Source organism: Canis lupus, chromosome 9 (assembly GCF_011100685.1).
Source record: "Canis lupus familiaris isolate Mischka breed German Shepherd chromosome 9, alternate assembly UU_Cfam_GSD_1.0, whole genome shotgun sequence".
Lineage (NCBI taxonomy): Eukaryota > Metazoa > Chordata > Mammalia > Carnivora > Canidae > Canis > Canis lupus.
The window spans coordinates 44,448,762-44,520,850 of record NC_049230.1 but is presented as its reverse complement, the minus strand read 5'-3'; the positions used below and the strand labels follow the sequence as shown (position 1 = coordinate 44,520,850).

The 72,089-nt window shown below is 37.9% G+C and overlaps 1 protein-coding gene across 6 annotated transcripts; it reads right to left on the bottom strand.

Moving 5' to 3' along the window:
• Window positions 1-14,680: 14,680 nt before the first annotated feature.
• On the bottom strand, window positions 14,681-71,841 carry GOSR1 (golgi SNAP receptor complex member 1). 6 transcript variants are annotated; one of them, XR_005364739.1, is made up of 10 exons: window positions 71,684-71,841; window positions 68,716-68,836; window positions 63,039-63,126; window positions 62,571-62,678; window positions 57,280-57,371; window positions 53,811-53,885; window positions 28,064-28,093; window positions 21,375-21,501; window positions 20,831-21,043; window positions 19,935-20,175 (listed from the first exon to the last, which is right to left on the bottom strand). XR_005364739.1 is itself a non-coding variant. In XM_038548412.1 (9 exons), the coding sequence occupies exons 1-9, from the start codon at window positions 71,712-71,714 to the stop codon at window positions 18,537-18,539; spliced, it is 753 nt and encodes a 250-aa protein (XP_038404340.1). In that variant the 5' UTR covers window positions 71,715-71,841; the 3' UTR covers window positions 14,681-18,536. The 6 variants fall into 6 exon arrangements, 5 of the variants coding, with proteins under 5 accessions (XP_038404340.1, XP_038404341.1, XP_038404343.1 ...); XM_038548412.1 differs by lacking the exons at window positions 19,935-20,175; window positions 20,831-21,043 and adding an exon at window positions 14,681-18,661 and having other exon boundaries at window positions 21,419-21,501; XM_038548413.1 differs by lacking the exons at window positions 19,935-20,175; window positions 20,831-21,043 and adding an exon at window positions 14,681-18,661 and having other exon boundaries at window positions 21,419-21,501; window positions 68,722-68,836.
• Between the last annotated feature and the right edge of the window lie 248 nt (window positions 71,842-72,089).

The following is a 72,089-nucleotide window of genomic DNA, read 5'->3' as shown; positions in this document are numbered from 1 at the left end:
CCTCCCAGAGGAACCATGCCTGATGAACTCATGTTTTGATGATGGCCTGTGGGAGCTGCTCTTGTGCTGGTTAAACAGGCAGGAGGTAAACACACACCAAGGAGACTGACTTCAGCTCCCCGTGCAGCAGGTTTAATTGTAATGACAACAGCGTAAAAGGTGGGGGGAAATAGGGAAAAACCCCTTACCAGCAACCCTAGCCCCACTGCTCAGTGTGTACGGGCTGGGCTCCCTTGTGTTCCCCCAGCTGACATCTTGGGAGTGTGGAGTGGTTCCTTCCTTCCTTCACTTCATTCTGATCACAAAATTAATACAATTTTATTGTGACACACTTGGAAAATGCAAAAAACTGTAATGAATAAGACAAAAATGTCCTGAAATTATATACTCTAGACATGCTCACATTCAGCAGGCTTACTGTCAGTATGGCACTAACCATCCTCTGAACTCATCCTATTGATTTACTTTACTATCTATTTCTCCCCCCACCACAATCTGAAATCTTTTTTTTTTTTTTTTTTTTTTTTTTTTTTTTTTTTTAAGTATCTGCTGTCGGGTTTTTGTTTGGTTGGCTGTGTATACATAGTGTATTTGAGTTGCAGAGAAGCCCAAAGAGTCTGTTATGTACCCAGTTAATGTCCAGGGCCCAGGAAAAGGCTGGGCACGTAGGAGGTGCTTTATCGTGCATCTGATGAATGAATGAATCCAGGGCAACATGTACATGTTCACTCGCAGGAGATGGTAATAGGCAGGAGATGGTAGTAGTTCATCAATTGTGTTATATTCACCACTTCAAATGAACTCTGTCAATTGTACTTGCTAATTAAAAATAAAATCCTCCACCTCTTTGGGTCTTTGCTCTTTCCAAACCAAAGAGTATCTCAGAGTACCTTTTGAGATGACCATTGCACCTGCTGTCTCCCACTGGCAACAGTTCCCAAGTGTGACCCAACAGAACAGCTTCTGACAGCCTGTAATTTGCAATCCGGCGTAGTAGGTCTTTCTGTTCCCCAAATTCGGGCTCTTTCTCAGCTGCCTCCTCCAAGGCCACCAGTCTTCTTTCTGGTCACCTACAGCTATCAGCACTTACAAAACCAGAATACTAGATCTTGTATGGATTTAACTTCATTTTAATTAGAGGTCCTAGAGTTTTCATCTCTGGATTGCTGCTCATGTTTCTGAGGTTTCTGGGGAGTCTGTTCCTAAAAGTTTCCTCCAGCCCAGCTCTGGCCCCAAGGGTAGCTCTGAGTTGTCCATCCACATCTAGCAAAGTCCTGCTTGCCCAAGGAGGCTCCTTGAGAAACCCGTGCCCCAGGAGGCTGTAGTCCTGAGAGCCCTGTGCCCCAGGATGCTTTCCTTGCTCAGAGGAACATCCCCAGGGCAGATCGGGGGTGCAGGGAGGTAGGAGGGGCGTGGTTTGGGGAAGCTGAGCCCTGGAGGTTCGTTCTCAGGATACCTGGTCCTGCAGGGAAGGAAAAACACCTCCCTTGAGCCTTCTCTTGCCTCAAAGAAGGAATTCAGTGAGGGAGAAATTAAGAAAACCCTTCATCTGGGGACATGGGCATGTGTTTGGAGAGAACAGACATGAAGAAGTCACCCCTTTTAGAGATGGTTAACAGATGATAAGCAAAGCACACAGATGAGTTAAATAGTGAACTGCAGGTTTTCATTTTCATTAAAAACTTCAGTCTCATTCTTTTTTTTAAAATTTTTATTTATTTATGATAGTCACAGAGAGAGAGAGAGAGAGAGAGAGAGAGGCAGAGACACAGGCAGAGGGAGAAGCAGGCTCCATGCACCGGGAGCCCGATGTGGGACTCGATCCCGGGTCTCCAGGATCGAGCCCTGGGCCAAAGGCAGGCGCCAAACCGCTGCGCCACCCAGGGATCCCCTCAGTCTCATTCTTAATGCAAATTACCTGGGGACAAATCATAAAATCCTTTATTCCCAGAAGCTCTACTTTATTTCAATTTTTATTATTTTTTTAAAGATTTTATTCATTCTTTCACCAGAAGCTCGCTCGTTATTTATTTATTTATTTATTTATTTATTTATTTAATTTTATTTTTAAAAGATTTTATTTATTTATCCATGAGAGAGAGAGAGAGGCAGAGACACAGGCAGAGGGAGAAGCAGGCTCCATGCAGGGAGCCCGACGTGGGACTCGATCCCGGGACTCCAGGATCACGCCCTGGGCTGAAGGCAGGCGCTAAACTGCTGAGCTATCCAGGGATCCCAACATTCACATTTTTGTGTAGCCACCACCACCGTCCATATCCAGAACTCCTTTCATCTTGCAAAACTAAAACTCTAAACACTAATGCCATCTTACCCCCCTTGCCTACTCCCTGGAAACCACCTATTTTTCTATTCTATTTTCTGTCTCTAAGAATTTGACTAGGTACTTCGTATAATATGTGGAATCATACAGTAATTGTCCTTTTTGTCACTGGCTTCTCTCAGCCTAATGTTCTCAAGTTTCATCCACATTGTAGCGTGTGTTAGGATTTTTCCTTTTTAGGGCTGAATAATATTCCACTGCACATACATACCACATTTTGTTGATCCATTCATCCATCAACAGATACGTGGGTTTCTTCCACCTTTTGCTTACCGTGAATAATGCTACGAAAGTCATAACTCTATGGGGTATATACCCAGAAATGGAGTTGCTGGATCATATGCAAGTTCAGACTGACGACACCAAGTGTTTGTGAGGGGATGGAAGAACCACTGTCGGTGGGAATGGATACTGCTACAATCACTTTGGAAAACTGTGACAGTATATCCTAAAGCTAAATATTCTAAATACATGTATAACCTATAATCCAACAATTCTCCTCCTAGGTATAAATAACCAACAGAAAAGCTTACATATGTGTCCCAAAATCTGTGTTCAAGAATGTTCAGAGCAGCACATCTTGTAATAGTTCCAAACTAAAAACTATCCGTCTACGGTCGGCTGGCTAAATACACTGTGTGTGGGTATTCATACAAAGAAATACTGCAGAGCAATGGTTCTCAGACATTTGTGTGCAATAGAATCATCACCTGGAGGGCTTGTTAACTACGGATCGCTGGGCTCCAGCTGCCTGTGCCCTGCCACCAGAGTGTATCTCACATTTCTCCCCCTTAGCTGCTCTTACCATTGTTGAGGATGGCTGCCAGCGACTGCCTGCGGATTCTCTCCTCTCCCACATCAGCAAGAGCGGGGACTGAAGCAGCGTAAGAGGCCTGGGTTCTGACCATTAGAACAAACACAAAAATCTCTGTCAGGTCAGCCCCACATCCCTGGATTTGCTGATATGCTTGTGAACGTTACCTCCCATAACTCTGACAACATAATTAGCGTATAATTATGATGTACTTAAGAGTGCCCATCCTTATCCTTGTTTTACAGAGAAGGAACTGACCATTAGCTGGATTAGTTGCAAGGTCCTGCTGCTACACAAAAGTAGAGATGAGATTCACGCCCACATCTTCTGTCTCTGGGTCTAATGCTCCCTCCTCCATAGCCATCAGTGTCTCCAGAATGCAAGGCATGCTCCTCTCTCTTTCCATCTATCCAGGTGTTACCAAGGCGAGGCCCCCTTTCTCCAGGAAGCAAATACTGCAACCCAAAGCAAGATGGTTTTGCCTGATGTGAATACAGTATTGTTTAGCTACCTAATGTGCCTCTGGGCATTAAAAGCTCAGCCCTCAAAGAGCTCCTTTAGTCAGTGTCTGCTGTTTCAGCTAATCAGCTAATAGGGAGGTGGATGCAGCTGTAGTGAAATGCTGATCTTTTCACCCTAATCACTGGGAGCAAGCTGGGATAGTTTCCTCCATGCATCAGCGTTTCTGAAACAGCTGCTTATGACGTAGGCAAAACAAAGTAGGAAGTAGGGTCTCCCTGAGCATAGCCTGTGGCCTAAAGAGATTGAGCACCAAAGGCAGCGATTCAAGCCCCATCGGAGGAGTAAAAAGCCATAGAAGCAGAAGTTCTCAGTCCCGGCTGCAAGTTGGAATCATCTAGAGAGATTACTAGAAAAATTCCAACATCTGGGCTCCACCCCAAGTCCAATCGGGGTAGATCTGCATGCATCACTTGGTTCCCAAGTGATCCCAGTATGCAACAAGGATTGAGAACGGTCGTAGTAACAAACCACAAATAGGAGGGGGAGTGTTCCAAAGAACAGGCAGTGACCATGAGACTTAGAGTTTTATTTATTTATTTTTTAAATATTTATTTTTTAATTTTTTAAAAAATATTTTATTTATTCATGAGAGACACAGAGAGAGGCAGAGACACAGGCAGAGGGAGAAGCAAGCACCATGCAGGGAGCCCGATGTGGGACTCGATCCCGGGACTCCAGGATCACACCCCGAGCCAAAGGCAGGCAATAAACTGCTGAGCCACCCAGGGATCCCCTTTTAATTTTTTTCTTAAAGATTTTATTTATTTATTCATGAGAGACACAGAGAGAGAGGCAGACACAGGCTCCACACAGGAAGCCCAATGTGGACTCTGGGACTCGATCCTGAAACCCCGGGATCACGCCCTGAGCCAAAGGCAGATGCTCAACCGCTGAGCCACCCAAGTGTCCCTAAAACATTTATTTATTCATCTGAGGGGGGTGGGGTGGGAGGAGGGGCAGAGGGAAAAGGAGAAAGAGTCTCCAGCAGATTCCTTGCTCAGCATGGAGCCCAACTCAGGGCTCGATTCCACAACCCTGAGGTCATGACCTGAGCTGAATGAGCCGCCCAAGTACCCTGAGACCTAGAGTTTTAAACAGAATCTTCCAGGGGAGGTTATTTAGTTCTTTGCAGCTCTGCTTCCATGAAAACTATTCCTGTCCCACTCTAAATGGGTGAGTGCTACTCTCTCTACTCTGGCATCCTCCTCTTTGGGATCCCTTTTTCTTTTATCTATGAGAAATAGCCTGGACATTCTTCATAGCAAATTGGAAAGCTCAACTAGGTCCAATTCAAAAAACAAACACACACTCACCCAGAAAGAAGCCATCAGGCTGCGGATGTCTTGAGAATTGGAAAAATGTTTCCTTCTTTCAAGATTTTTAAAAAGAAAAGTCAAGTGCTGTTCAGTTACCTATAATGGGGTAAAAACTGGAAACCACATAAGAGTTAAAAAATAGGGTGTTGGTGGGTCACCTGTATGGCTCAGTTGGTTGAGTGTCCAACTCTTGATTTCAGCTCAGGTCATGATCTCAGGGTCATGGGACTGAGCCCCACATCGGGCTCCATGTTATGTGTGGAGTCTGCTTGGGAGTCTCTCTCCTCCTCTGCCCCTTTCCCCTGCTTGTGCTGTCCTTCTCTCAAAAATAAATAAATAAATAAATAAATAAATAAATAAATAAATAAATAAATACATAAATAAATAAAGTGTTGGTTATATTTGTATAACAAAACAATCAGAAGTTGGGTGTCTGCATAATGAAATTCAGTGTGACCCCTGCAAAGTATGCTGCATGTGAAAATGTAATGATGTGGAAGCTGTGTGTGCTTCAGTCCATGAAAAAAATCTTATAGTATGTACCATATGATCCCAACTTTAAAAAAACATATGCGTGTAAGTATTCTGATATTTTCAAAAATGAAAAATATTTCAAGTGTTAGCTGTTATCATAGGATGTTGGTTAAATAGGAATTTTTATTTTCTTTTAATCTTTCTACTTGATCCTTATTTCTATCATAAAGCATGTTTCTTTCATAAGGAAAAAAATAAAACAAAACCCCATAGATGCTGAACCAGTGAATGGATCTGTAAGAATTTCCCGTTTTCAATGGGGCAATACAGAGAGTTTTAGGCTGAAATAAAATTTCAATGACATTCAAATAATGACGACAATGTAGATCCTTCCCTAGAATAAAGAATTTCTTTAAGACAGATGTCCATGCTTCCTTGGAGTTAAATATTAATCCGGTAGAACTCAGCCCAGCCTAGGAGATGAATTTTAGTTTATGTGAAATTTTTATGAACTAATTAGTGGGTTGGACCAAAGAGCAGGACCAGAATAGTCACAAAGAGGTCTTAGAAGATAAAGCATTTCTTATTAATTCACCATCACTTTCCTAAAAGGATATGAACTTGGATGAGGCCAGTTACCTACCATGGATCAGAACACCTGCAAATCTAAGTCATGCCCCAGGTGGGAAGCAGGGCTGGAAGCAGAAAGCAGGCTGTGGGAAGGGAAATTTACCAAATCTTTGATCACAGATAAGGTGGGAGAGCCAGTCTTGGGTTTTCTTTCCATAGACTGCCTTCGAGCAGGGAAGAGGGAGGAGATTAAGAAGCCAGGACAATATTCACTTAAACATAAATACCAAGCCCTGCTTGATGGGGTCTTAGAGGAGTCACAGCCCAGACGGCATCACTGCCACTTGTGTGCCACCATAAATGATTAAATATGATGCGATGTAAAAAGCTCACAGTTCCATTAATGCTTCAGTGCTCCAACTTCCTACCAGTGTGGATTTCTGAAGTGCTCTTGGCTAAACAGAACCGTCTCCATCCATCCATTATAAAACCTGCTTTCAATACTGACATTTTTCTAAGCAGCCTATTTCCCTTTTAAAAAATATAAACAATTATAAAATGCAGTATATGCAGGGTGAGAAATTAAGAGTCCTTCTTGACTGTGGCCTCCAATTTGCTCATTCTGTTTCCCAGAGGTGGCTGCACATACCGTCTCCAATATCTTTTCCAATATTCTACACAAAAAAAATAACCCATAAAAGCGGGCAAAAGATTTAACAGACATTTAGTGACACAGGTGACAAACATATGAAAGAGCTCAAGATCATTAGTTATTAAGGAAACGTAGACTAAAATCACAATGAGACATTACCACACACCTATGAGAATGGCTAAACAGACTTACATCAAACATTGGTGAGGATGTGGAACTGGAACTCTCACAGACTAGATTTTAAAATGGTACCCTTTGGAAAATAACTTGGCAATTTCTTAAAAAGTTAAACACACACTAGCCAAGTGATCTAGCCATTCCACTCCTAGGTATTTACCTGAGAGGAAAGTAAATATAAGCTTGTACGTAGATGTGTACGTGAATGTTCACATCAGGTTTATTTGTAATGGTCCCAAACTGGGAACAACCCAAATGTCCAACAACAGAGAAGTGGATGAGCAAATTGTGGCACATTCATATAATGGAATACTATTCAGCAAGAAAAAAGAATGGTTTATTGGTATACACAACAATATAGATATATCTCAAAATAATTATGCTAAGTGAAAGAAGCCAGACCCACTCCAAAAGAGTACATATTGTATGATGCCATTTATATAAACTTTTAGGGGCAGCCTGGGTGGCTCAGCAGTTTAGCGCCACCTTCGGCCCAGGGTGTGATCCTGGAGACCTGGGATGGAGTCCCATGTCGGGCTCCCTGCGTGGAGCCTGCTTCTCCCTCTGCCTGTGTCTCTGCCTCCCTCTCTCTCTGTGTCTCTCATGAATAAGCGAAATCTTTAAAAAAAAAAAAAAACAACCTTTAGAAGATGTCAACTATAGTGATAGAGCACAGAGCAGTGGTTGCTTGGGGGATGAGCAGGTAATGAGGGGTAAGAAGAAGGGATTTACAAAGAGGTACATGGAAACTTTGGAGGATGATGGAGATGTCCACTATCCTGATTATGGTGATCAAATCGTTCACTTTAAATATGGGAGTTATCTGCCAATTATAACTCAATAAAGCTGCTTTTAAAAAACACATTATGAAAAAAAATAAAAATAAAAATAAAAAACACATTATGGGGATGCCTGGGTGGCTCAGTGGCTGAGCGTCTGCCTTTGGCTCAGGGCGGGACTCCAGAGTCCCAGGATCAAGTCCCACATCAGGCTTCCTGCATGGAGCCTGCTTCTCCCTCTGCCTATGTCTCTCCCTCTGTGTCTCTCAAGAATAAATAAAATCTTAAAAAAAAAAATAAAACACACATTATGTGTATGTGACACATGCAGATCATTTTCCCCACTTACCACATCTTGGAGATCATTGCCTATCTGTACATAGTAAATTAGTAAATTAGCTTTCTTTTTAACAGCTGAATACAGATTTACATAATTTATTTAGCCATCTTCCCTCTGATGGAAGTTTAGGATACATATAGTCTTTTACAATCAATGCTGCCATGAACATCCTTATTTATACATCTTTTTGCACCTTATAAGCTTGATTAGCCCCAGGACGCCTGAGTGGCTCAGCGGTTAAAGCATCTGCCTTTGGCTCAGGGCATGATCCCCAGGGTCCTGGGATGGAGTTCTGCATCGGGCTCCCTGCAGGGAGCTGCTCCCTCTGCCTCTGCCTCTGTCTCTGCCTATCTCTCTGTGTCTCTCATGAATAAATAAATAAAATCTTAAAAAAGAGATTGATTAGCCCCTTTTATATTAATTTATGATTTTGATGGAGACTTTGAAATTGCTCCATTTTTCCCACTAGCTCAAGTCCTGCCTGCTTTGAAAGGCAGGGACAGTCCCTGCATGGACTGCCCAGCAGCTATTAGAATTCCACAAAGTGGGATGTCCTTGGTGGTCATGCTCCCTATGCACTGGTAGTGCAGTCCTGGTTTGTAATTACTCTTTGGTACCAAACTTTCTTTTGCAATGGATTGTCTTGAGCTAGTTGTGGGAACTCAGGCACCCTGTGGTGCCTAGTCTGCCTGAACTGATCACAGGATTGAAGGGCCGGGCAGCTGTAAAGCAGGGAGGTGGTGGTTCATGAAGACGCTCTGACATCTGCTGACATTCATTTCCATGTGCTACAGCCACTGTGGTGCAGGGCAACAGGATCCCTCCATGGACCGCTCCCTCTCTCTTCCTCAATGATTATGGAGCACCTGCTATGTTTGTTGATAGAGGTGGGGGGGGGGGGACAAGGGAAAAAAGGAGGCACAGAGGAGGGGCAGCTCAGGAAGTGTTCCCAGAGGAAAGGCCATTTACGTAGTTTTTTCTTTTTCCTTTTTAAAAAAATTGAGGTGAAATTCACATAACAGAGGTCATTTTAAGTGTACAGTTTCAGCTCAGTGGTTGAGTGTCTGCCTTTGGCTCGTGATCCTGGGATCCTGAGATCGAGTCCCACATCAGGCTCCCCTCTAGGAGCCTGCTTCTCCTTCTGCCTATGTCTCTGCCTCTCTCTCTCTCACGAATAAATAAAATCTTTAAAATAAAAGTGTACAGTTCAATGGCATTTAGCACATTCCATCATTGTGCTACCCACTACCTCTCTACAGTTCTAAAACAGTGCATCCCCCCCCCCCCCAAAAGAAACGCTGTACCCATTCAGCAGTTGCTTCCCACAGGTAGGGTTTTAAAACAAGGGGGAGGTGTTTGACAGGCTAGGAAAGGAGGCCATTTCATTGTTTGTTTGTTTTGTTTTTTAGATTTTATTTATTCATGAGACACACACAGAGAGAGGGGCAGAGACACAGGCAGAGAGAGAAGCAGGCTCCTTGCAGGGAGTGCGACACGGGACTCGATCCCAGGTCTCCAGGATCACACCCTGGGCCGAAGGCAGGCGCCAAACCACTGAGCCACCCAGGCGTCCCAAGGAGGCCATTTCAAAAGAGGAGCTTTACAAAGCCCTTGAAACATGAAGTCACTTGGGATGATGAAAATATATGCAGTGTGGGGCTGAGGAACTGATGGGGCGAAGCAAGAGGGAAAGGCAGGGCGAGGGGAGGTGGAAATCATGTGTGCCAGCTTTGCCCTATAAGTGGTGGGGGGCCAGTCATGGGGTAGTAAGGAGGAATCAGTGCTTATGGGATCTATTTGAGTAACCTTCATCCCTGGAGGGATATTGTCAACTTTACCATGAATTCAGTTGGAGCCAGGGTGTTTCAGCATTGGCACTACTGGCACTTGGGGCTGACAGATTCTTTGGCATGGGCAAGGGTGGCTGTCCTGTGTGCTGTAGGATACTTAACAGCATCTCTGGCCTCTACCCACGAACTGCCAGTAGTGTCCACCCCACCTTGCCCAAGTTGTGACAACCAAAGATGTCTGAAGACATTGCCAAGTGACCCCTGAGGGAGGGGCAAGATCACACCAGGAAGAGCCCTAGAAGGACTCCCAACTCTGTACCGCCAACCCTGAGGAGTGGACAGGTCTCAGGGTGCTCTGGGAGGCCCTCCCTCTGAGCTGTATGGAGACAACAGGACACAGGGCAGGACTATCACCTCTCTGCCCCGCCAAGAGTGGGAATGTGGGTCCTGAGTTTCCAAACGCAGAAAATTAGTGCTAAAACTTTGTGACTTTTTAAATTCCTTCCTCCATTTACTCACCAAGCACTTAATGCCTACTGTGTGCCAGGTCCTGAGGTTACCAACAGGGGGAGGAGCTCCTGAGGGAATTAGCATCTCATTCTTTTACCACAACCGTCTGTGTCTGCCAGTTAGTGTCTCATCCTAGAAGCAGTAGGGGAAGAGGAAGGTAGAAAGACAGAGGGAATCGTGGGAGCACGCTGGTGGAGTGGGAGATGGGGGGGTGGTCACCGGCATCAGCTGGGCCTCACTCTCTGCCAGTGTGCCAGTCCCTCCCAGTGCTCCTGGGAGTGGCAACACCTCAGGAGAATGGCTGTGGGTTGGCGGTGCACCAGGAGGCTGGAGCACCCAGGAGCTCCAGACCCAGGAGCTCTTTGGCAAAGATCCCTAGCCCAAGGGTGACATAGAGGCAAGGTGGCTGGTGGCCTCAAGGAGAACGATGAAGGCTCAGAGAATGAACACATCTGTGGAGTTCAGCGTGGATCAGAGTGCCTGCCCCCAACGTTCTGGACATTTAAAGACTCTCGGGAACTTTGCTCAACCTGGAGGCAAAGGAAAGGCGATTCAATTATGAACAAGATTCTTTTTCTTTTTCTTTTTTTTTTGCTAGGCCCAGTAGGATGGGGCTCTGAGTCAGATTTCATTGAATTTAGAAGAGTTGTGTGACAGGTTTTCTTTTTTTTCTTTCTTTCGCTTTTTTTTCTTTCTTTCTTTTTCAAGATTTTATTTATTTATTTGAGAGAGAGACAGCATGAGCAGGGGAGAGGAGACAGAGGGAGAGGGAAAAGCAGACTCTCCAAGGAGTAGAGAGTCTGATGTGGGACTCGATCTCCTAACTCTGAGAGCATGACCTAACCCAAAGGCAGACGCTTAACCCAATGAATCACCCAGGCGCCGCCCCACCAGTTGCGTGACAGTTTCTGCATAAAGTTCATGCACATGGTAACAAGGAACAGAACACTGCCCTGGTTCCCCCAGGGACTTGGCTCTAATAGACGCCCCCACCCCCAATTATTTCTTGAGAACATTCTGAGGAATTTTGTACCATTGTTATTTTTTACTTGATTCAATCTCTACAACTGCATAAAGTTGCTCGAGTCAATTTTGCAGATTAAAAAAACAAAACAGCCGAGCGTGGTTTAGTGATTTTGCCCATGGCAAAAATCACCTAGAGGTGTCCGATCCAGTGCCAGCATACAGCACGTGTTCTACTACGTGAGGCAGCCCTGCAGCGGGTAGCACAGGGATGAGGAAGCGTTCCTTGCCCAAAGGGCGTGCGCCAGGGTCTCCCTCCCCGCAGTGCACCAGCTGCAGCGCCCACCGCGCTTCCAGGCAAGGAAGATCAGTGCTCCAGGGCTGGCGCTCAGAACTGTGAGCAGAGCGTTCATGAAATGCACAAAAGCATGAAAACTGAGGAAGAGGAACCTGAGGAGACTCTGGTTTCGATTAACCCAATGACAGGGGCCTCCCAGGAGCGTGGCCTGAAGAACCCAGCATTCACTGTCAATTTAAGTGCCAGGTGGAGCTCAACAGGAAAGTACTTGCGGATCTAGCCATCTGTGAAGCAAAGACTTCTAAATATTTGGCTGCTTTGGCCAAAAGGAGGCGACAGGAAAATTTGCTGCTGCCCTGGGTGGCGGGAAAGAGCCAAAAGGCATATTTTCAGAGTGGTGCACGATCAGCGAGGGGGTTGCAACACTACCTGCCCTTTGCATCTGAGTGTCTTAGGAAAAGGTTCCCTCCTCCCCATCCCGCCTTGATGGTCACAGTAATTAAGTAGGGGCAAAAATTATTTGTCAACAGTAAGTTTGATCAGCAATTATATTAATCTGCATTTTAGTAACACATGTGAGAGACAGGCCCCTTCTTCCCTCATTGGGACAGATTCAGAAATCTTATACAGATTGTGCAAATAAAGCTCATGTAGTGTTAAAAAAAAGTACTCTGATCTCTTGGCTTTGTTTCCTTATCTATAAAAGAATACTATGTAAGTGAACAGGACTTTGTGTCATGTATGTAGGAATGTAGCAAAGTGCTGGGTGTATATTCTGAGTGTTAATTCACTATAACACACTGGCAAACATGATAGAGAGCTGCCAGATATTATTGAACTGAGCAATGAGGGGTTGGAAGTTGTTCAGGAAGATATACTAGGCAGCTGTGTGCGGAGCGCTCTGAGAGGTTACATGAGAGGTAGGACACCCAGCTCAGGACGGTCACCGCAGTTGCTAGTGAACAACCGGGTCCTACCTGTGGGACATGCAACAGGGCACAGGAGAGGTCAAGACGGGGACTGAGGACTTATTCCAGAAAAATACAAAACGCCATATTTTTAACACATTATCTGCGAGAGCACATACATCCAGGAGAATTCTATGAATTATGCACCACATTCATTTAGAAATAAATAGTCACTTTGAGGGAAATGATTACGTTGAAACCATACTTTTTCAGCAGTGATTTAAAAGTAGTTACCAATCATATTTGCCTGCTCTCCCTCAAGCTGTAAGCAATTTCACCAGTAAAAGGATGAACTAATTAGATGCTTGAGAATATCTAAAAGAAATGCACTAATAAAGAGAAAGTGATGGTTTCCTAAGAGCTTTGTATCCCAAAGGAGGAGAGCTAAATACCACAGATCAGGGTAACAAAAGAGATGATAATTTGATGAGGGCAGAACACAGCCAAGTGATCTCTGGGGTTCCTCTAAGCAGTTACAAATTTTCAGCACCCAATCTTCCTAGCTTTTAAGTATTTTCTGAGTTAGTAATAAAGAGCTCTGCAAGCTGAGGAGCTCTGCCAAGGTGGGGGAATCTTAGCCGGGTGGAGCAGAAGGCATCAGGATAAAGTGCATCCCTCTTTGTTCCAAATCAGCCAGCAAGTCTGTATCTTCAGAAGGAGGAATATACTTGGTTTTTCTTCTGGCTTTTGCTTTAGAGAAAGAAGAGAAAATGTCCTGATAATAAACAAATAAACATTTTCAGTAAGATTCTCCAGCTTTTTTTTTCTTTCTTTCTTTTTAAATTCTAGGCATCTCTGCCATCAGACAAGGCATGCTGGGGCGGTACCTCAGATCCTTTCCCAGGGAAAGGGCAGGTTTAGTAGGAGTGGGGGCCCATCAAAGCCATTCCACCCAGAGAGGAAATGCACCACACCGCTGCCACCGTCGGCCATCTCTAGGAAGACCTCCGAGGTTCTAAACTAGAAGGTAAGAAGAGTTGAACAGGAACAGAGTTGGTCCAATGAAAGCCACTAAAAAAAAAAACTTTTTTTTTTACAACTGCAGTGCATTACATTTAGTTCTCGTAAAGGAAGTGATTTAAAACAAGTCCTCTTTACTGAGCATTCAGCCAGTAGTTAGTAGTCCTTTAAAATAATCAAGCCTTAGGACTTTAAATAAGCTTTAAATATATCACTTTTAAAACCAGGCAAAATTGGTGGTTCTTTCATAGCTTCTCTCATAATGATGCAGCACAAGTTAAATTTTATCTTGTGGAACTAGCACAGTATTTGGGACCAAAAGCCCTCAATATTCAAATCCTTGCTTTACTTTTCGTTGAGCAAATCACTCAATCCTTCTGGGCTTATCTCCTTATCTATAAAAGGGATGGCTACCCTCACTGAGAGTGGTGTTGGATTTTATGTAGGTCTATGTGGGGCTGTGCACATTCAGAGCTGGGCACGTTAATAGCCAAAGAAATATCAAGATCTCAAGAAAGAAGGGGGTACTTTGGAAATCATGTCAATGGGTAAGAGGGAAAAACTGGGGTGGCCAAGACAGTAAGAACACTCTGGTTGGATAAAAAGGAGAGGGGGAAGGGAGTCACTGCTAATGGGAATGGTGCTGCTTTTTTGGGGGTGATATAAAAAGGTTTTGAAGTTAGTGGTGCTGGTTGCACAACTAATACACTATACCCCATCAGCACACACCATGAAAGAGTAGATTTTATGGTACATGAATTTTATTTCAATTGTATTGTTATTTTAAAAAAGGATGCAGAAAACATGAATAAAAACATTTTGGAGAGGTAACGGATGATGAGAGATTTTCATTCTCTGGTGGGGTAGACAATCAAGTTCTGATCTGTAGGATAAAAAGTCATTATTTAGGGAGGATAAGAACCCATTTCTCTTGCTAAATTCTACAATTTTACATTCCTGTCATACCTTCTGAAGTTTCATTTTGAGAAGAGATTCTCTTTCATTTCTTGGGCTAAATTATCAATGGAATATTCATATGATGTTTTTGAACGATAGGTGAGGGGGCAGCTTTTCAGTACCAATACTACTTCACTCTAGGTTTTAGGACATCATGAAAAATACTTATCTATACCCAAGATTTCATAATCATTATTGCAAACTAACTCAATGGTACTATTTCAATACAAACAACCATAGGCACAACCATTTAGATTTCTAATTTATTATTAAATTACATAACAAAGCTTCTATACAGTCAGAAAATGCACATTTAGATGACAACAAAAATTAAGTACAAATACAATAAATCTGGTTCCAGAAGCCATTTTAAAAGCAAAAAAATTAGAAAGTGCATTTGGAATAGATTTTTAAAAAATCTGTATTGGCATTTTTTCATGAGGAGACATCTCTCATCCTGGTAAAGTGTGACTGGAAATGACTTCCCTTCCTCTCTCAGAACTAACAGGATGGGAACAGATGCAAATACTCTTATACTAAAGAGAGACGTTAGGTACAAAGAAAATAAGAAAGATCCCTCAAGACATGGCTCAGCTATATCTCAGCTTTTTATCCAATAAACATCCTTCAGAGTTACTTAGTCCTTATTTTTTCCCAGAGAAGCTTAAGAGTATGCAAGTTTATAAAAGAATAACGAAAAAAAAAAAAAAAAAGAAAGAATAACGAGATTGGTTTATAAAGACCATGATGAAAAGCTCTGCATCTGTACAGAGATCAGGCTAAACCACCTCTAACCCAAAAGGAGAATGGAGCACAATCATTTTACTTTTCTGAGTGGAATCCATTTGTGCTTTAGTTACATTTGCCACATTTAGTGTAATCCTAGACATGTCCATTTAACCTCCGCAGCAAGTTAGAGAACTCGGTCAATTTTTAAGAAATCATATCCGGCTAATGATCAAACATGAGGTATTAGAAAACCAAAAAAGTTAGTCCAGTTCTTTAAAGTCCTTTTCATCAGGCTGAGATTATTAACAGTGAAATAGACAATCAATGGTGGGAATGCAAGTCCAGGGTGCCTCAGTTCCACAGAGGCCAAAGTCATGACATCAAAAGTCTCAATAAGTACACTGTCCTAGTTAGATGTATTCAGCATCCAGTAGGAAAGACCTAAAGTAAATATTATTTGGTTTCAGGTACAAAAAGTGCCCGTGTGATGCCTCCTCTCTTCACTTGTTTCAATTCTTAGGATTTTACTTCCATGCCTGATCTGCAGAAGGGAAAAAGGCATTCTGTACAAGTAGATTTTGGTACATAGGGGATTTTGGTACATAGGAAAGCCCTTTTCTAACACTAGAAAAATTAAGGGTGAGAAATGCAGGTTATAGGGAATCCTTCAGCATCATTAAAAACTCTAAAAGAATGTAGAGGGCGCCAGGACAGATGAACTGAAGCATATGGATATCTGGGTTTGAACTTAGTAGTAAATTAAACATTTTTAACTAAAGTTATCAACACACATTAAAACAAAATCTCAGTATACTTTTGGGAATTTTTTCCCTTGTTTTGCCTTCTTAGTGAAAGGGAAAAGTTTTGAATGGTTACCAAAATGATCCCAAAGGAAAGATCCGTTATTATTATTATATAAGACAATGGCCGAGGGAGAATAATTTCCCCTAAGAGGCCACTTCCTTCTGACCTCTTGGCTGTAACAAGCAACTTACAGTTGGCCCCTGAGCCTAGCAGTAGGTCTGTAAGGGGAGAAAAAGGGGAGAAAACAAAGATGGTTAAAAAAAAAAAAAAAAGTTAAATGGCACAAAACTGAAGGAGTTCAAATCTGCTATCATGGGATTCAAATCCTCTTCTTGTAAATGGCACACTTCTACTTCCTTATTCCAGGATTTCTTTCTGTGAATGAAGGAACTGTAGGAGGAGAGGACAAGCCCTATCCTGACTATCTACATTTGATCCCGGGGTCACCTCACTATGGGCTACAGCACTGGGCAGTTAGTCAGACCTACCTGACACCAACATCTCACACCAAGCTTTTTCAAGTTGCTTGGAAAAACTAGTTAATTTTCATAAAGAAAATAACATAATTCTATTACTTCATTTAAGCATAACCCTAATAGAAAGGCTCATCAGCCATCAAAAAGTAGTGTTTAGTGCAGCAAGCTAAATTAGCTCAGGCCCTCAGTTTACTCTCACACAATCAGCATTAATGAATGTACCAAATAATCAGACCAGTAAAAAAGACTGGTTATATAATTAAATAAATAACTTTATTTATGATACTTCAGATTGTATAAATGCCAACCATATAGCAATGGAAGTCCCATAAATTCTAGCTGAGGCACAACCACCAATCAAGGCCCTTTGAAAAATCAAAGATAATAATAAACTGTCAGGGGAGAGTAGTTTTGTTCTCCCAACACAGAATTTAATAAATGAACTTCTCTGATCCTTTATGATCCACATTGGGAAAACTTTCTTTTAAGGGCATCCCCAATCAAGTAACCTATTAATCAACCCATATTTAGAAAAATAAACCTCACAGTTAAAAAAAAATATATATCAAATGCCTTTCACACCCGGAACGTAATAAAACTTTGACACCAGAAGGAAACACCTCTCAGTTTCTATATCAGACCAGGGGTTAGTATACTGTGTATTAAGTTCACCTGAATGTCATCGCCCATATACTGTGATGTAGTTAAGAACTGCATGCTAATATCCTTTTATTCCCTGTGGCAGAGTCTGAAGCCAACACTATAAATACCATAGTCAACATTCCAACAGTGAAGGGCAACCTTCTTTCTTAGTGAGGAGTGTAGATATTGACGTCTTCAAGCTATCTGTGGTAGTTCAGTTGGACAAGTAAGTCATACGTGTACAGAAATGGAGAAACGGTAAGCCTGAAAAGAATTTGGGTGGGTGGTTTAAAATTCTATCGCTGTCCAGGGGCGGTAGTAGAAGTCAGATGCAGACATAGCGAGATTCTGACACACGCACCTTCAATAGTAAAAGCATTCTCTGGATGTTTGGAAAAGCTTAACAGATTTGGAATGAATAGGTTTTCATAACACCCAGAATTTCTAGAACATCAGGCAGTAGTTCTTAAACTTTTGCTCCTAGATCATGGAGCATTTACAACTGGAATTATCTGGACGGTGACCCCTCAATGTCTTTTTACATGTGGCTTGTTGAATAGATCTCACTGAAAACTGACCAGTCCCCTCACTCAAGAGTCGATTCTGACATGAGGAATAGGTGGGGGTGATGACAGACATTGGCTATCAGCTACTTTTATCACTGTAGAACTGAAATTTCATTTACTTGTAATAGCAAATATTAATCCTATGGAAGAAGCAAAAAATCAAAACAATGACTGAAAAAAAGCCTGTTATTCTTGATGCTTTTCCAGTAATACAGTTAACCCCAGTGTGCATACAATTTACAAAAAGAAGGAAAAAAAAAAAAGCTTTTTTTTGCAGTGTTTGTCTTCTGCTTCAGACAACCTCAACTATGTTGAAGTTATCTGTTGGCATCTCAAAGAATCTGTGAAAAATGTAATTTTCCTTGAATACCAAAACAGGGACTCAGAGTAGAAATTTGTAGCACAGCTTATCAAGAAATGACTTGTTATTTCTCATCATGAGTGTAAAATAAAAGGAGAAGAACTATTTTTATTCACAACCCAATCTGGGGCTGAAAGGAAAGCAGTCTTTGGATATAGAGAAACCTGGTTTTCTGAAGAGTCCAGATATAAGACCTGGCTTGTCATCAGCCTTCGACACTATTACTGAAGCACAGAAACTGTTTCTGATTGGTTTACTTACCTCTTAGGAAGACAAAAGCAACTGAAAACTTTTTTTTTTTTTTTAAACTAAAAACAGAAGGAAATATGTGTTAGAAAAGATAGCACAGCAAAACTGTGGCTTCAGCTCAACCTGACCATGTCACAGCAGAGTCCACCGCTACCAGTCTTGAATTAATCCTGCTGGTCAGGATAATCATCAGGGCATCAACTTCTCCTTCCTACTTTTCCTTATTCCAGATCAGGGTGTGAAAGTGGTGGTTGTTAAGAGTCCCTGGAGATGTTCCATCAATGGAAAGCATACAGCAGCAATAGGATGGTACAGACACCAATGACACCACCCAGGATGAGTGAGTCTCGCCGCTTCCTAAGATTGATCCGCTGGATCAGGCTGTTCACAGCAGGAAAACGATCTTTGGGAAATCTTTATTAAGGTCATATTTGAAGAAGCCTCTTTAGATAAAAGTCACAGGAGTCACAAAAAGAGAGATCAGTGTAGTCCAGAAACAATAAATAATGAGAAGAAATACAGGAGAAGAAAATTACACAGAGGGAGTCTTAAAAAAACACATGCCCAAGCTAGGGATGTCCTACTGCTCAAAGTCCCCCCAAATTGAGGCATTACGACCAGGTCAGGGTGGGAACCAGTGTGTGAAGAGAGGAACACTGCAGGGCAGGGAGGCACAGGTACAGCCAACTACGACTGCTACCACCCCGGCTTCCCCCCTCCCTCTCTCTTCCTTCCTCTCCCTCTCTTCCCTACCTCCCACTCTCTTTAAACCCCTTCTCTCAGGAGAGTGGGAAGTTTTGCCAGAAGAGTTTTGAAGAAGTAACTGATCCTCTCCTCACAGGGTGATAAGCCCCTTGGAATGGAATTGGTGGGAACCAACTCTAGGGTCTGAAGAAATCAGTCACTGGTGAATTATTTAAATTTTTAAATTTATTTTGCAGCAGTAGATAGGATATGGTAGGAAAGTAGGTTACACTGCTCTCTAGCTGTCCTACTTGGGAAACATAAAAAAAGATAGGAAGTTTCCAATTTTAGAGGTTTAAAAACAGTCACAACTACATTTTACTTAGTATTTTAAAATATCTTCATGCTCTAGTTTGTATGTTGTAGACCACAGCACATGTGTGCTCATCCTATACTCTTGCATTTCTGACAATATACCTGCAGGTGAATCCTCTTTGTTAACAGAGGTATCATATCAAAGTCAGAAAAACCACCAACAAAACCCACCTACAGTACTAGAGGGCTGGAATTGTATCTCCACCCTGTGAATCCTTATTGCATTTTTCTGTCATTAAACTACTCAGCAGGGACTATATTCATGTATTTATATATTCCACATATTATATGATTAGGACCATGTCTTCTACTAATCCTGAAATTCCCTGTCTACCCAGGATAGAGCTTCACATACTGTATGAATGTGTTTCTGAACTAATGAAAAAAATTTTTCAGAAATAATTTTAAAAATATATAAGAACAGGAGGCATGAAATAATAGGCAATAACTTTTACAAGATACCAATCTCATATAGAACAAATGCTGAATCTTTTTTTGCTGAGTAAAAAGATCAACAATCCCCTTAGAGTACACAAACTCTCAGCATTAGGAAACCTTGTCTCTAATGTGCACATTTCTGTCCAGTTTACTTTTAGGGAGTCCCCTCTGTCTTCTTCTATAGTCATCTAGTTCAGTCCATGTAAGAGTGTGGGCTGACCTTGTCCTCTGCCATCAGGTATATATAGAACTCAGGACTGGCCAGGAAGAATATTCCTTTCCAGTGACCCTAGCTGGGGCAATTACAGTCCTCTTGAAACTTTTATCACAGCTGTTAGAAAAGACCCACCTTTCCACTGGGACTTCTGAACTAGTAGAAGGTGACTCTTATAGCCATCTCTGTCCCCATAAGGAGAAAACCTGAGAATAAGGTCAACCACAGGAAAGATAAGAAGTGGAATAGGTAGGGGGAAAAGAGAGAGAGGAACGGCAGTTTAACAATGAAATCTGACCATAAATCTGAGCTCCTGAATTGAGTCATGTCTTTTTTTTTTTTTTTTTTTTTTGAGTCATGTCTTAAGTCAAATTCTACCCATGAATTTTAGATACATATATACAAACTAATTTCCTCCTTTCCCCCCTTAAGTCAGTCTGAATTAGGTTTCTGTTGCTACCTCTCTATGGAGTCCTAACACTCATTTTATTTGATTTTTTTGAACACACATTCTTCTGGAAGTATCATAATTTGATGATACAAGTATATGTAACAGTACTCTGTAAACTGTGTAACCCAATATAAAATATAAATGATTGCAGATGTATGGTTTTATATTTAGGGTGATAAAAACAAGAACAAAACTCACAAAAAACTAGAAAATACCAATACACTCCAGGATATTCCTTAGGGAATTAAGTATCAAACTAAAAGTGGCCTTAAATTATCTAGGACCAGAAGATACTCAGCTTTTGAAAATTATAGGTTCTTCCTCTCTTAGTAACCGGGAAAGAAAACTTTTTCTCCAAAAGGCTTGACTTCTCAGAGAGTAAACAGAATATTTCAGAGTAGCAGGCTTACCAGTTTCCCCACTGGGTTTTGTGGAAGTATTAATAATCCTAATTCAAATCAGGAAACTCAAGAATTAAAAAGGTAGAAGTCACAAGAAACAATCTATCCTAGCATTCAGCTTGTGCATGAAGAGTCACAATGAAAATACAACTCCTCTAAATGTACGGATGTCTGTCTCCTTCTTTCTCCTTCTAAGCATCTGCTACTGACTTATCCTCCAAACTGGGAAAAAAAAGTAAGAAAAAGCACGTAATTTATGATGTTGAGGTAAGAATAATATATACTGTGGCATTCTAACATGGATTCAAGAGTTTTTAAAATGTAAAATAATTTTGTAATTTGAAAATTCATTTATAATTTTCTGAATCTATTAGTATCAGACTTATGGTGTACAATCTTTTACAAATGGCACTAAACAAAATCAACTTTTATAAAGTAGGAATGCAAGGCATATTCATATTATGTAATTACTAATGGCCTCAACTGCTATTTGATGATGGCAACCTAACCGCCACCCCCCCCCCGCTCCGCCCCGCAAAAAAGGCATAGATACCTCCCCACCAAAAACTAGTGATTTCAAAATTTCAAAAAGGATACTGGCCAAAGTATTCATTTTGCTCTGAATTGACTTCAGCATTCCTCTCTGTGAAGTCATATTTTCTTTTGTTGCCATAGCAATGCTGAAGAGGGGGAAAGAGAAGATAATTACATTGGCATTTAAAATTATCCTGTATGGATCCATCACACCCGTAAAAGTGAACAGAAAACTAAAATAAGCAACATAATCTTGAAAAGCATGCGCAGAGAAAAAAAAATCATTTCCCAAGTCACCTTAACGCTATCCCTTTCCTGAATGACCACTCCATCCCCACTGCTATCCTCTGGTATCTTTTTGGACAAGGCAGTAAGCCAGTTCCTGTGAGTTTTCCCAAAGTAACAAATGAAATAACAGACAAATCACTATTACAAAAGCTTCTTAAAATCGTTTTGAAAGGGGCCAGCTACTAAAATATCCTTTATCAGAAAAACTGTTGAGAGGGAAGTATGAAATTATGATCATAAAAATAGAACCTAAAGTGTAACACATCACAAAATATTCATATATAACCAGCCTTTAATTTATGAAAAGATTATGTTCCAGAATTCTACTTGACAATCAACCAGGCAGATTTTAGGAGACATGTGCAACATTATGCTGGGTTTCCAAGTAGGTTTTGACAAAGGTTACACATTCACTAAATGCCTAAGAGAGATGGGAAAAAGTCCCTTCCCTTACAAAAACTAATAGTCTCTTCCAAGTGACTACACTGATATCCTATTTTAAAAGAATCTCAGTTGGTATTTTTTTGCTGTCACTGCCAGGGTCAACTTTCAACAGCCTTATTTCCCTGGACATTAGAAACCTAGAGGGCAGGTCAGTATCCATTTTGACATGTAATACACAGTAGAATGCTATAGATACTGACAGAAAAAACAGCAAGAAACAGAGTGTTCTTAAATCTGAAAATATATGAAACATTAAAAAAAAAAAAAAAAAAGGAACAGAGATGAAGAGATTCCAGGAAGATGATGATCAGAGCACAAATTCCTGACCGCATTTCTGGTCCAATTTCTTCCATGGAGAAACATAAGAACTAAGGCAGATATGTAGGGGAGGGGTCCATCTGAGATCCCACATTCTTTCGAAATCTCCAAGGAAGAAAGCCAGGTAGGTTATACTCTTTCAAGCAAGGGAAGAACCAAGGAACTAACGACAGGAAAGACTAGATTTTTCTCCAAGCCTGGGGCAAAGATCTATGTTTCACTGCATCCTGAGGAGACCCGAGAGTGGAAGACATGGACCTGCATGCACTGGAGCTGCAGTAATGGACAGAACTGCTTCTGGTACCTGCAGCTGGTAAAGGGCTGCTACATACAACTAGAAGAACCTATGAACTGACAACTGACAGGCCACGAGTCCTGAAGAAGAAAAAACTGCTGGGTTGCCTACTGCCACTTCTGGTAGGGGTCTCTGCTTAGAGGTCTCTTAGCTTAACCCATCTGGGAGCTGAATGAACATATTTTTGAACAGGCAACACCAGCTATCCTACTGGAGAAAAATGCTAGAGGGAGTACTCTAAGCAAATGGCAAATAAAACATGAAATTTCAAGAATTGAGAAGGAGGCAAAGAAGAAACAAGTGTGTGAAGAGACAGATAAAAGGATATATATTAGAGCACTATTTGGTATAGTAAAAGACAAACACACAAAAACAACTGCCCAAATGGAAACAACACTGGAAAGGTTTAACAGATTATGATTTAACCACACTATGAAATAATACTTTGTTATTAAAAAGAATAGGATGGCATTATTTCTATTAACCAAGAGGGATTTTTATGATATACTGAATGATTAAAGCAAGGCACACGATGTGTAAAGTATGAAATCTTTTTTTCATTTCAAGCAATAAACCATCTTTGTATACACCTGTATGACAGTGAGCATATTAGAAAGATATTAACAACTGTCAGTTATTATAAGTTACTCAGGGGACAGGAATGGAGGGACACTACCAGGAAATGAACTTTTTCTTTATATATTTTAGAATTATTTAAACTGTTACAAAAAGAACACTGTACACATACATAATAAAGAAAATTGAAAAGAAAATTGCAGGAATTCTACCTGAGTGACTAAGAAATGTGAATAACATTATCAGCACCAAATCTACTGCAGTTATTTGCCTCAGTACCACCAAGAGTCAAGCAATGATTATAAAAGTTTTTCCCAGATCCCAGAAAAGATAAAGAATTGAGGAGATGAGAAAAAAAAAATGAATTAAGGGGATCAGGTATCTTTGAAGGCAAAACTGTGGAATAGGGCTAAAAATGGAATTTGTACAAGTAAATGCCAGACCCCTACATTACCTTTCCTGAACCATTAAGTCAGGTGACTGCCCCAAGCTCAGTAGAAGATCTAACCTAGAAGAGATCTTAGAGATACTGACATTATGAAGCTCTCAATGAAACAGCCAGGCCCCCTTCTGATCATCCACTGTGGGGTCTACCACTTGGCAAGTGTCCCACCACTCAAGTACACAGAACGAGCTTCCAGGTACTGGATTTTGGAGCCTTACCCTTAAATATGAACAAAGAACCAAGAATCACTATGAGTTTGAGAAAAGCCTCTAATGAAAGGCAGGGATCCAAACCAACTAACCAGCAAACAGAAAAGTGAATCTGAGGAAACAGGCAGTAATAGAAGCTCAAGAAACTCTAAAATCAAATTATATTTAATGTCTTCAGAGAGAGAAAAGAAGGCATCACAACCATGAAACATAAACATAAATCTATGTGTGTGTAAGAGTGTACCCACTCCTTAGAAAAACTGGTGTAAATTTTAAAAAAGAACGGAAATTAAAATGTAATAGAAGCATTGAAAGGACAAATCGAGTAAACCTCTCAGAAAGTTGAAAAAAAGATAAATGGAAAACAGAGAAAAGGTAAGAAAGGAACAACAGAAGGTCCAACCTATTTATTACCGGTTAAAAGCAAAAAAAAACCAGAAATGAAACAGTGAAAAAGGAGGTAGGAAAATGATAGTTTAAGAAAATTTCCCAGAACTGAAGATGTGTTTCCAGATGGTAGTAGCCCACCCAATGTCCAGTGCAATGAACTGGAAAAGATGTGTGCTAAGCTCACTATGGGGAGGTTAAAGAACACCCCAAAACATGGGGGAAAAAGACCCTAAAAGTTTCCAGAAGAAAAAAGCTCATCACATTCAAAGGACCAGATATCTCAACTGGCACTGAACTTAAAAACAGTACCTTCAAACATTTCAAAATTATTTCTAACCAGAACTCTTTAACTTAGCTAAACAATGAATCAAGGATATATGTGAGAAGTCCAAAATTGGACCTCTTGTTCTGTCTTAGGAAACTACTAAAGAATATGGTCTGGCATAATGAGGGAATAAACTAAGAAAATGGAAGACACTAAATTCAAGAAATAGCTGATCCAGGGACGCCTGGGTGGCTCAGTGGTTAAGTGTCTGCCTTCAGCTCAGGTCATGATCCCCGGGATCCGGGATGAGTCCCGCTTCAGGCTCCCTGCATGGGGCCTGCTTCTCCCTCTGCCTGTGTCTCTGCCTCTCTCTTTCTGTGTCTCTCATGAACAAATAAATAAAATCTTAAAAAAAAAAAAAAAAAAAAAGAAATAGCTGATCCAAAAATGGCGGTATTTGAAGGTAACAGGGACCCCTGGACCAGTGCAGTGGAGCAGGCCTGGATAACAACCAGAAGAGAGTAAAACAGAAGGAACCCCACAATGTTAACTTTACACTGAATTTTAGATCCCAAATCCAAAAGAACACAAGGAGAGTCCAAACTAACAACATCTTTTGCATCATTAGTTCTTATTCATAATTATGTCTGTAACAAAATAGGATACATTTAAAATGTGGTTGTTTTAACATAAATTTATGTACTTTAAAAGGGGTATGATGGTCTTATATAAAGTAACACAACTTCATTTAAAGTGAGGCTGAGCTTCTGAAGGCAATCTTTGAATCATATATGCCTCTGTTTTTTACACTGGGACTATACTATCACCATCTCCCATGCACTTTGTCTCAGAAGTAGATAAAGAAGATTAAAAAATAATTTCCACAAAGCACTTTGTATTCCTTAGAGAATGGGTATTATCATCATACATTATGTTATTATCTTGTTGAATATGCATGATTGCCAGTACCACACAGAATGTATCTAGATATACTTTCCCATCTCATTGCATCATGTGGAGTCAAGCTGAGTGAACTCTAGGCTGTTGTTATTTCAAAGGTCAAATACTCAGAAGCAAACATAAGCTCCAAATAATATGTAATACTTTTAAAATGATAAATCATTGATGTGCTTTTGATGTGCTTACTGGAACTTTCTTACTTGCTTTAGTTCTAAACTCAGACACATAGTTTTTCAACAGACAATACTAGGTTTAAAGCTTAAGAATAAATATTAAAAATATTAGTTCTTTTCAATTAATTGATGCCAGAGTCTATATTCAGTTTGCACATATTCTTAAAATCTCCAAAAGGAAAGGAAAAAGTAAACTGTTAAATAGAGAATATGCACAAATAATTATTTGGCACTTAAATTTTATAGAATCTATAAGTAATTATAACTAGTTTCAGAGTCAGTAAAATTTCACTTGTGATACCTACCATATTTTGAAATAAAGGCAAATAATGAAATAAAAAAGCCCTTATAATTATATATATATTTTCTTTTTAACTAGCAAAATAGTCGTAGCAGTGATTAACGGTTCTCAAAGGTTCCTATCCTAGGAAGTACTCCAAATTTTTATACTCATATTACTAGCCCTTAAATAGGTCAGCTTTGAGTTAAACAGTTTAATTAAGGCAGGCTGGCCCAGAAAAAATCAGGCAGAAAGAGGAGGAAATAATAGGAAGAAAAAAAGGAACAGGATTATAGGGAAACTTTAAGTAAAAAAATCCTTGGCAAATGTGATTTTACTTTATGTGTTGATGAAAGGGAAGGAGTCAAAGAAAAATATTTCAGTTGACAATTAGGCAATTGTGTGAAAACTTTGTTCAGATGGACAACCTAGTGCATGTAATTTAAACAAAATCTCCAGATATGATAATTGCATATTACTGTAAGTGATTATACTTTATTAAATAATGATAGAAACATTATAACCTACTGAATAAAATAAGAATCTATGAGTCCATATCAATATAAATACATATTTAAAATATGAACAATGAAATATTTAGTGGTAGAGAGGCATCATGTCTACAATTTATTTTTAAATAGTTCAGGAAAAAAGTGAAAAAGCAAATGTGGCAAAATGTTAATGTGGGGAATCTAAGTAAAGGGTATATGGGAATTCTTTGTACTCTTGGAATTTTTCTGAAATATCAAAATAAAAAATTAAAACAGTTTGCATTAGTAATACAGCTACTACTTATAGATTACCTAGTATCAGCTAGGCATTGTATTAGGCATTTTACCTTATACTATCTTTAATCTTCACAATAGTATTTTAGGGTAGATATTATCATCAATCTTTATTTTTATTAAAAAAAATTTTTTTTACGATTTTATTTATTCATGAGAGACAGGAAGAGAGAGAGAGAGAGAGGCAGAGATACAGGCAGAGGGAGAAGCAGGCTCCATGCAGGGAACCTGACATGGGACTCTATCCCAGGTCTCCAGGATCATGCCCTGGGCTGAAGGTGGCGCTAAACTGCTGAGCCATCTGGGCTGCCCAATCCTTGTTTTTAAACACATGAGAAAATGAAGGCCCCAAGAAACTTATCCAAGAACAGAGATCTGATGAGCAGCACAAACCAAATCACACTCCAAAGCTTGTATTCTTTATACAAGGTGTTAAATATGGTAGTAGTTTAGATAGAGCCCTAGTTCTAGAATTACAGAGATTCAGATTTGAGGATCTGAATCCTCAACATAATTTATCAGTCATGTGATCATAGGCAAATTACTTACCTTAATTTCTTTTTTGTTTTGGACACAGTATTTATTTCTTGGGTTATTGAAGAAATTAAATAAAATAAAGCATGTAGAACATTTGAGCACAACACCAAGGCCACTGGTAGGAGTAAAACAGGTCTGTTGATGTTTCCAAGTACTTCATTATATCTTTCCCGAGAAACGCTTTAGACACTGCTGAATTCTAAACTGTCGAGATCATATCTAGTTCATTTACTTTTTTATTGTCATAAGACAGTACCTAAAAATTCACCAAACCTAGAGAATTAAGCAGTTCAGACCAACAAATAAATGTCCCTTACCTTAAGCAATAACTACTTCAGTGTTATTACAGATAACACTAAATATTACTGCAGAAGATTTTCTGCAGCTGTTGTGAAAAAACCAAATCTACATAAATGGTATAAATAAGACATCTGCCAAATCACATGTCAAAGGTGGTTTTCGACTAAAACTTGAGAATGAAAAGATTGAGGCTGAAAGTACTGAATATGAATTAATCAGAAAAATTAACCTAGGTAAGTCAGCCTAATTCTAGAAACAAAAATTCTGGGCTTCAAATGTCTCTGATAAGGAAAGGACACAGTAAAAATACATCACAACCTAGTGAAATTCCCATCTTTAAGAATGGTAAATTAACTTTAACTCTAGTTACAGGGTTTAATTTAGCATGTTTATGTACCAAGCAAACAAAAAACACACTAAAGTACAACAAAAATTTTTCCTACCTTATTGTCTCTTCTATCAGACGATCTGAACTGAAAATAAAATGAAAATGAAAATTCTGAAATCATTAAGGCACATTTAATTTAAAACTTGTACTTAGTTTTTCTACATGTTAGAGGTTAACTTTTCAGCCATTTATATTAACAGAATATCAAAGACTTTTGAAAGCATCTGAAGAATATTCTGGGCCCTGAAATAAATTTAATTCATCCACATGTATAATTTTCATCTTACTTGTATTTGTTAGCTTAAATCTATTTCTTCCACAGAAATACCTGATGATTAAAGACAGAACAGTTTTAATGACAGCATAAAGAAATGAAACTTCTTTAATCTAGATAGCTCAAACTTGTCACCACAACCTATTCAAACCTTAAGAATTACAACCAACTTGTTGAGACAGGATAAGGAAATATAGTTCTGATGTCTATAAGTAGTAATTATTTACACCTTAAAGTTCCTTCCATTTTTGGGGAACAGTTTTGTTTTGGAAACGAAACCAAATTTCAGCTTACTTATTGTAAAACAATTCAAGAATCTGAATAAAGACACTAAACACACCTTTGATCTGTAAAATGTTTGCCTATTTATGTTCACACAGTGGAAAGAAAGAAGTCTATTTTAGGAAGGAATTCATAGGTATCAAGGTAAAGGTGCTGCTTTATGGCAGAATGCATGAAAACTAACTCCCAAGGTGCACAGCAGGTTCTTTTTTTTTTTTTTTTTTTAAGATTTTATTTATTTATTTATTCATGAGAGACAGAGAGAGAGGCAGAGACAGAGGCAGAGCGAGAAGCAGTCTCCTCACAAGGAGCCCGATGTGGGACTTGATCCCGGACCCTGGGATTGTGCCCTGAGCCAAAGGCAGGGGCTCAACCGCTGAGCCACCCAGGCGTCCCTGCACAGCAGGTTCTTAATTGAATACCTGCACATTTTTTTCTAACTACTTTGCAAAATAATTTCTAAGTTCACGGTATCAACTAATAACTGGAAGTTTCATAATAAAGTAGTAGACCAGGAAATCTAAGTTATTAATGTATGAATTAAGAGACAAAAATGAACTTTAAAAAATGTCATAAATACCTTCTATAAGCCCTATGATTGAGAATTTCAAAAATAACATGGAGCGCCTGGGTGGCTCAGTCAGTTAAGTGTCTAACTCTTGGTTTAGGCTCAGGTCCTGATCTCAAGAGTCATGAGATGGAGCCCCAAGTCAGGTTCATGCCCAGCATGGAGCCTGCTTAAGATTCTCAATCTTCCCTTGCTCCTCACCCCTAAAAACAAACAAACAAACAAACAAACAAACAAACAAACCAAAACCCAAACTTCAAAAATTACAAAGATAGTGGAGGAATTAAAAGCAGACTATGTGGCTTTTGAATGCTGTCTCTACTAGCAATCGGACATTAGGTAAATTACTAGCAATCGGACATTAGGTAAATTACCCTATGCCTACATTTTTTTCAACTGTAACGGGAATGATAAGCAAAAACACTCCACCTCTACTTGTTAAGAGGATTAGAGAGGTTTATATATAGTGATTAGAACAGAACCTGGTACACGGTAAACACTAAGTATTTTTTGCTATTTATTACAGCAGTTTCTCAGTAACTATGCACTAATTCTAAATCTAAGCATAAAGTTGATAATAAATTTCCAAATAAACCCACTGCTCTGATGAATTCTATTGATAAATATGATAAACATTTATTTTGTTAACAAATGTATGGAAGTACCCTGGAAAAGAAGTGCATCAAACAGGAGCTACAAAGATAAGTAAGGTACTAACTTCTACAGACTACAGAGACAGAGAATATATATGCCTACAGGCATCTTGGTAAGGTGGTCATAAGTTCACAAAAGAGGGAGTGGTTAACTATAACTGGGTTAATATCTCCTTGTTCAACACAATGGTTTGGTTGACTGTTTTCATTAAAGCCTTAGTATACTGAAGGTCAAGAGAAAAAAAAAAAAAGACATTTTAAGATTCAGGAAGTATAATTTGAAAGTAAATAATTATATTGCCAATCACAGCAAATCAGTTTTTTAAAAAATATTTTATTTATTTATTTGAGTGTGCGCTCACACAGACAAGCAGGGGATGGGGCAGCGGGAGAGGGAGAAGCAGAAGCAGACTCCCTGCTGAGCAGAGAGCCGGACTTGGGGCTGAATCCCAGGACCCTAGGGGCATGACCTGAGTTGAACACAGATGCTTAACCAACTGAGCCACTTCAGTGCTCCCAAACCAGTTTCTTTTTTTAAGATATTATTTATTTGAGAGAGAGCACAAAAGAGAGAGAGCATGAGCAGAGGGAGGGGCACATGGAGAAGGAGAAGCAGACTCCCTGCAGAGCAGGGAGCCCATGCAGGCTCCATCCCAGGACCTGCGACCATAACCTAAGGCAGATGCCTAACAGACTGAGCCACCCAGGTGCCCCTCATCAAACCAGTTTTGTGTTAATAGCCTTATCTTTTAAATAACCTTATTTTTTTATGAAGATAAAATCAAATAAACTACTAAATTAAGTGCAAAAGAACAGACTATTAATTTTGTTAATTTTGCTAAAAATAATGACAGCTAATAGTTATGGAGAGATTATGAGCCATGTACTGTTCTAAATGCCATAAGAAAATAAAATTACAGTAGTCTCCCTTTGTCTAAGAAGACTACATTTCAAGACCCCCAGAGAATGTCTGAAACCATGGATAGTACTGAAACCTATGTATACTATGTTTTTTTTTCCTATTCATACATACCTATGATAAAGTTTAATTTGTAAATTATGCACCATAAGAGATTACAACAATAACTAAGAATAAAATAGGATTGTAACAATATACTATAATAAGTTATGTGAATGTGATTTTTCATTCTCAAAATATCTTACTGTACTGTACTCACCTTTCTTTTTGTGATAATATGAGGTGATAAAATGAATATGTGATGAGGTGAAGTGAGGGGAATGAACAGTAGCATTAGGCAACTACTGACCTTCTGACAATATGTCAGAAGGAAGATCACCTGCCTCTGGACCACAGGTAACTGAAATCATGAAAAGGTAATGTTCACAGGTAACTGAAATCATGAAAAGTGAAACCACAGATAAGAGGAGACTAACTGTATAGGCCAATATCCTGATAAATACAGATGTAAAAATCCTATACAAAAATGTCAGCAAACCAAATTGAATACATTAAAAAAAGATCATACACCATGATTAAGTGGGATTTATTCCAGAGATGTAAAGATGATTTGACATCTACAATCAATGGGATACATCACACTAACAAAATGAAAGATAAAAATCATGATTATCTTAACAAATGCAGAAAAAGCATCTCGCAAAATTCAACATCCATTTATGATAAAAACTCTCAACAAAGCAGGTAAGAAATGTATCTCAACATAAGGATCATATACAACAAGCTCACAACTGATATCCTCTATGATGAAAAGCTGAAAGCTAAGATCAGAAACAAAGATGCCCACTCTTGTCACTTTTATTCAATATAGCTTTAGAAGTCCTAAACAGACCAATGAGGTAAGAAAAAGAAAAAAAAAAAAAAAGCATCCAAACTGCAATGAAGGAAGCAACTGTCACTATGTGCAGGTGACATATTAAAAACCCTAAAGACTCAATCAAAAAACTGTTAGAATAAATGAATTCAGTAAAGTTGCAGAATGCAAAACCCATGACTCAAAAATCTGTCTTATACACTAATAATAAACTATCAGGAAGAGAAATTAAGAAAATCCCATTTACAACTGCATCAAAAAGAATAAAATACCTAGGAATATATTTAAACACAAGGTGACATTAATACAAGACACTGAAGAAGGCATAAATAAGTGGAAAGATATTCCAAGCTCATGGATTAGAAGAATTAATGTTAAAATGGCCATACTGCCTAGAGCAATATGTAGATTCAATGTAATTCCTATCAAAATTCCAACAGCATTTTTTTTACAGAAACAAAACAAACCATCCTAAGATTTGTAAAGAATCATAAAAGACCCTGAATAGCCGTAACAATCATGAGGAAGAAAAACTAAGCCGGAGGCATCATGCTCCCTAATTTCAAATTATATTACAAAACTATAGTAATTAAAAGAGTATGGTACTAGCATAAAAGCAGACATAGATCAACAGAACAGAACAGAAAGCCCAGAAATAAAGCCACACATATATAGTCAATTTATGACAAAGGAGCCAAGAATACACAAGCGGGAAAGGACAATTTCTTTAACAAATGCTTTTGGGGAAACTGGACAGCCACTGCAAAAGAATAAAACTGGAACACTATCTTACACCAAACACAAAATTAACTCAAAATGGATTGGGGAACTGAACATAAGAATTGAAACCATAAAACTTTCAAAAGAAAATGCAGGCAGTAAGCTCCTTGACATAGATCTTGGTGATGATTTTTTTGTATTTGATACCAAAAACAACAAAAGCAAAAATAAATAAATGGAACTACATCAAATGAAAAATATTTTTTCTTCCAAACTAAAAAATTTCTGTACAGCAAAGGAAACAATCAACAAAATAAAAAGGCAACTTACTGAATGGAAGAAAATATTTGCAAATCATATATCTGGTAAAGGGCTAATATTCAATATGTAAGGAACTCAGCAGCAAAACAAGACAAAACAAAAACCAACAAAACACCCAATCTGAATAAAAAGTGGCCTAAGATCTGAATAAATGTTTTTCCAAAAAAAAAGATGTATCAATGGCCAAAAGATACATGAAAAGGAGCATCTTAATCATCAGGGAAATGCAAATCAAAATCACAGTAAGATATCACCTCATATTTATTAGAATAGCTATTATCAAAAAGACTAGAAATAACAACTGTTGAAATTATGTGGAAAAAAGGGAACCCCTGTGTACTGATGGTGGGAATATAAACTGGTGCAGCCACTATGGAAAATAGTATGGAGGTTCTTCAAAAAATTAAAAATATAACTACTACATGATCCAGCAATTCCACTTCTGGGAAGTGAAATAAAAAGTGAAAAATAGAAAGTAGTAATATTAACTAAAAAAAAAAAAAACATATCCCCATGTTCACTGCAGCATTATTTACAAAAGCCAAGTTATGGAATCAACCTAAATTCATCAACAGGTGAATGGATAAGGAAATTGTGATACAAGAATGCCTGGGGGGCTCAGTGGTTGAGTATCTGCCTTCCGCTCAGGGCGTGATCCTGGGGTCCCGGGATGGAGACTCATATCAGGCTTCCTGCATGGAGCCTGCTTCTCCCTCTGCCTATGTCTCTGCCTCTCTTTCTGTCTCTTATGAATAAATAAATAAAATCTTAAAAAAAAAAGAAATTGTCATATATACAATAAAATATTACTCAGTGGTAAAAAGAATGAAATATTGCCTTTTCAACATGGATGGACCATGAGAGCATTATGCTAAGTGAAATAAGACAGAGAAAGATAAATATCACATGATCTCTCATATGTGGAATGTAATACACTACCCCACCCAAGAGTAGATATCATTCTCATCATTCACACATAAATGGAGACTGAAAGAAGTAATCTAATCATTGGTCACAATTATTAGCAGAGGTGGGATTCAAATTCAGTCTGACTTCAGAAATTTGGCTCTTACTGTCTCAATAAATGATAGCTCTCTTCCTCTCTTCTACAATCAGTTTTAGTTTTCCCTACTACTTTTAGATAATGACTTCTCTCTAATAAAAATCTATACTCTTAAGATTTATTCCATTTCTCTATTCTTCCCCTTTCCTCTCATCTAGCAACCTTTATGTCACTGGAGGATCTCTATTCTAAATTTTATTGTTCTAGGAAGCAATTTAAATAGCTAGGACAGGGATCCCTGGGTGGCGCAGCGGTTTGGCGCCTGCCTTTGGCCCAGGGCGCGATCCTGGAGACCTGGGATCGAATCCCACATCGGGCTCCAGGTGCATGGAGCCTGCTTCTCCCTTTGCCTGTGTCTCTGCCTCTCTCTCTCTCTCTCTGTGTGTGACTATCATAAATAAATAAAAATTAAAAAAAAAAAAAACTAAAATCTTTAAAAAAAAAAAAAATAAATAAATAAATAGCTAGGACAGACTATCCATATTCTAGACAACAGTTCTTTGACCCCTTTCACCCCAAAGAATGAACAACATATGAATGCTCCTATAATTTCTTTAGTCTTTTTCAGATTTGGTAACTTTTCTCCTTGTTCACAGTCATCATTCAATTTTTGTCTTAATAACCAAGTAAACAGCTCCTCAACAGGTTCTTGAGATAAATAAAATTAACTCAGTTCTCCTAATTTTTAAAAATGTAAAATAGAATTCAGCAACATATAAAAAGAATTATGCACCATGACTAAGTGCGGTTAATTCCAGGAATGCAAGATGGCTTCAATATTCAAAAATCAGGATATAACCAAAAAAACTAAAAGGCAACCTACGGAATAGAAGATATTTGCAAATGATGTATCTGATAAAGGGTTAGTATCCAAAATATATAAAGAACTTATAAGACTTAACACCCAAAAAACAAATAATCCAATTAAAAATGGGTAGAAGACATGAACAGACACTTCTTCAAAGAAGATATCCAGGGGATCCCTGGGTGGCTCAGCGGTTTAGTGCCTGCCTTTGGCCCAGGGCGTGATCCTGGAGACCTGGGATTGAATCCCACGTCGGGCTCCCTGCATGGAGCCTGCTTCTCTCCCTCTGCCTATGTCTCTGCCTCTCTCTCTCTCTCTCTCTCTCTCTCTCTCTCTGTCTTTCATGAATAAATAAAATATTTTAAAAAAAAGATATCCAGATGGCCAACGGACATATGAAAAGCTGCTCAACATCACTCATCATCAGAGAAATGCAAATCAATACCACAATGAGATACTACCTCACACCTGTCAGAATAACTAAATCAACGATATAAGAAACACAGGGTGTTGGTAAGGATGTGGAGAAAGGGAAATCTCTTACACTATTGGGGGGAGTGCAAACTAGTGTAGCCACTCTGGAAAACAGTATGGAGGGTCCTCAAGAAATTAAAAATAGAACTACCATATGATCCAGTAATCACACTATTAGGTATTTACCCAAAAGATGCAAAAATACTAATTCAAAGGGATACATGCACTCTGCTGCTTATTATCTACAATAGCCAAATTATGGAAACAGCCCAAGGGTGCACAGATTGATGACTGGATAAAGAAGATGTAGTGTGTGTAAATATATATAATGGAATATTTACATGCATAATATATGTAATATATATATATAAAGTAATATATTTATTACTCAGCCATAAAGAAGAATGAAATCTTGCCATTTCCAACAACATGAACAGAGCTAGATGGAGAGTATTATGTTAAGTGAAATGAGTCAGTCAGAGAAAGACAAACCTTGTATGATTTCACTTATATGTGGAATTTAAAAAACAAAACAAATGAGCAAAGGGGAAAAAAAGATGTGGGATGGAGGGGAAACCAAGAAACAGACTCTTAACTATAGAGAACTGATGGTTACCAGAAGGGAGGTAGATGGAGGAATGGTTTAAATAGGTGATGGGGATTAAGGAGTACACTTGAGATGAGCACTGAATGTTGTATAGAAGTGCTGAGTCACTATATTTTGCACCTGAAACTAATACTACACAGTATGTTAACTAAGTGGAATTTAAATAAAATTTTTTTAAAAAATTATTCAAAAATTAATCAATGTAACCCACCATATATGAGCAGGCTAAAAAGCGTTTGACAAAATACAACACCCATCATGAGAAACATTCTCAGAAAAATTAGAGGAATACTCGCTCAACTTGATAGAGGATTTACAAAAACTTACAGCTAGCATTACACTTAACAGTGAAAGACTGGACGTGCCTAGGGGGCTCAATCGGTTAAGTGTCTGCCTTTGGCATAGGTCATGATCCCAGAGTCCTGAGATTGAGTACCCCATCGGGCTCCCTCCTCAGTAGGGAATCTACTTCTCCCTCTCCTTCTCCCCTCTCCGCTGCTCATGCTCTCTCTTGTCCATGCAAACTCTTTCTCTCAAATAAATAAAAATCTTAAAAAAAAAAAAAGGCCGTAAAAGATTAAACACTTCTCTGTAAGATCTGGCACGGGGCAAGGAACCCCATTCTTACCAGTCTTATTCAATATAGTGCTGGAAATTCTAGCCATGCAATAAAGCAAGAAATGGAAATAAAAGGTATACAGATTGGAAAGGAAGAAATAGATCTTTATTTGCAGATGACAAGATTGTCTACATAGAAAATCTCAAATAATCTATATAAAAATTTCTAGAATGAGTTCAGCAAGGTTGCATTATAAATATGCAAAAATCAATTGTATTTCTATGTACTAGCAAAAAACATGTGGACACCAAACTTAAAAAGAATGCCATTTATAACTGTTGAAAGAAAAACAGGCGTAAATCTAATAAAACTGTACAGAACTTGTGTACAAGTTCAGAATTTGTATAGACACAACATTGATGAAGAAATCAAAGAAGACCTAAATAAATGGAGACATACACCACATTCATGGGTTGGAAAACTCAACAGAGTAAAGATGTCAATTCTCCCCAAACTGATTTATAAATTTAATGCAATTCCTAGATATAGACAAGATTATTGTAAAATTTATAAGAAAGCCAAATAATTAGTATAGTTAAAGCAATTCTGAAAAAAGAGTAAACGAGAGGAATTAATTTACCCAAATTTAATACTTATTACATAGCTGCAGTAATCAAGACTGTTGGAGAAAAAAAAAAGACCATGATACTGGCAGAGGGATAAACAATGGAACAGAAAAGCTAAAAATTTAAAAACTGAAGTGTTGACCAATGTACCAAACAGCAACAATAGTTACACAAATCCAATCCCAAGTTAGACTGAATATAAAGGTACATACCTTAAGTAGTATTATTGTGGTGAAACAGTGTTAAAAAACAAACAAACAGAACCTAATATGGAAAATACATTTCAATCTAACTAAACTCAAGTGAATCTGCCTAGATAAAAATGAAAAAACAGAAAGCTAAGCATTTCACACAAATCATCAGAAAACCAGCTAGATATACTTCCATTATTATAATTATCTGATTTCTATAAGATATGAAAATTTCTTGTGGATTTGTTCTTGACCACAGATCTCAGAGCTAAAGTTCTACTAGCTAATAAATCACCCTAACTGCTAGACTCTGATTGGAAAACAAAGCCATTCTGTTTTCTATTCAAAGATAATGTCCTTGAAGAAGTGAGGTTGAAATGGCCACTAAGGAACAACTTTTTGTGTCATTTCATAGCAAGAAAATTCTTTGATGTTGTTTGTAGCACATAGATATAACCCTTGTTTTATGTAATGAGTATGTTCCTTAAAAGGTACCCTTTCTGAAAGTAACATTTTGGCCATTTTAAGTCGTATTTTAAATGTAATAAGACCATTCTATTTACATAAATTATATTAAGTATCTTATAAGGCAAATACTCATGCCTTCATTTTCCATATTTTTTTTGTAGAAAACTGATTTTCAATAATAGGTTTTCTTAAAACACATTTTCATTAAGATAGGTCATTTTAAATATTTCAAATTCACAATTTATCCTCATATAATGGTAATTTTATAGCATCATCTGAACTGCAGTCAAAGAAAACAGTTGGCTGGATTCCCCTGAAAAGGAAACCAACCTAATAGGCTTTCTTACTTATTGAAGAAAACAAAATTATAATCCCAAATATCCTATCTTATGGAGAAGGAGGTCCTCCCTCCCAGTGGCATCCATAGCTTATACAACGGCAAATACAGAGGAAGGCCAGCGATTTCTAAGTTTCAGATTGCCCAAAGTCACTCATTTACCCTAAGCCCTCCTGAAGAGACACCATTCATTCCAAGCATTTTTGATATTGTGGATACCAATTCAACAACAGAGTGGTTCCATAAAGATGGCATAAAGATTGTAAAAGTCAAATTTAAAATTGCTTTCCTTTGGGGGAATAATATATACAATGAAGTGGAACTATCCTTCTTAAACAAGTACTTCATAACAGCTCAAAGGCATTCCATAAAGTCATCTGGAGTCTGTAAGCAACAAGTTTCTGTTTCTCTCAAGACCAATTTAAATTAGGTGAAAACAAGGAGTCAAATTTCATCACCAATTATTGAACAGTGGAATCACCAAAGCAACATTTAAACAATTCTTTTTAATAATTAATTTTCCCCAACACACACACTGCAAAATGGCACAAATTTCAGGGGGAAAAAATGGGATTTCAAGCACATATTTTAAAGCAATTTAAACCAAAAAAAAAAAAAACAAAACATAAGAATTTGGCAAAATCACTTAAATAACACCTAATTAGAATCCTCTTTTATTCTATTAAGTACATAGTAAACAAATAAACAAGTAAATAAGAAGATAAGCAAGTGCATAACAAATAATTTTATTTCTTTAAATTTATTTATTTATTTTAAGATTTATTTATTTATGATGGACATAGAGAGAGAGAGGCAGAGACACAGGAGGAGGGAGAAGCAGACTCCATGCCAGGAGCCCGACACAGGACTCGATCCCGGGACTCCAGGATCGTGCCCTGGGCCAAAGGTAGGCATTAAACTGCTGAGCCACCCAGGGATCCCCAAAAATAACAATTTTAAAACTGATCCCTTTGGGCAGGCTGGTGGCTCAGCGGCTTAGCTGAGCCCAGGGCATGATCCTGGAGACCCAGGATCGAGTCCCATGTCAGGCTCCCTGCATGGAGCCTGCTTCTCCCTCTGCCTGTGTCTCTGCCTCTCTCTCTCTCTCTCTCTCTCTGTGTCTCTCATGAATAAATAAAATCTTTAAAAAAATTTAAAAAAAATAAAACTGATCCCTTTGTAAACTGCAACCAATCATATCATTTACACCAAACACTGTGGTGATGCAGTCTTTTACTGGTAGTTAAACAGAGAGACCCTTAAGATCTAGGTCTTATTTATTTTTGTATACACTCTCTTTTTAAAAAGATTTTATTTATTTCTTTTAGAGAGAGAGAGAGACAGCAGGAGCAGGGGAAGAGCATGGGGGGGAGAGAGAGGGGGAAGGAATCTCAAATAGACACTGGCTCAATCTCAGGATCCTGAGGTCACGACCTGAGCTGAAACCAAGAATCGGACATTCAACCAAGTCACCCAGGTGCCCCTGCATATATATATCTATTGAAACAGATAGATAAGTGAATACAATTAAGCTGCAATAGGATACAAAAAACTGTTTTAGTGCAAACAGATATTTATTTTATAGATACCATCTGGGAAATAGAGAAAAAAGGATGAAAGTATAAATTATTTGCAATCCCTATTCCATTAACATTATATATGGTGGCTTATTTCCTTATTTCCTTTGGCATAGAAATTTTGTTTTCTAATTACATGAAGTTACCTAAGGACAAAGAGTAAAGCATCAGACTCAGAATTCTAATTTAGGGAGAAAAAAAAAAGAGAAAAGTTAAAGCTAAATTATTAGCAGTGTGTTCTTTAAAATCAATAGACTTATTTTTTAGAAGAGTTTTAGGTTTACAGAAATATTTAGCAGAAAGTAGAGTTCCCATACACCCATTTTCCCCTATCAATATCTTTTAGTGTGGTACATTACAATTGATGAGCCAATATTGGTCATTATTATATAAAATCCATAGTTTACATTAGGGTTCACTCTTTCGTGTTGTTCTACAGGTTTTAACAAATGCATAATGTCATGTACCCATCATTACAATGTCATACAGAATAGCTTCACTGCCCATGTGCTCCACCTACTTACTTACTCTTCTTCCTCTTCTCCCCCACCCCGCCCCCCGCCGAACCCTTGGCAACAGCTCATCTTTCTACTGTTGATAGTTTTGCCTTTTGTGCTATAGTTGGAATTACACACACAGTATGTGGCCTTTTCAGACTGGCTTCTTTTGAGCATTTAATGGCTCCTCCATGTCTTTTGGGGCTTGCTAGGTTACTCCTATATTACTGAATAATATTCCATTGTATGGATGTACTGTTCTATCTGTGCTTCCAAGTTCTGGCAATTATGAGTAAACATTTGTGTGCAGGCTTTTGTTTGGACATAAGTTTTCAATTCATTTAGATAATACCCAGGAGCATGACTGCTGGACCATATGGTTAGATTACATTTAATATTTTAATGAAGCTGCCAAACTGGCTCCCAAAGTGGCTATACCATTTTGTATTTCCACCAGCAGCGAGAGTTCCTACTGCTCCACATCCCTGCCAACATTTGATGCTGTGTTTTGGATTTTAGCCATTCTAATAGGTATATAGTGGTATCTGATTGTTTTAATTTGCAATTCCCTAATGACATGATGCTGAATATATTTTCATATGCTTATTTGCCATCTGCTTATCATCTCAGATGAATTGTCTGTTCTGATCTTTTGCCTACTTTTTAATTGTTGAATTTTTTAAAAAAAGATTTTATTTATTTATTCATGAGAGACACAGAAAGAGAGAGGCAGAGATATAGGCAATGGGAGAAGCAGGCTCTATGCACGGAGCCTGATGTGGGACTTGATCCCAGGACTCCAGGATCATGCCCTGAGCCATCCAGGCGTCCCATAATTGTTGAATTTTAAGAGTCCTTTGTATATTTTGGGTAACAGTCCTTCATCAGATAAGTGTTTTGCAAATATCTTCTTCCCATCTGTAGCTTTTTTCATTTTTTTAAAAAAGATTTTATTTATTTATTCATGAGAGACAGAGAGAGAGACACAGAGAGAGAGAGGCAAAGACACAGGCAGAGTGAGAAACCTAAACATACACGGTTGATAGAGTTCAAAGTGCTTTCATGTTTTAGTCTTTCTCTTGCCTTGGAATCCCTTTACCTTATTCTCAACATAAATTGCTTATATCTTAAAGTCCAGCTCAAAAGTCACATCCTTTGTGAAGCCTTTCCCATTATGTATACACCCAGGCAGAACTAATTATTCTTTTTTTTAAATAATATTATGCTTTCATTATTTTGTTTTTTATCAATTCATTCATGAATAAACAAGCATTTAGGATATATTAGACACTGTACTATGCAGTGGAAGAAAAATATCTTAAATTTGTAAAGCTTACAAAGTTTTTTTTTGGAAATGGTGTCTCATTTAATACTTTAAGAATATATCTTATAAGATATCATAATTATGTTTATTATTTCTCCAACTAGAATGAATTCCCAAGGAGTGGAGGCTGAGTCTAATTCATCTTTGACTCCCTAGAGCCTAGTATAGTACCTAGCACACAGGAGACACTCATTTAATACTTGTTAAATAAATGAGTAACAAGACACTTGTTAGATTAATACAGTAGCAATCATAGTTAACGGGGGCAGACAGAGGATATATATGTCACATTGTGCAAACATATCTGGGAAGATAAATTCCTCACTACAGCAGAATATCTCCAACTCTGTTTTACTGTATAACAAAGCCATGTACTGACTGAAGATAGATTTGATTTCCATATGCTCCAAGGGAAGAAAAATGAGTTCTGCATAAAAGCTCCAAACTAGGTTATTTTGCCTTATAAAACTGTATACTACCACATGAATATGAAAATAAGAAAAGTATTATTCAGAGTTCTATTAAGTTGCTTTGTCATCTATTTCAATATGGAAGACAACTGCACAACCTGAGACAAATGGGGCATGTAATTTTAAAATAATTACATTTAAAATAATTAAATTTAAAATAATAACATGTAATTTTAAAATATGCCATAAATGGGGGATCCCGGGGTGGCTCAGCGGTTTGGCGCCTGCCTTCAGCCCAGGGCCTGATCCTGGAGACCCGGGATTGAGTACCACATCGGGCTCCCTGCATGGAGCCTGTTTCTCCCTCTGCCTGTGTCTCTGCCTCTCTCTCTGTGTCTCTCATGAATAAATAAATAAAATCTTAAAAAATAAAATAAAATATCCCATAAATGAAATGATAGATAACACAGTGAAATAAATACTATCAGTCCTCATATGTTAAAAATTCAAGTCTCTATTATATGAAAACCCCTAATATAGGTAAGGGATATATCTCAAGATCTTTGCATATTCTCATATTTATGGCTACTACTAATACATGTAGCTTCTTCCATAAGCTTCTCATTTTTCTACTTAGGAACACCACTTTTTTTTTTTTTAAGATTTATTTACTTATTCATGAGAGACACACAGAGAGAGGCACAGACACACGCAGAAGGAGAAGCAGGCTCCCTGCAGGGAGCCCAATGTGGGACTCGATCCTGGACCACAGGCGTCCCAGGAGCACCACTTTTTGTAGGATCACTTCATTAGCATTACCTTTATAATGGTGTTTTCTCCATGGAGTGATGTTTCACAAAGAAATAAAAGTATATGTATGTATGTATGTGTATAAACCATTTCAGGTAGTTACCAAGTAAATAATAACAAGCAGGGGCACCTGGGTGGCTCAGTGGTTGAGAGTCTGCCTTTGACTCAGTTCGTGATCCCAGGTCGTGGGACTGGGTAATCTGACCATCATTTAATTGGAGTCATATGGTATTTATTACACAACAAATGTACATATGATTACACCAAAAACTTTTGGAATAAAGCCACTCCTTGTAAAAGTCACTAAATTATGGTGATCATATGTCTTATACTTTTCAAATATGGTCATGCTCCATTAACACAATTAAAATTTAATTTCACAAAGATGATCCTAACATTAGAAGTATTTCAAATTATATTTAAGGCATGTAAATTAACAATGCACATAAAAGGTTTTCATCTTTAGTATTTGCTTTTCTTACTCTCTAAAACCCTCATTATGTTTTGCTTCATACAGACATGCCTTACAAAGCTTCTTTACATGCATTTATCTTAGCAACTGTGTGATGTGGATACCATAAAAATCGGTTTAGATTGAGTACATACTAATTGTCCAAAAAGATACAAGGTTCTCTCTTCAGTATAATTTGGATCAAGTTAGATTCTGAATAATGATCATAGCAACAGTAAAAGCTTACATTTCTGTAAGGGCTTAGCAGTTTATAGGAAAAAAAAATCGGTTTAGAAAAGCAGTGTAGTATTGCAGAAGCAACACAGAGCACCAGCTTTAATTAGCTGTGGGACCTCCGAGAAATCTAGCTAAAATCATGAAACAAAAAATGAAGCCATTTTCATTGTTTTTAAAACACCTATGTAAAATATTTCCACAACCACAACTCTCGATCATCTAACCTAAATGACAAGTCTGATAAATTAAAAAAATTCAAAATATTAATAGTCTAAACATATGCTAAGAAAAAAGTCATAAGAAAAATTGTTAGTAGAGAAAAGGTAAGCCTCTGACAATATAGTAGTTCTTTACTTACTCATGAACATATTTACACCTAAGTGTACAAGTATATGTACCATCTCAGATAATAAAAACCATATCTGCTGAAGTCAATGGAATGAAAACAAAACATATTCTCAATACTGTAATTGATTCTGTGTATTTAAATGTAACTTGCTTTATACAACAGCCCTGTATTTGAAAAGTTAGGTGAAATGAATTCTTTTGATTTTTTAAGTGCTTTTAATTGTGTAAAATGCCTTAACTCTTAAGCCATTCTTCCTAAAAATCATGTAACATAAAGGGACAGCTACAATCCCATTACAAAAAACAAAACAAAACAAAACAAAAAACCAAAACCAAAACCAAAACAAACAAACAAAAAACCAAAACACCCCAAAAACAAGACACAGGGAGGTCACATCACCTGCTTTTCAGAAAAATGTAAAGCAACTGATCTTTCAAACCTTAATAGCATTATGCATGCTGAATCCCTAAAATAAGAAAAATAAAATTTAAAAAAAAGCAAGTCACAGGGAGGCAGTATGATGTGGGACAAATATGGAACCAGGTTAGGAAATACAGGTTTGAATTTTTATGAAACCTTAGCCTATGTCCTTTCTGAATCTTGTTTCTATCTATAAATAAGAGAGATAAGCATCTGCCAAAGACTGTTAGTATATACCATAGAAGAGTTTGACTTTTAATTATTTATCACCTTAATAATATCCCCTTTAGTTCTCAAAATCAAATTTCATATGTAAATATAGCATCTGGACCAATATCTTATACATTGTATGTATTTAATAAATATTTGGGGAATAAGTAAATGAATGAAACAGGTTTCCTATAATGGGAAACAGGTGTCCTACATATACATGTATATGAAACCAAAATTAATACCTTCTGTTTACATCTACATACATCCATTCATTTAAACAAGAAATAAATATTAAGTGTCTATGATATAATAGGAACTAGGGACACAACACTGCCAACAGACTAGACTAATCAGGTCCCTACCTTTACAAAAGTTACATTCAAGGAGTCACTTGATGATAAAAAATAAAAAGCCCAACAAATTATTACAGATTCTCATAAATGCTATAAGAGAAGCCAAAAAAAAAAAAAAAAGAGTGCCTTCTTAGAGATAAAAAAGGTCTATTTTAGATAATATAGTCAGAAACTCCTCTTTGAAGAAGTGACAAGTGACCTTAGACTAAAGATGTCAATGAATAAGCCACATGAAAAGCTAAGAAAAGAATATTTTAAGCAGATAGAACAAGTTAGAAGTACAAAGAAGCTGAGAAGGGAAAAGGCTTAGTATCTCTGGGAAAGAAGTAAATAGAGGCCAGCATATCTAGTATCTAGATCAGACGAGATCGGGTGCGTTCAGGGTGGTATGGCCGTAGACCATATCTAGTATCTAATAAACAAAGGGAAAGAGTGATATAGATGAAGGGATGGAGAGGAGGTTGGAGATTTAGGCAGTAGGTTGTATCATGTAGCGTTTCATAGGCCCACAAAAAATTCATAATTCAGTAGTGGTGGGGGATGGAGGAAGGCAGAATGGAAATTTTTTTTTTTGTAAAGATTTTACTTATCCATTCACGAGACAGAGAGAGAGAGAGAGAGAGAGAGAGGCAGAGACACAGGCAGAGGGAGAAGCAGGCCCCCTGCAGCGAGCCTGTTGCAGAACTCGATCCCAGGACCCCAGAATCACACCCTGGGCCGAAGGCAGGTGCCAAACCGCTGAGCCACCCAGGGATCCCCCTAGAATGGAAAATTAAAGTAAAAGTCCACCTCAAGGGACGCCTGGGTGGCTCAGTGGTTGAGCATCTGCCTTTGGCTTGGGGCAATGATCCCCATCCCAGGATCAAGTCCCACATCGGGCTCCTTGCAGGGAGCCTGCTTCTCCCTCTATGTCTCTGCCTCTCTCTGTGTCTCTCATGAATAAATAAATAAAATCTTTAAAAAAAAATCACTAGAAGAAAAGATTTTGTTTAACCATACTATTTCTATGTTTATGGCTTGGAATACAGAAGAGAGTGTAGTAAATCCAACTGAAGCGAAAGTTGGCTAATAACTTCTCTGGAGCTCTGTATATGACACATTCTCTTCTGATTAACAGATGTTCTAAGTCCACTAGCCATAGTGATGGATTTGTGATCAGCTGGGCCAATCACAGTAACCCTCCCAGTCCCCTGCACCCTCAAGCCCAGGGAGAAATTCAGAGCCAAGAGTCTTGGAGTATCTCCAAAAGAAACTGCATTTGTAGTTTAAAAATCTTGCCACAAAGAAAATTCCAGGCTGAAACAGATTCACTAGTAAATTTCATCAAACTTAATTTAAGGAAAGAATAACACCAAACCTGTACAAATTCTTTCAGCAAACAGTAAAGGGGACATTTCTCAACTCATTTAATGGGGCCAAAGATATTTTAAGAAAACTAAAGATATTCTTCACAAGCATAATGCAAAAATCCTTAAAATAAATTCAGGAATATATCAAAAGGATAATAAATATATCATGACAAAGTGGAGTTTATTCTAGGAATCAAGATTGCTTTAATGTTTGAAAATAATCAATGCAATTCACCATATTACAGCAATAAGGGAAAAAAATTGATCACCTCGGTAGATGCAAAACAAGACATAAAAAATTCAACCCCAACCATGACAACAACTTTTAGCAAGAGAGAGACTAAAAGCAGTAATAGTCCAGTGACAATAAGCACAATAAGTACCCAGGTCTTAGTTTCTGAACCATTCTCCAAAAATAGGAACTAATGCTGATTGGAGAAGTGGTTGATTCCAGGGCTGAGGTAGGGAAAATACAAGAGCCATGAAAACTGTGTGGTAACAAATTATAAAGAAAGATAAAAAAAAGATGGGGCATGTCAAATGACAGAAGCTAACCTGAAGGAATGCCCAATGGCTAAAGTTGGAACAATTTGAGCAACAAAATAATGATGGTGTTAGATTATAACCCAAAGTATAAAATAAATATCCATGAGTCTACACTGATAAACAAAAAATAAAATCAATGAGGGAGAAGGGTACTTAGAGAATCTCAACTATTAAATGTACAAAGACTGGCGGCCCCGGTGGCGTAGCGGCTTAGCGCCGCCTGCAGCCTGAGGTGTGATACTGGAGACCCAGGATCGAGTCCCATGTCGAGCTCCTTGCATGGAGCCTGCTTCTCCCTCTGCCTGTGTCTCTGCCTCTCTCTCTGTGTGTCTCTCTCATGAATAGATAAATAAAATCTTCAAAAAAAAATAAATGTACAGACCGATGGAAACAGAAAATCACCAGTAGACAAACAACCCAGGAATAACTGGGGAAGCAAGATTCACTAACGGATACTAAAATTACTGGAAAAGGGACACCTGGGTGGCTCAGCAGTTGAGCATCTGCCTTTGGCTCAGGGCGTGATCCTGGAGTTCCAGGATCAGAGTCCCACATCAGGCTCCCTGCGTGGAGCCTGCTTCTCCCTCTGCCTGTGTTTCTGCCTCTCTCTTTCTGGGTCTCTCATGAATACATAAATAAAATCTTAAAAAAAAAAAAAAAAACTACCGGAAAAAGTTCACAGAGAAATAGGGTATTTGCAGAATTTCAAAGCATCTTTCCATATATTTATTAATTACAATGGGAAACAATTTTACAGTAGAGAAATGTGACAGACACCACTTTAAGCAATCTAGATTAATATTATCAATAAGACATACTGGCATGATATACACCCTGGTATGATGCTCCAAGAAGGGCCCAACATCACCATATGGTATTCTTGCCAAAAATGCGTAAGGTCAGACCAGAACACTTAAGAGTAGTGGTCAGTTATTTTTGTACAATGTCCCTTAACTTGGGTATGTCTGTCTGACATCTTCTCTTGACAAATTAAGGCTGGGTAATTTTATCACAGATCTGAGGAGACTAAGGAGACATGACACCTAAATACAACATAGGAGCCTGAACTGAATCTTGGAACATAAAAAGAACATTAGTGAAAGAATCGGTGAATAAAGTCTGTAGTTTAGTTAATATTATTATATGATAATTTGCTGAATTTGATAATTGTATTAAGGTACTATAAAACATTAACATTAGGAAAGCTGGGTGAAGGGTAGAAGAAATTCTCTGTACTATTTGTGCAATTATTCTGTAGTCTAAAATTTCAAAATAAAAAGCTAAAAAAAGGGATCCCTGGGTGGCGCAGCGGTTTGGCGCCTACCTTTGGCCCAGGGCGTGATCCTGGAGACCCGGGATCGAATCCCACATCAGGCTCCCGGTACATGGAGCCTGCTTCTCCCTCTGCCTGTGTCTCTGCCTCCCTCTCTCTCTCTGTGTGACTATCATAAATAAATAAATAATTAAAAAATAAAAAAAAAAAAATAAAAAGCTAAAAAAACCCAACCAACAAAAAAAGTAACCCTTGGTAAATCAGGAAGGGAAGGTTCTTTTGCAACCTGATTAAGGGCATGTACAAAAACTCTCTGAATATCAAAGGATAAATGTTTCTCCCTAAATACAAAGCAAGGCAAGAATATCTGCATTGACCGCTTCCATTTAGCATTGTGTTGGTGGTTTGACCCAGTGCAATGAGGAAAGGGATAAAAGGAACACAGGTTAGAAAGAAAGAAAGAAAACTAAATTCTTAGATAACATGATTACAAACATAGAAAATCCCAAAAGATTTACCAAGAAACTACTATAAATATAAGTAAACTAATAAGGTCATAGGATGAAAAGTTATATACAATAATCAATTATATTTCTGTATCAGACAAAACAATTGGAAAATGAAAAATTCCACTTATTTATTTTTTTTAAAGATTTATTTATTTATTTATGATAGACACACACAGAGAGAGAGGCAGAGACACAGGCAGAAGGAGAAGCAGGCTCCATGCCGGGAGCCCGATATGGGACTCGATCCCAGGACTCCAGCATCGCGCCCTGGGCCAAAGGCAGGCGCCAAACCGCTAAGCCTCCCAGGGATCCCCTAAAATTCCATTTATAATCACATCCCCAAACAGGAAATATTTAAAAACAAATTTAACATAATTTGTGCAACATAATTTCACCTGTGTGGTGAAAACCATAAAATGCTACAAGAAAAAAAATGAGACCTAAATAAATAGAAAAACATACCACGGTCCTGAATTGGAAGATTTGCTATTGTTACCATGGGAATTCTCCCCAAATGGTTGTGCAGATTCAATGTAATCTTATTTAAAATACCAGCAAGTTTTTTTTTTTTTTTTTTTTTTATAAGCTGGTTGTAAAATTTGTATGGTAATGAAAAGGACTCAGAAGAGCCAAACAATTCTGAAAATACAGAGCAAAGTTAGAAGACCTGCATTACCTTATTTCAAGACTTAAAATAAAGCTACGTAATCAAAACAGTTCAGCTACTGGCCTAAGGATGGACCTATAGGGCAGCCTGGGTTGCTTAGCGGTTTAGTGCCGCCTTCAGCCCCTGGTGTGATCTTGGAGACCTGGGATCAAGTCCCACGTCAGGCTCCCTGCATGGAGCCTGCTTCTCCCTCTGCCTGTGTCTCTGCCTCTCTCTCTCTCTCTCTCTCTCTCTCTCTCTGTCTCTCATGAATAAATAAATAAAATCTTAAAAAAAAATAGATGGACCTATATAGGTCAATGGAACAATATAGGGTTCAGAAATAAACCAACTAACAAACGGTTAATTAATTCTCAATAAAAGGTGCCAATTAATTCAGTGGGGGAAAGGAGAGTCTTTTCAATAAACAGTCCTGAAACAACTGGATATTCATGTGGTAAATAAATGAATCTTGACCTTAACTCACTAGATACAAAAATGAAGTAAAAATGCTAAGATTGTAAAACTTCTGTTAGAAAACAAAGGGCAAAATATTTGCAAACTTTGGTCAAGATTTTTCAGTCTGAAAATACATGAATCATAAAAGAAAAACTGATCAACTAGACTTCATCAAAATGTAAAACCTCTGCTCTTTTAGAGCATAATGAAAATGAAAAAATTTTCATAATGAAAATGAAAAAAGTCCGAGCCTCAAGGAAAACATCTGCAAAACCTCTGAGAAAGAACTTGTATCCAGGATACAGAAAGAATTTTTAAAACTCAGTAGTAGAAAAAAACAAAACAAAACTCAATAGTAAAAAGATAAACAGCCCAATTAAAAAATGTGCAAAATATATGGACATTTCATTAAAGATAAACAAGTGGCATATAGCACTTGAAAGGATGTTTATCATTAGTCATAGAGAAGTGCAAATTAAAACCACAATGAGATACAATTACACATCTATTAGAATAGCTAAAAGAGGACTGACACTATCAAATGCTGGAAAGGATTTAAAGTAACTGGAAAGTTCAATATAGGATTGTCAGGAATGCAAAAATGATAAAACCACTTAATGTCTGACAGTTTCCTATAAAACGAAACATAAACTTACTCTTGCCATATAATCCAATAATTCAACTCCTACGTAATTACTCAAGAGAAATGAAAACAGAGCCACATGAAACTGTCTAAGAGTGGTCATATCAGCTTTATTGATAATAGTCCAAAACTAAAACATTAACCTACGTATCCACCAAGATATATCATACAGTGGAAATTATTCAGTGACAGAAAGGAAATGACTACTAATACAAAAATACACATATGTTAAAACTATATCCTTTAAAAGTAAAGGATGAGAGACATCATAATGGTAATAGTTCTTAAAGGAAAAAAAGAACTTTAAAAATAGAAAACTAATTCAGATACTTCTTTCAAAAAGGAAAATATAAAGAACAATGAAAGAAAATGGTTAAAGGAAGAGAAATCAATCTAAATAGCAAGCAAAGAGCTCATAGAAATACATCTACATTACAGCCCAGTAAAAAACAAATAGCTACAAGCTTGACGCTAATTCAAAGTCAGCATTTTCTTCTGACTGATGTACTGAAAACAGACTCAGAGAATAACAAGTCAAAAACGAAAGCTACTTTATCCACAGGAAGAGAAATTATTGGCTTTCATAAGATAAATTGTTACAAGCTAACAACATTTATTTTTAGATAAAATGTATTAATGGGAACTGGTAAAAACAATTACAAAATTAGTTTTTTTTTTTAAGTTTGGCATTCATTTCTAAAACATGTTTTATTCTTTTTCAAGGCAAAAATATGTACTTTTGAAACAAGTATAGAAGTGTACATTACCATAAAAAATGTTATGAAGAATCAAATAAAAATCTACATTTGCAAAAAAAAAAAAAAAACTACATTTGCTTCTCTAGCCATAAAAAGTCCAGTGCTACTGTACAAAATCAAACTAGTTACCTGAGTTACTGGATATTAAAAATCTTTATTCATGAAATATCAAAATAAAAAATATCAAAAAAATACCCTAGTAGCAAATCTAGCCTATTAATTACAAATGAACTATATAATCTATAATCACTACAGGTTTCTATAATCACTTTTAGGCTAATTTAACTACTACTACTTTATGCTTTTGTTTGGCTGCTTAACCTATGTTTTCTCTAATGAAAATGTATCCCTTGTATTAAAAAAAAAAAGTCTATTACTGCAGAATTTTTGCCTAACTTGATATAAATTAAAAAAATTCAAAATATCAGTGTTACTGAAGGCACTGGGGAATGTTTACATATATGCTACTAATGAGACTCTAGCGAACCTTTAGAAGATAATTTGATAATATATCAAAAGCTTTACAAATGAATATATTCCAATTCTAAGAATCATAAGGAAATAAAAGACTTCAATATGTATAATAATGAAAACTGAATATAATCCAAAAAGCCAACATTAGGGAAATGGTTACATCTTGGTCTGTATTATGAGATATATGCAAAAATAAACCAATAATTTATCAAATAACATGCAAAAAGGCTCCCAATCTACCAGTAAAAAATGGTCACAGAATCTGTACTAACAAGTGATTTGAATTGTCTTTTTTGTGTTATTCATACTTTCTACTCTGAGAACTTTTATTATAAAGAGCACTTCTAGCTTCTGTAAGGAAAAAGTTCTGAAAAGACCTTGCCAATTCTTCCCTAAAGGACTTAGCCAATGACACAGAGATGACACTGAAAAAACAGAAAAAGTTTTCCATATTATTTGTACACCGATCATCTATGATTTTATGTTATTACCTAACAAATATTTATAATTTACCCACAAAAGATTGATTTTCCCAAAATGTATTTGGAATCTGTGTTCCAATGTTGAGAGCAATGACTGAGCCCTTGCTTTTGGTCTCAACAACTTCCCTAATTATTCTTCTTCTTTTTTTTTTTTTTTTTTGAAGATTTATTTATTTATGAGAGACAGAGACAGAGAGACAGAGAGAGAGAGAGGGGTGGGGGCAGAGACATAGGCAGAGGGAGAAGCAGGCTCCATGCAGGGAGCCCGATGCAGGACCCAATCCTGGAACTCCAGGATCACACCCTGAGCCAAAGGCAGACGCTCAACTGCTGAGCCACCCAGAAGTCCCAACAACTTCCCTAATTCATCAGAAGCTCATATTCCATACAACTCATCTGGCCTGCTTCTCTCTGTACAGAATGAGCACATATAAACTTTTTCACAAAAATACTGAAAGGAGTATATATAAAGTATATCATATGTAAAACTGAGAAAAATGGAAAACACCTTTTGATTTCCAATCTTCTCATCATTTTTATAACCCTAAATTATTTGTTATATGCTCCTGAACTGATATATTTTTTTTCCTGTAAAATGAACAATATAAAACTCCTGAAGGGTTTTCTTTGAATTGTCAAAATGAAGGCAAAACTGCAAATTTTCATATATAATTTATAGAAAAAGTGTTTGGAAATTACTGGAAATAAACAATATTAATTTATATCATTACTCTGGTATACTACAGCAACAAATTATTCTTAATGTAATTCAACTACAGCATTTCTTTCTTTTTTTTTTTTTTTAAGATTTTATTTATTTATTTGACAGGGAGAGAGCACAAGCAGGGGGAGCAGCAGAAGGAGATGGAGAAGGGAGCCTGACATGGGGCTCAATTCCAGGACCTCAGGACTATGACCTGGGTCCGAAGGCAGACGCTTAACTGAGCCACCCAGGCACCCTCATTTCTAACTTTTTAACATCTTTTTGAAGCAATAAATACAGAAACACTGATGCAATTTTAACCTTTACTTTGTGCTACTCGAGTGTCTTATCCCTCAAATCTACTCTGTAACTAAAGAATGTATTAATATAGTTTTGGATGTAACGCAAAATGGTGGTTTTCATCAAATACAAAAAGAACTACCAAAGCTAGGAGTAACTATAAACTAAACATACTCTAGGAAAGACTGCCCCCTTGTGCCAATCAATAACATTCAACAGATTAAGAAAGGACACTAAGAACTATATCCAACACTACAAGAACCCAGACTTCTAAAAAGGTCTTTTTCCATGTTCTGATTTCACCAGCTTATATTTAAAGTGGTGATCTTTAAAGAAAAATAAATTGAAAAGTACATTAAGATCCTTCAGACATGACTAATTTATGACATTTAGCAGCAAATATCAACATAATTTGTAACATTTAATTACTGTGGATACTAGCTGCTCAAGGGCTTAGAGGCTAAGCTCAGAGAGGAGTAACTTTCTGACCTCTAAGTTCTACAACAAAATGCAGAGAAAATATTAAAGAAACCAGTAGCTTGCAGAGAAAAACATACATGAAAAAGGGATAGAATATGGTGACTTGTTTTTAAAACATACAGAGTTCATTTTTAGGCTTTTCTTCTGAATTCTTAGATAATAAGATATTTTCTTTGGATCTGACCTATGGCCTGTTACTCTTTATAAAGCTTCTTGGGGGATCCCTGGGTGGCGCAGTGGTTTAGCGCCTGCCTTTGGCCCAGGGCGTGATCCTGGAGACCCGGGATCGAATCCCACGTCAGGCTCCCGGTGCATGGAGCCTGCTTCTCCCTCTGCCTGTGTCTCTGCCTCTCTCTCTCTCTCTGTGACTATCATAAATAAATAAAAATTAAAAAAAAAATAAAGCTTCTTGGCTTATATAAGTGGTAACAGGGCATTAAAACATAAGTTATTATCAGCATCATTACTACTATCATTACTACTAATCAACAGCACCAAACAAATATATTAGATGGATTGACTTGCTAAAGAAAAGAACATTAAGGATAAAAAGATAAAAGTAAAAACTAAGTGATGTGAATGCAGATTTTGGATATTCCATAGCATAGTATCTTTCCTAATTAACAGCTAGAAAAGTTACAATTCCATTTCTACCAAATAGGGTTCTTAGGAGAATTAAATGAATCAGCACTGATAAAGCACTTGCTATAAAAAACACCACAAAACGTTTGTTACATCAACAAAGGAATTTGTAAGCATGAGAAGCTACATGGCATGTATGTATACAATAATACCTACTTTCGAAGGTGGTCATGTTCTTTCAAAAATAGTTCAGTTCTTCTGTTGTTTACTCCAGATCCACTTTTATATGACCTAGAATAAAACAGAAAATTTAAGAACATTTTTGGCAGATATTGCAAAATAGAAGTGATCGACTCCAGTAATATCCAAAGTAGATAAATTGAGCCTATTGTTTTGAGTGAACAGTTAAAATTCATTTTCATCTTCTAAAAATGATATCCATAATAAATAGAAAAATATAATTGCCTCTCTAATTTAGGGCTAAGTGTTTATTTTTTACCAAAATAATCCAACATTTTATTTTATTTTTTTTATTATTTTTTTAAAGATTTATTTATTCATGATAGACAGAGAGAGAGAGAGAGAGAGGCAGAGACACAGGCAGAGGGAGAAGCAGGCTCCATGCCAGGAGCCCGACACGGGACTCGATCCCGGGACCCCAGGATCCCGCCCTGGGCCAAAGGCAGGCGCGCTAAACTGCTGAGCCACCCAGGGATCCCCCTAATCCAACATTTTATTTTTTATTTATTTATTTATTTTTTTTAATCCAACATTTTAAACAAACAAAAATCTTTTCCTCTGTCTACTATTGCTGTTATTATCTTTTTATATTATTGTCTCTTAATTTTCTCCAAATGGAGATAAAATTTTAACTGGTTACTACACAGCATATGGGGTAGGAAGCTACTGCTATAGAATGTTTTCCTTCACAATGGTATATGTAGTCTATCAGCTAAAGCCTATGGAGCTAAAATGAAGCTTGAGATCTGCCAATTCTGGCATTTGTCTTGGCTGTAAATGCACTAAAATTTACAAGAAAATAATTTTTATCATTACTATCAACACTCATGTTTCTGCTCTTTACTCATGTTAAAATTACAAAAACTAAATGCAAAATTCATGAAACTGAGGCACCTGGGTGGTTCAGTTGGTTAAGCGTCTGCCTTTGGCTCAGGTCAAGGTTCCAGGATCCTGGGATTGAGCCCTGCATCAGGCTCCCTGCTTGGTTGGGAGTCTGCTTCTGCCTCTCCCCTCTGCTTGTGCTCTTGCTTGTTCATTTTTTCAAAAAAATAAATGAAAGCTTTAAAAAAAATTCAAGAAACGGCACATATAGGAAGACAAAAGAGGGCCATGCTGATAAAACCGAACTGCTTGCTAAGAGGCAGTGCTAATTTGCAAAGCAGAGAAGGAAAGAAACCCCAGGAAAAGCATCATGAGATAACCAAAAACGCATAGAACTTGCAAGACAGACGATTCTTCTTCTTCTTTTTTTAAAGTAATTGCCACATCCAACATGGAGCTCAAACTCACAACCCAGAGATCAAGAGCCATGCACTCCTCCAACCGAGCCAGCCAGGGGCCCTGAAGACAGGTGATTTAGATTTAAATCTATACTGGCATCATTTATTATTAGCCAGTTAACCTTTTTTTTTTTTTTTTTTTTTGCCAGTTAACCTTTGACAAGTCTCTTAATACCTAGTTTTATAATTTAGTACTAATAATTTCATGAGAGACACAGAGAGAGAGAGAGAGAGAGAGAGAGAGGAAGGGAGGAAGAGACACAGGGGGAGAGAGAGAGAGAGAGAGAGAGAGAGAGGCAGAGACCCAGGCAGAGGGAGAAGCAGGCTCCATGCAGAGAGCCCGATGTGGGACTCGATCCCAGGTCTCCAGGATCAGGCCCTGGGCTGAAGGCGGCGCTAAACTGCTGAGCCACCCAGGCTGCCTAGTACTAATTATTTCTATCTATACCAAAAAACTATATGAAGCCAGAAAAGAGGTAATATATGGAAAAGTAGTGTACAATTGCAAAGAACCTTAAAATGTCAGTTATTACTACTATATCTCATCTTACTAATCATATTCTGCTTTGCATTATATTAACCTGAGTACATGTCTTACTCCTCTCTAGTATCCAGATTATAAACTCCTAGAGGGCTAAGTTGGTCTTTTCATTTCTAGCTTCTACTATGACTGATCAAGAGTCTTACTCATGGCTGGTAATCAGAAAATAGTTTAATGAATGGATGAACATGTTTATGATTATTTTTCAGAAAGCAAGTTATTATAGTGGGCTATATTCTAACAATTCCCACAAATTTGCCTCAACACCGGTTCTCAATGTATTCCTAAAAATACGTACATGAATAGTCTGTACAGGTATTAAGTAAAAGACTTACAAAAAAAAAAAAAAAAAGACTTACATGTTCCTGAGAACAATAAATATTACAAAATATCTATCTAATTATGGCAAAAATGTTGCTTTTTTTTACTCCTACATGTTTCACAAAGTACATAAGACTAAACATTAAAAAAACAGAACATACAATAAAAATTAACTTTCCAAGATAATTTTTGGGGACAGGAACATAAGTTTGATGGCTGGGTAATCCTCGATTAGTTTTGAGCAAAAATTCTGAATGAAATGAATATGAAATTACTTCTGTTGCAAAACTATTTTACTGTCGAACAAAATAAAGGATCTCTAGGAAAATATTTCTCAGAGTATACATGGTACGTATCAGATTATGATATGGTGATGTATACTATAGATATGTTTATGAAACATAAGATAATCATTACTTATGAAACATAAGTACCATAAATTTATCACAAGGGATGCCTAGGTGGTTCAGTAGTTGAACATCTGCCTTCGGCTCGGGTTGTGATCCTGGAGTCCCGGGATTGAGTACTGAATCAGGCTTCCTGCAGGGCGCCTGACTCTCCCTCTGCCTATGTGTTGCCTCTCTCTGTGTCTCTCATGAGTAAATAAATAAAATCTTTAAAAATAGTTAAATTATCACAAGGGAGACAATGATAAGCATCAATAGATGGTCCAAAAGTGGAAAGTCTTCACGTTTAATTAGCTGCCCAACAGATCTACAATTGTAAAAAATATTTTATTTATTTTTTATTTTTTAGATTTTACTTATTTATTTGAAAGAGAGAGAGGGGAGAAGCAGAGGGAGAGGAACAAGCAGACTCCTTGCTAAGTGTGGAACCCAATAGGGGCTTGATCCCATGACCCCAAGATCATGACCTGAGCAGAAATCAAGAGTCGGATGCTCAATTGACTGAGCTGCCCAGGCACTCTGAGAAAAAAAATTTAAATGTGCATATGAAATGCTAGACTGCATTATTGAACGTAAGGTAAATGGATGGAAGAACAAATCTTTAAAGTTCTAGACTGAGATTAGCATAAAAACATTGGGAGTTCTTAAATAATTTGACATGGCTATGAAGTTTGAATAAAACCTGGAAAACAGATATTTCAAATTCCAGAGAAATAAAAGTTTCTTTCTTTACACACACACACACATATATACACATATACATACATATATATAAATTTATACATATACATATCTATAAAAATTACTGAGATACATATATATATATGTAACTGTTATCAGAAAGGGAAACACAGAGAGCTTCAACATCCTACAAAATAACATAAAAGGTAACTTACTCAATATCCTTTCGTACTGATCCCATCAAATTTTCCCTTTCCCGTATTGCCATAAAGTTTGCTTTGGTTTTATGGAATTCATGTGTATAATCCTGCAATAAATCAATATCCAATCTCAACATAAGCTCTTTATATGTTTTCATCTTATTGAACCAATTATATACTGTCATCATATGTTACTGTCAAGAAAATTGCTATTTAAGAATCAAATAGTCACGAGGTAAAAACAACATTATAGTCCCTTTCCTGAAGAGTGACCAACTTCTTTCAAATGAAAACAATTCAGTGTTGGGGTAATAGTACCACTAGATGGCTATCCCTTGTATCTTCTAGTACTTTGTCTTATGGGACAGAATTATAAAGAAAAAAATAACTTTAAGATAAAATGATTCCAAATAGCCTAGGATAAAACTTTGAGGGGTTCTCTCTACTTATTAGTGTACATCCAGTGGAGCTTACTTTCAAATTTCATCTTTTTGGAATTCCCACAGAAATTTAATTTCTAAACCAGTCAAAGGAAGAACAGATCCAAAAGAATTACGAAGAACAAAATAATCTTTAAATGTTTTTCTTTCTCGGGCAGCCCCGGTGGCTCAGGGGTTTAAGCGCCGCCTTCAGTCCAGGGCGTGATCCTGCAGACCGGGGATCAAGTCCCACATCAGGCTATCTGCATGGAGCCTGCTTTTCCCTCTGCCTGTGTCTCTGTCTCTCTCTCTCTCTCTGTCTCTCATGAATAAATAAATAAAATCTTTAAAAATAAATAAATAAATAAATATTTTCCTTTATCTACTACCATACTTTTAATTAAGGAGTATTCTTTACTTTTTAAAATTCAGAGATGCATACAGAGAAGATGAAAATCATAATTTCATCTCCCAGAAAGCCCCTACTGCCTCTTTGAACACAAAAATATAAAAATGGAGAGCATACTAAAAAGAGCACCAAAAGGAACAAAAATAAAAACCATCCTGTTCTAAAGCTCATAACTATGATCATTTTCTTCTATTTTCTTTCAGGAACTACATTTCTGTGTATACCAGCTTACCTATTATTTCTTTCATTTATGCTAAAGAAATCAAACTACAGTTGATTCTTGAACACCACAGACTTGAAATGCACAGGTCCACTACAATTCTGCAAATATATTTTCCTTATCATTTTTAAATAACACTTTCTCTTCTCTTACACTTTATTGTAAGAATACAGTATATAATATGTATAACATTCAAAGTATGTGTTAATCAACTGATTATGTTAGGCTTTTAGTCAACAATAGACTATTAGTACTTAAGTTTTTAAGGAAGGCAAAAGTTTTATGCAAATTTTCAACTGCACAGGAGTGGAGAGGTGGGATGTCAGACCCCTAATCCTTGCATTGTTCAAGGGTCAGCGGTATTCTGCTATATACTGTCTTTCCAGTAGTTCATAAAATATCAAGTAATCTTTTCATATTAACAAGTAGAAATCGGGGTCCCTGGGTGGCTCAGCGGTTTAGCACCTGCCTTCGCAGGGTGTGATCCTGGATTCCCGGGATCAAGTCCTACATCAGGCTCCCTGCATGGAGCCTGCTTCTCCCTCTGCCGGTGTCTCTGCTCTTCTCTCTCTCTCTATATATATATCTCATGAATAAATAAATAAAATCTTTTTAAAAAAAAGAAATCTATGTTCTTTTTAATAGCTGTATAGAATTCTATCTTATGACTACCATAATTTAGTAAATACCCTATTAGTAAACATTTTAGTTACTTTTGTCTTAAAAAATGCCATTTGAAAAATAAATATTCTGTATACATACTTAACTCCTCTTTTTATTTTTATTTTATTTTTATTTTTTTAAACATTTATTTTTTTATTTTTATTTTTTAACATGGCTGCATGTATTTTTTTTAAGATTATTTATTTATTTATTCATAGAGACAGAGAGAGAGAGGCAGAGACACAGGCAGAAGGAGAAGCAGGCATCATACAGAGAGCCTGATGTGGGACTCGATCCAGGGTCTCCAGGATCCACCCTGGGCTGCAGGCGGCGCTAAACCACTGCACCACGGGGGCTGCCCTTAACTCCTCTTTTTAAAGTGTGAAGAAAAGTGGATTAAAGAATCTTACATTAAAATTGATAGTACTAACCCACCAATAGATTTAATAGACCACCAATTCATGTTCCCAGCAACAGTGAATGAGGGCTCATTTTTCTATATATATATATTTTTAATTTTATTTACTTATGATAGTCATACAGAGAGAGAGAGGCAGAGACATAGGCAGAGGGAGAAGCAGGCTCCATGCACTGGGAGCCCGATGTGGGATTTGATCCCGGGTCTCGAGGATTGCGCCCTGGGCCAAAGGCAGGTGCCAAACCGCTGCGCCACCCAGGGATCCCATTTTTCTATATTCTTGTAATACGCTACTAGATGCTTCAATATTTGCTAGCTGTTCTTCAATATTTGCTAACTATTCTGACAGGTGAAAAATCTTTTCTCATTTTGATTCATATATTTTCTTTTCAGCATGTGGCTGAACATCTTTTTACAGTTTTGGACATTTTCTGTCAACAGCCAGTTTGTATCCTTTGCTCATTTTCCTATTAGGTTACTTTTTAAATTTCTATTATTTCTGTACATTAAGCAAATTAGACATTCATTATAGGTTCTGTTATTAGGTATTGTTTAAAAATGTATAATTTCTACAATGTTTAATTTCACCCATTCTAAACTCCTGTAGTTTTTCTACATATAAGTCTTTGATCCATTTAGAATTTATTCTGAATGTGAGGATTGAGACAGAAATTCAAGTTTGTCCCCTCTCCCCACACAATTTGCTGACTGCTACAGGTCTATTTAATTTACGATACCTCTTGTTCCTACTCATTTAAAATACCACTTTTATCAGAAACTTAATTTCTATGTCTGCTCTGTTGTATTGGTATTTTTTTTCTCCAGAATCAAACTTTTTTTTTAAAGATTTTATTTATTTATTTATTCATAGAGAGAGAGAGAGAGAGAGAGAGAGAGAGGCAGAGACACAGGCAAAGGAAAAAGCAGGCTCCACGCAGGGAGCCCAACATGGGACTCGATCTCGGGTCTCCAGGATTACACTCTGGGCTGCAGGCGGCGCCAAACCGCTGCGCCACCAGGGCTGCCCAGAATCAAACTGTCTTAATTCTTCTAACTTCTTTTTTTTTTTTTTTTTTTTTTTTTTTAAAGACTACTTTTTTTTTTTTAAATTTATTTATGATAGGCACACAGTGAGAGAGAGAGAGGCAGAGACACAGGCAGAGGGAGAAGCAGGCTCCATGCACCGGGAGCCCGATGTGGGATTCGATCCCGGGTCTCCAGGATCGCGCCCTGGGCCAAAGGCAGGCGCCAAACCGCTGCGCCACCCAGGGATCCCCAATTCTTCTAACTTCTTAACAGGTTTTAATATCTGGGAGAATTAGGCACTCTTTACTACTTACCTTCATTTTCACGTTTGTTTTGTTTTGTTTTTTAGATTTTATTTATTCATGAGAGACACAGAGAGAAAGAGAGAGGAAGAGACCCAGGAAGAGGGAGAAGCAGGCTCCATGCAGGGAGCCCGATGCAGGACTCGATTCCGGGTCTCCAGATCATGCCCTGGGTTGAAGGCAGTGCTAAACCGCTGAGCCACCCAGGCTGCCCAACACATTTTTTTTTCTCCTTTGGTTGCACTTGTATGTTTGTGATTCCAAATGAACTTTGTTGTCATTTCGGCAATTAAAAAAAAAAAAAAGAAAAAGAAAAAAGAAACAAAAACCTCTTTTTCCATTTGGAGGGACTCAACTTATAGGCTGATTTAGAGAGACATCTTCCTATCCAAAGGCAGAGTAATTCTTTCCTTTACTTAAATCTACTTTCATTTTACTAAGTTTTTTTTTTTTTTTTTAAGATTTTATTTATTTGACAGAAAGAGCGTGTGTACAAGTAGGGGAAGCAGTGGAGAGAGAAGGAGAAGCAGGCTCTCCGCTGAGCAGGAAGCCCAAAGTGGGGCTCAATCTCAGGACTCTAGGATTATGACCTGAGCCGAAGGTATATACTTAACTCACTGGAGCCACCCGGGGGCCCAATCTCAGTAAAGTTTTATACATGCAAGTCCTATTCATTCTTATTAAATTTATATACAAGGATTTTAGTTTCTTCCATTATATTTTCTAACAGGTTATTGGTTATATATAGGAAAACTTCTTGCTTTACTATATTAATTTTGTAATCTACCATTTTAATTTCTTTCTAATTTTTTAAGTTGTTTTTCTTAGTAGTATTAGATAATCTTTTCACTGCTACATAATACGTTTTGCCTCTTCCTTGTCACTATTTAGATCTTGTTTATTTATATCTCTGTCTAATTGCACCACCAAGAGCTTCCATTTTTATTTATTTATTTTTTTTAAATTTTTATTTATTTATGATAGTCACAGAGAGAGAGAGAGGCGCAGAGACACAGGCAGAGGGAGAAGCAGGCTCCATGCACTGGGAGCCCGATGTGGGATTCGATCCAAGGTCTACCAGGATCGCGCCCTGGGCCAAAGGCAGGCGCCAAACCGCTGCGCCACCCAGGGATCCCCACCAAGAGCTTCCAAAACAATATTAAATACCTGTGGTGACTGGGGATATCTTTATCTTGTTTCTTTAAAGGGAATGCTTTCAGAGCTTTATCATTAAGCATCATGCTCGTTTTAATATGATATACACATTTTACCTTAGGTAAATGAAGTGTCTTCCTATTCTTATTTTTACAACAGTTTTTAAAATTAGAAATGATCGCTTAATTTTTTTAATATTAAAAACATTTACCTTCCTATTCGAACTACATTTTTAATATATCTGTATATATAAATTTTTAAGAGTTTATTTAATTTTATTGGTATACATTTAATATTTTCTTAAATATACTAAATATAGTAAATTACCGTCTTTCTACATTATCTTCAAAGCCTGATGAAAGTATACTCTAAACCACCATATTGTGGCCTATGCATGCCATTAGCTCTTCCACTGTTATTGCTAGCTACCAAGGTCTCCCACAGTAGAAGTATGTACCTAGTGATGAATGTTATTCATTTTTACCAGGCAAAAGCAAGAGCTATCAGGTATTTTCAGAATTTTATTATAACAAGGGGGGAAAAAAAGTAAAACAAGACAGATTTCTATAGCATAATATTTATTGTCTCAGAAGATTCTTCCCTTTAGTCTCTAAAATACATGTATATGCATTCTATTCAGGGATTTTAAAAAACTCACTACAGTAACTTAAAAGTCTGAAGCCCAATATATTACCTGCAATATATCTCTATGTCTCTGTAACGTATGCATCAGTGCTGCATTCAAAGATGGGACACCCGCACTGTTGGTATATTCTGCCATTTTATCATTTACCCCTGTAAGCTAAAAAGAAGAGGAAGGAAAAGAAAACCAATAAAAATATTTTTAAAAGCACTATAAAGAGATAAAAGTAAATTATTTGCCTGTATGCTCTTCTGGCTAACAACAAAGCAAACAAAAAGCCACCCCAAAAGCAAAATGACAGGCAAGGATTCAGTATTTCCCCCCTAATAAAGGCTAAAATAACACCCGTAAGACTTGAGAATGACTATAATAAAAATTCAAGGGGCCTCGGCAGGCACATATCTTGGATGAAAGGGTGATTTCAATAAACATGTCTGCATTAATATAATCGAGTACCATATCTAACAAGTGATTAACACAGCTGACTAGTAAAACAGCCAATTAACAGAAAGTACTTACTCTTGCCAAAAGCTGTTCAATCTCAATTGCCATCGTTTCAAACATTCTATCTTGGCTTGATCCATTTAAAAGGGGTGTTGTGTCAGAACTAAAGAGAAGTTCCAGTAAAGAGAATCCATTACTTAAACCTAAACCTTTAAAACATACTTAAAATAATAAGGTAATTATTCTTAAAGAGGGCAAGTGGAACCTCAGAGACATTCTGTTTAAGAAACTAGCTTTTCGGGGATCCCTGGGTGGCTCAGCGGTTTAGCGCCTGCCTTTGGCCCAGGGCGCGATCCTGGAGTCCTGGGATCGAGTCCCATATTGGGCTCCCGGCATGGAGCCTGCTTCTCCTTCCTCCTGTGTCTCTGCCTCTCTTTTTCTGTCTATCATAAATAAATAAATAAATAAATAAATAAATAAATAAATAAATAAATAAATAAATAAATAAATAAATAAATAAATCTTTAAAAAAAAAAAGAAAGAAACTAGCTTTTCTAGAAAAATCACACACATTCTAAATATTAAATTCAGTATAAAATAGGTGTTTTTTTGTTTTTTTTGTTTTTTTTTTTTGAGAGTGTACACGCACATATGGTGGTGGATGGGTGAATGGCGAGGGGCAGAGGGAGAGAGAGAATCTTAAGAAGGTTCCAAGCCCCGTATGGAACCTGACACAGGACTTGATCTTATGACCGTTAGATCATGACCTGAGCCGAAATCAAGAGCTGGATACTTAACTGACTGAGCCGAGCCACCAAGGCACCTCCAATATAAAGTATAATTGTACATAAGGTTTTTCTGAGCTTTAATATATCTAACCTTAGTAATGTAAAGTAACTTAAGCTGTGGCAGTGCCCAATTAAATGCTGAATCTAAAAAAAACAAATTATGTGTAACAAAACTGGAGAACTAAGTAGTACTACATAAAAAAGAAAGTATAAAAGGTATTATGAATTATGTCATGAGATCTGTGAAGAACAGTCTTTCTAATTTTTACTCCTAAGCAATAATGGTTATTCAAATTAAGTTCTCTTTTCTTTCCTCGACTCTTGTCAAAAAGAAATAAAATTGAGATTTATATGATTCACACACTGGATTACTAGTTATTAAGTAATCAGGAACTGGCTTTAAGGCTAAAATAGATAGCCATGTCCAGCAGGGAGGTTTCAGAACCAAATTTCTACATTTCTACTTATATTATGCAATTCAGTAGGGGTTTTCTTGGTTATTTTTACAAAAACGTGAACTGTTTTCTAATCTGAATAGTCAGTCAAAAATCTAACTTTTTACAAGTGAAACTTATGTTTGACAGATTCAAATTCTTTTTTTTAAGATTTTATTTATTTATTCATTAAAATCTAACTTTTTACAAGTGAAACTTATGTTTGACAGATTCAAATTCTTTTTTTTTTTTTTTTAAGATTTTATTTATTTATTCATTAGAGAGAGAGAGAGAGAGAGAAGCAGGCTCCTTGCAGAGCCCGATGTGGAACTCGATCCCGGGACCTAGGGATCACGCCCTGAGCCAAAGATTGATGCTCAATCTCCTAAGCCACCCGGGCATCCCAACAGATTCAAATTTTAAAACCAGATGTCCTTGACAGGTCAGGTGGCTCAGCAGTTTCACAGTTTCCTAGAGACCCAGGATCGAGTCCCATGTCAGGCTACCTGCATGGAGCCTGCTTCTCCCTCTGCCTGTGTCCCTGCCTCTCTCTCTCTCTCTCATGAATAAATGGGTAAAATCTTTAAAAATTAAAAATAAATAAATAAATAAAACCAGATGTCCAGAAAATTTATTTTGCCTCTTCTGAAAATCGACTAACCTTCATTTGGTCCCCAAATGGTATGCATTATCATGTGAGCAGCTCAACTGAGATCTCAGTTCTACTGAACACAGATAAGTACCCAGGCAATGACAATGCTCTTCAATCTTACTGAAGACTTTGTCCTGCCCTGTGACAGTGCTTGGGTGTGGTAAATGAAAATAGATTAAATCGGGATCCCTGGGTGGCGCAGCGGTTTGGCGCCTGCCTTTGGCCCAGGGCGCGATCCTGGAGACCCAGGATCGAATCCCACGTTGGGCTCCCTGCGTGGAGCCTGCTTCTCCCTCTGCCTGTGTCTCTGCCTCTCTGTCTCTCTCTGTGTGACTATCATGAATAAATAAATAAAATCTTAAAAAAAGATAGATTAAATCATCAGTTTAACATAAAAAAAAAAAAACACTTTGGCTACTATTTCCCCTCTCCACATACAATTCCACAGCAATAGTAATGGGAAACAAAGTAACCAAAAAGTAACCAATGAAAAGGATTTTTACTTAAAATGCTTAATTAGGTGTGAAATTTTTATTTCTAATTTACTTGTCTTAAAATATATCCAAATACCTAGTTCTTTTTTTTTTTTTTTAAGATTTTATTTATTCATGAAAGACAGAGAGAGAGAGACAGAGAGAGAGAAAGAGAGAGAGAGAGGCAGAGACACAGGCAGGGGAGAAGCAGGCTCCATGCAGGGAGCCCGATGCTGGACTCAATCCCAGGACTCCAAGATTATGCCCTGGGCCGAAGGTAGGTGCCAAACCGCTCAGCCACCCAGGGATCCCTCCAAGTTCTTTTTTTTTTTTTTTTTTTCCTCCTAGTTCTTTATCATATGTTAGAGCTAACCCAATGTTCTATGGTTACTTCTTAGAATGTGCCCAGGCAAAAATGCTCTAAATACTACTAATAGGGTACCTCCCCAGATATATGAAAAAGAACAATGGGCCAACAAATGTGAGCTCTCTGAGGAGGGAAACTGCTTGTTCACAGATATATGGCAAGCACCTAGAACAGTGTCAGGCACATGGTAGATACTCATTAAATACTTGAATAAATGAAGAGACAATCTCCATTTTCACCATTCTCAGAGTCTATGAGTCCAGGGAAATGGTCAAAAACCTCTCCACAATACTACAATTCAGTTAAAGTGAATTCACATTATAGTTAATGTGATGATCCATAGACCATAAAGTTCTCAAAACACAAAAAGTAGGGCAGCCCTGGAGGCGCAGCGGTTTAGCGTCGCCTGCAGCCCGGGGTGTGATCCTGGAGACCCAGGATTGAGTCCCACATCGGGCTTCCTGCAAGGAGCCTGCTTCTCCCTCTGCCTGTGTCTCTGCCTCTCTCTTCGCTCTCTCTGAATGAATAAATAAAGAAATCTTAAAAAAAAAAAAAAATTTCTCCTAGATGAAAAATTCCAGTCATCACCGAGTTTATTCAGTATGACATGTTTTCAATCTAGGCAATAACAACACTTTATTTTTTATTTTATTTTTTTATTTTTTTAGATTTTATTTATTTATTCATGAGAGACACAGACTGAGAGAAAGAGGCAGACACAGAGGCAGAGGGAGAAACAGGCTCCATGGAGGGAGCCCGACGTGGGACTCGATCCCAGGACCCCAGGATCACACCCTGGGCTGAAGGCAGCCCTAAACCGCTGAGCCACCCAGGGATCCCAATAACAACACTTTAGAATATACATTGAATCTTTGATCCTCATGGCCTTAGGTTTCTTTTTTTTTTTTAATTTTTATTTATTTATGATAGTCACACAGAGAGAGAGAGAGGCAGAGACATAGGCAGAAGGAGAAGCAGGCTCCATGCAGGCTCCATGCACCAGGAGCCTGACGTGGGATTCGATCCCGGGTCTCCAGGATCGCGCCCTGGGCCAAAGGCAGGCGCTAAACCACTGCGCCACCCAGGGATCCCTGGCCTTAGGTTTCTTACTGAAGGGAGAGTTGGGCTGTAGGAAATCTACAAAGTCAGTCCCAATTTGTTGTAGAAGTATTACGTTCATGAAGCACATAAAATATAGAAAAAGCATCATGTAATTGTGTCTCTTGACAATTCAGAGTTTTACTTTTTTTTTTTTTTTTCAATTCAGAGTTTTAAAACTGTATACTCACTGGCATAATCAAGCAGGACACTTAAATACAGGAAAAATGCTTTTCGGTGATAAAATAAGTTTACACATACAAAAGAACCCTCGTCATTTTCTTTACCTGCTAAGTAAAGGCAAGTCCAAAATAACATCATGCAACCAAAGCTATATGACATGGCAACAGCTTACTTTTAGGTCCTATAGTCAGTATGTTGGCCCTGCTATTGTTAATTCTTTAATAATTTGCCCTTATTTAAAAGAAGCAATACTTTGGCTATGATGTTGAAATGACTCTTTTTGTTGGAATGTTCATAAAAAGGTTTAGAGTGGAGTGCCTAGGTGGCTCAATCAGTTAAGTGTCTGCCTTCTTCTCCGGTCATGAGTATCACATTGGGGTCCCTGCTCAGTGAGAAGTCTGCTTCATCCTCCTCTTCTGCCTCTCCTTCTTACTTGTACTTCCTTCTCTCTCTCTCTCTCTCTCTCTCTCTCTCAGATAAATAAATAAATAAGCAAGTAAATAAATAAATAAATAAAAACTTGAAAAAGAAAAAAAAAAGTTTTAGAGCACAGGCTCTGGAGACAGAAAGACCTGGGTTCAAATCCATGCTCAATTTTTATTGTTTTATAATGATTGGCTGAAAAAAAATCCCACCCACAGCCAATCCTCAAAAAAGTATGTGAAATAAAGGATAACAACTCTGCTACCAGCAATTCCACTGCTAGATATGTGCCATTTTTATAGGTAAAAATGTTCTTTTTTTTTTTTTTTTTTTTTTGGTAAAAATGTTCTTATCAGTCTTCATATACAGCTCTTACAACAGTATCTGACACGTGATGAACACTGTGTCAGCTATTAAGTTAATTAGCAAAAATTAGAAACAATGTCCATCTGCAAATTATAATACACAACAACACAACCACAATGATGCTGTATGTAGCAAATGAATATACCACAGTTAAACGTACCCAAAGCTTCATCACAAAGATAATGTTAAACAAAAACCAAGTTGCAAAGTAACTATTGTAGTTAAGATACTACAAATTGTTAGGAACACAAACATATTAGTAAAAACATAAGATTATAGGGAGGCAGAAAATGGGAAATTAGGGGCTTCAACTGAACTGATAATGATTATTTCTTAAAGAGGAAAACAGGCACATGAGGATTCATTATTCTTCATACCTTTCTAAGTATCTTAAATATTTCCTAATATTTTTTTAAACAAGTGGATGGTCTAAAGTGAGCATAAGATTCAAAGATAAGGATACATTTTCCCTATGTTCAATGCAATACTGTTCTGGTTTCTCAAAAAAGAACCAAAATTAAAAACAACTTCAATGATTAATAGTGAGGATACACACTGCATTAGATTCATTATAAAACACCAGAATAGCAGTATGTATACTTTACATTTGAATAGTTTCTTAGATCCATTTAACAACCAGGAGTTATAAGAAATACAATGTGGGAAATCAACCACATTCCCTTACACTGGCTAAACTGGAAACTTACCTCTGATACAGACTCATTCTTAAGCCTTAGCATTTTCCTCCTGACACCATCACAACCTTCACCTAAGGATCCCAAATAAATGCTAGTCTCAAGAATTAAGAAAAATTTTTATAAATTACTAACATATAAATAACAAAAACACATAAAATACCAAAAATTCACCAATAGACTGAGTTACAGAGTTACATATTTTAGCTTATTTTTTAATGATTTTAAAAACATTCTATGGCTTAAGGCATAAGAGACAGAATCTGGTAGTACCTATACCTGTCGCGTCTTCCATCTCGGGCACCGCTGTGACTGTAACTTGTACATAGTTTACTGAAGGAAACTAGTTTCAGGTCAAGTTCATTTTCCAGCTGTCGAGCTTGTTTTCTGAGATCTTTGACAAAATTTTAAAAGCAAATAATTAAACACGAAGAGTCCATCACCCAGACATAAAAATCACAAAACTATTCTGAAGAAAACAAACTATGAAAATAATCATATATTGATCTAGATTCCCCATTAAGAAAAGTGTTAAAAGGAGAAAGCCAAAGACTTCCCCAGAAAAGCACACTGTCTCTTATTTAAACTTCAGATGGGTCATGAAATGGAGAGACAGTGAGAGGTGGAAATTTCCCCTGTATTCCATTATAGCTAGGCAACAACTGTTGTTCTAACATTCCTGAAATGGTTTCTGTAACAATGACTAAAATTTTGTAATTTGGGGGGAAAACAGAAGACAACACAAATCATAAAAGAACCTGAGTATGGTTTATGATCAGCATTACATCAACTTATCAATTAACTTCATAAAAGAGAACCCATCACTGTTTTCGACTGAGGTTTTCCTGTCTCTTTACATTCCAAAGCTTATGAATTTCTTAGTAGAATGAGTTATTAACTGACGCTTAAAGAAACAATAATTATTAACAAAGGATTAAAAATTGGCCTTTCAGTAAGTTTACTGAAGGAAATTCACAGAGGCTAAAATTAATAATAAACTATGTGACTAACAAGGTCAAATATAAGTATGACAAAAATAAGGGCCTAAGTTTTAAAAGAACAGAAGCAAAAAGAAACATTATAGTAATTTGGCTTAGTGGTTGAGGGAGAGAAGTCCAGTCAGGAAACCCACATCTAGATGTGAGTACTTTCTTTTTTCTTTCTTTTTTTTTTTTTTTTAATTTTTATTTATTTTATGATAGTCACAGAGAGGGAGAGAGAGAGAGGCAGAGACATAGGCAGAGGGAGAAGCAGGCTCCATGCACCGGGAGCCCGACGTGGGATTCGATCCCAGGTCTCCAGGATCGCGCCCTGGGCCAAAGGCAGGCGCCAAACCACTGCGCCACCCAGGGATCCCTAGATGTGAATACTTTCATTCATGGTAAAGTGGGCCTCAAAATACAAGGGCTGAAATATATAAAGAAATATTATAAGGACCTCATCTTTCAGGAATAAGGATTACAAAACATTACTTCAATATATTTATCAGCAACCAGAAGTAGGAAGCAGTAGAACACAGTGGAACATATTTTGCCAGAGACCAAGTCTCCGCATCTTATCCCATCCTAACATCCTGAGATTTTGAGAACTTGGCTCTGAGATTTATTGAAAATCTACTGAACCAATGAACCTTCACTTTTTGTTTTGTTTTTAGGATTTATTTATTTATTTTTAAAGAATTTACTTATTCATGAGAGACAGAGAGAGAGAGAGAGAGAGGCAGAGACACAGGCGGAGGGAGAAGCAGGCTCCATGCAGGGAGCCCGATGTGGGACTCGATCCGGGGACTCCAAGATCACGCTCTGGGCTGAAGGGAGGCACCAAACCACTGAGCCACCCAGGGATTTATTTATTTGAGAGAGAGACAGTGAGCATGAGCAAGGGGCGGGGGGGGGGGGGGGACAGAAATCCTCAAGCAGACTCCTGCTGAGCTAGCAGCCCAAGCAGGGCTCCATCCCAGGACCCTACCTTCAGGGTTTTTCTATGCATTAGTAACCATGTGCTTAAAGCCCTCGGCACAGAGTAGGATGTCAACAACAAGCTGCTGTAATTATCACAACATGGCGCTTCAAAAAACTATAGCCTAACGACTAGTATTAAGGATACCAATAGCCGCTTCTACAGAACTTAAAAATATTTTCTATCTAGCACACACATTTCAAATAGGCATTTAAATACATGTTTTAAACTATAATCATGCTTCTCTGCAACTAGAACTGTCCTCCCTAGTAGAAAACATCCAAAAACCAAACCAAAACAATACAAAGCATTCTGAAAGTGTAATAAGGCAAATACGGACGAACTTCGAACTAAGCTCCTAGACCAACTAACTGGCTGCTGGGGACAGTACTGTTACTTGTGGTTTCCAAGAGGCTTCGGAGAGTAGCTCCCATTGTAATAGAGCAGAGAGACAATGGAAAGAAACAGATGAGCCTTCTCTGACCCTCGGTCGTCATCATGGTCCAGGAGGGAATTTTATAACAGCCCACTCTATCGGAACATATTTTCATTAATTCAATAAACGTACTTGTCAAATCACAAGACAGGTTTTTTTTTTTTTGGGGGGGGGGTGCTAAAGAGGTATATAGCAAATGCAATCACCGCAATTCACACTGGTTCTCTCAACTTTCGCTTTTTAATAAAACCCATCTCCACGGCAGAGGGTAATTATTTCCTCAGTCTCCAAACCGCGACTCGAAGTCTCCAAACCCAATCCTCGAAGTCCCAGCCCTCAGTCCTGCCAAAGGGACCGAGGAGGAGACACTCCGTCCATAGAACTTCCCTCGATGGACCGGACTGACAAGTTCCTTCTTCCCCTTATCCTACTCCGCTGTCCAACAGTGACCTCAACTCTTAAAACGCTGACTCTTCCAGCCTCCTGGGGTCGGGATATTCTCGCTCAAAACTCGTCTCCTCTCAGAGTTCGTCCCCCAAGCCCCTTCGTCCAAGTTCGCCTGGCCCCTCAACTCCGCTCTCCCCCAGGGACTCAGGACCTTCCTTCCCCGCCCAGCTCCTTCCGCCCACCTCTGTCCCAAGTCTCGCTGCCTCTCGGCTCAGCCCCCCTGCCCCAGACCGTTCGGGCTCTTCAGCCCCCAGGCCAGGGGCTCCCACTAGAGAAGCCTCACCCGTCAGCTCGGCCGCTCCGGAGGCCGGGCTCTTTCCTCTGCCGCCTCCCCCAAGACCCGTCCTTACCCAGCCCTTCTACCTCTTGGTGAGACCCACACGGAAGCCTCGCCCTCACCTTCCCAGTAATTGCTGGTTCCTGCAGCCATCTTTGTTGTCCAACGTCAGTCGGGATAGGAGAGTAGAGACGAGGCGAGCCAGAGAATCACTTCCGCACCTTCTTCCGCCCCGGCGCCAGGGCCGACGGGATACGTCAGTTTCCACGGACACCGCCCCCCGGCGGCCAACTAATCGTTTCACAGCTCTTCAGCAATGGGGCTGGAAACCAGTTTTAATCCCAGACACTACCTGAGTGTCTGTCCTGGTGCTGCTCCTGCCCTCTCCGGCGCCCCAAACCCGCATCATCGCCCTCAGGTCAGCTTACCCCCTCTCTCAGCAGGAGCCAGCGTGGCGGAGAAGAAAGTCATCGCCAGTGTTCAGCCAACCGCTTTCCCTTCTCGGCGCCGCAGGCTCTTTTCTTCCCA

Coding starts and splice junctions, on each gene's coding strand:
- GOSR1 (XM_038548412.1), bottom strand. CDS start 71,714: ATGGCTGCAGGAACCAGCAATTACTGGGAAG. Junction 63,127..68,715: donor GGAAGACGCGACAGGTATAG/GTACTACCAGAT, acceptor ACTTCTCTTTAG/TTCTGACACAACACCCCTTT. Junction 53,886..57,279: donor TCAGTACGAAAGGATATTGA/GTAAGTTACCTT, acceptor GTTTTATTCTAG/GTCATATAAAAGTGGATCTG.